At 47.9% G+C, this 71848-nt stretch overlaps 3 protein-coding genes and 1 long non-coding RNA gene across 8 annotated transcripts; 3 read left to right on the top strand and 1 right to left on the bottom strand.

Annotated features, from left to right (window-relative positions):
* Nucleotides 1-11660: 11660 nt before the first annotated feature.
* CTH (cystathionine gamma-lyase) lies at nt 11661-31407 on the bottom strand. The gene is made up of 12 exons (XM_032953132.2): nt 31163-31407; nt 18775-18856; nt 18277-18372; nt 16712-16821; nt 16171-16302; nt 15260-15317; nt 15001-15078; nt 14403-14555; nt 13732-13853; nt 13260-13312; nt 12309-12447; nt 11661-11860 (listed from the first exon to the last, which is right to left on the bottom strand). Exons 1-12 carry the CDS (start codon nt 31316-31318, stop codon nt 11807-11809), a joined length of 1233 nt encoding a protein of 410 aa, XP_032809023.2. The 5' UTR covers nt 31319-31407; the 3' UTR covers nt 11661-11806.
* LOC142924241 (uncharacterized) lies at nt 27504-35510 on the top strand. Its single transcript, XR_012941437.1, has 2 exons — nt 27504-29800; nt 30427-35510. It is a non-coding gene; the product is annotated as an uncharacterized LOC142924241 (long non-coding RNA).
* Nucleotides 35511-36160: 650 nt separating this feature from the next.
* WDR83 (WD repeat domain 83) lies at nt 36161-44962 on the top strand. The gene is made up of 9 exons (XM_032956971.2): nt 36161-36404; nt 37699-37819; nt 38022-38127; nt 38417-38465; nt 38901-39027; nt 39372-39439; nt 40374-40482; nt 41337-41451; nt 42143-44962. Exons 1-9 carry the CDS (start codon nt 36302-36304, stop codon nt 42302-42304), a joined length of 960 nt encoding a protein of 319 aa, XP_032812862.1. The 5' UTR covers nt 36161-36301; the 3' UTR covers nt 42305-44962.
* A 2577-nt stretch (nt 44963-47539) lies between these two features.
* On the top strand, nt 47540-65017 carry KEAP1 (kelch like ECH associated protein 1). 5 transcript variants are annotated; one of them, XM_032956731.2, is made up of 11 exons: nt 47540-47669; nt 51594-52406; nt 54864-54965; nt 55701-55946; nt 56532-56738; nt 57362-57508; nt 59427-59761; nt 60983-61066; nt 61955-62076; nt 62526-62702; nt 63766-65017. In XM_032956731.2, exons 2-11 carry the CDS (start codon nt 52140-52142, stop codon nt 63915-63917), a joined length of 1839 nt encoding a protein of 612 aa, XP_032812622.1. In that variant the 5' UTR covers nt 47540-47669; nt 51594-52139; the 3' UTR covers nt 63918-65017. The 5 variants fall into 5 exon arrangements, with proteins under 5 accessions (XP_032812622.1, XP_032812640.1, XP_032812630.1 ...); XM_032956749.2 differs by having other exon boundaries at nt 47554-47738; XM_032956739.2 differs by lacking the exon at nt 47540-47669 and adding an exon at nt 47818-47937.
* The last annotated feature ends 6831 nt before the right edge of the window (nt 65018-71848 follow it).

The raw sequence follows: 71848 nt of genomic DNA, 5'->3' as shown, positions 1-71848 counted from the left end.
TTGAAAAGTTTAACCGAATTTTGTTCATACAAGGAAAGAGGGCAGCCCTCATCTTCACTGGCTTTCCTGAACCAGTAGTGGAAATGACACATTCCTATGGCGGGAAACGACCACTACTTGTTTACCTCCCACAGAGTGGTGACACATTTTAGCGACCTCAAAGAATGATGGTGATGAAGATTATAATAGGGCTGAGTTCCACCCAACCGGGAATCGAACTCATGGGTTTTCCACTGAGTTTCAAGTTTCATTTTCAAGTTTCATTTATTAGGTATAGCCCTGTGAGCCATGCGGCTCTTAAGTCGGGTGCAACCGCAACAAGCAAAATTTGAACACAGAACATGTTAAAGCAACAGAAACATCCTGGAATAAACCAGCAAATATTCCACACACAAAAAAACGTATTAAAACGCTGTGTGCAAAAATCAATGTGGTGCAAGCCAACAACAACAACCACAAGCCAATTTAGATTAACCATATGTGGAGGACTTACCATGCCAACACCCGATTAAAGCGCTTTAAGTAACCCGTCTGGATGTTATCTCCTCGCTTTTAATAGTGCTGGGTAGGTCTGGGCATTTCAGTTTCCTCAAACATGAAGCAAACACATTTTATCGCTTAAAATAATTGGCCAAACGTATGAATGTGGAGAGGGGCTATGACCAAATCATGCACAATGTGTCCAATCTGGTCAGATCTCCAAAGCCAAGCAGGGACGAACCTGCATAGTGCTTGGATGAGCGACCACCATACTTTAAACCGGTGTTGTAGTTTTTTCAGAGCTAAACTAAACAAAAAAACTATGTTTTAGTTTACCAGGTAAGGCCACTGAGCTATTTAGCTATTTTTCTAGAAGCGACCTAAGCCACAAATGATAGCTCAACGAAGTGGCCCATAATGTAGACATTTATAGCAGCCAAATGCTCTAAACGCATCTTCATTAATGTGGAGGTGAAAACCGGAGCACCCGGATAAAAATGCACACGATCACGGGGTGAGAGACACCGCAGACTCCAAATGTACAAGCGTTAGAGTCGGGATCGAACACACGACCTCCTGTATACCAGGCAACGGAGTTAACATCTCGCTACCAGGGCTACGTTGTGGGAAGCAGAGGGCGGTGAAGCAAAATACACCATCGTACTGTACTTATGTGCTGTAAAAAAGGGCCATTGGCCCACACGTCGCCCATTAAATTTGGTGTTTTGGACTGCACAGCACTATTTATGCTCGATGCACTGACCAGCGTGGTAAATTGCAGGATGGTCAAATCACTCTCATGGCCCCATGGTGTGGGGAGGGCCTCGTATAGCAGTGGAGCTGTGGATTGAGAAAATTACTCGAAGATGTTTTTGGCATTATTATTTGATGCCAACAGTCTGAGGGCATGCAGGCCAAGTTTTAAGCATCACTGGAATGAAATCGGAGTGAGACTGACAGAGAGGATGGCATTAACGATTGACGCCCACCTCCCCGCTCCCTGTGAGCGGGCGGGGCGCGACGTCCACCCCCTCCACTCCCCCTCCTCACTGCTGGAGTGGGGGGGGGGGCACGTGCCCCCCTAATGATCCGATCCAAATTCCGAATTTCGATCGGATCATTGGGGTTTATTCGTAATACATCGTCATTTTGCGAACCCCACTGCCACCTTGTAGCATATTATTAAGTGCCAGGGACTCAATAAGATGATAGGACAATAGTCTGAGTCCATTATTGTCAATAAGTAACGGCAAAAGCAGTTATAAGTGACTCAGAATTGTGCGCAGTTGCGTATACAGTACACGACTTCCCTGAAGGGATTCACCTTCAGCGAGCGCGATGCCAATCACACCACGCGGTTCGAATTCGACCCTCGATCGATGGCTGCTCCACCGCCGCACACGCGTGGAATAAAAAGCAAGGGACAAATCCTTACTTGCTAACAACTCATTACTTACTAACAACTCCTTACTAAAAACTCCTTACTTACTAACAACTCCTCTATCATTTTTCATTGCTGGAGGGGTTGCCGCCCCTACCTGAAAATCCTGGCTCCACCATTGCCCCTCCTCCTCGTTGGCCGCCTCTCGCTGGGCCCTCGCCGATCAGGTAATCGGCCCCCCTGCGCCAGCGCCCTCTCTGAGGGACATGGCTAAGTGGCTGGCTCACCACCGGTGATCTCGTACACGCCCACATACACCACCACTAATACGAAGGCGGCTGCGTGCACGCACGCGCCCCTGCAGGCGCTCGTTTTACACAAAGGCTAGCGCTAAAGAAAACGGCTGTGTGAATATGCGCACGCACCTCTGGGTGTTTAAGCCCTAATCCGCTTGCACACAAGGCTAGCGCTAAAGGGCTGCGCGAATTTGCACGCGCGCCTCGCCGTCAATATGTTTTAATACACGCGCGCCTCACACACACCCCCTGCGCTCGCTCTCACGCACACCGTCTCCCCGCGCAGTCGCACCACACACAAATCACAGACACCACGCCGATGTTCTACCCACACACACAGAAATCACACTGTATCGATACACTGTACTAAAGTTTATTAACGGCGCAAATACACACTACCGGGGGGGGGGGATATTTTGCGAGAAGAGCTTAGCCTAACTCTGCCTACGAACTCAGTCACTCAAACGTCCTACCACGTACCTCGTAGCTCTACTCACGGCGTCGCACGGACGCTGTGAGAGTCAGAGGGAGAAGGACGAGAGAAAATTTCACCTATCACTAGCACTCACTGGCATCACACGGATGCTGCGAGCAGCTCGAGGAGGCAGGAGGTTGAAGACAACTGACCGAAATTGTCCCGGGCTGCGCTTCTTATTCTCTTAACTTCATAGGTGCCATTGTACCGCGCGGCCAATCGTGCGCTTACCTGCAGTTACCGCTCCCCCCCCCCTGTTACCGGTGGGCGGCGGCGGCCACCCATTGCCCCTTTGTATGGAAGGGCGCTTGCGCCCTTCTTGCTCAATGTTCAGCCCTCCGTTCTCCCCTCCGAGTTGTACCTCAATTCGGTTGGCCCAGGGAACATTTTGCTTCTGCGCCCATACAATTATAAACCAATTTTAGGGGCATCGCAATGTAACCTCTCCTGCGAGGGTCGGCCAATCTCCTGGCACCGGGAAACCTTGGGACTTTCCCTCTAGGGGCCCTTCGGATTAAAACCCGATGTGCCAGGGAACCCCCCGCCAGGGCACTACGTGGGTGCGCTGTGTGCGGGTGGCGTGTTTAGTGCGGGGGCCAGGAGGGAATCGCGGCGCTTGCAGAGTTGCTCTATGGTCGTGGCACCACAAAAGCAAGCAGATGAGACGGAAGATGCAAACTCCAAATATACTGGTGTCAGAGTCGGGTTCGAACCCACGACCTCCTCCATTCCAAGCGAGATAGTTAACATCTGACCACCATGGCATCCCAAACCTACTGATACACCTATTTAGCTTTACCTTTTTGCTGCTGCCTTATAACTAAAGTGGGCCAACGTTTTGGACAGCTGCCCTCTTTCAGAGCAGAGCATTTTCACCGTCTTTTAAGCCAGGGATGGGGAACCTAAGACACAGGGTCTGGTAAACAGTCTTAGACATATTCTTGGTTCTTTCGGTAAAGTCACGTAAAAAGGAAACAATAAAATAACAAAAATATAAAACAAAATTATCACGACGTTTTGACTGCAACACAAGCAATCATCATCAGGTGTGAAAACCACAGCAAGAAAATTTGAAAAAAGTGGTGGGTTTTTTTTAGACATCATTTCATATGGCCTGTGGCTACATAAGGGCTACCTCCCAGGAAATGGTATACAGTACAGCACTGTATATCCGTCACTGCCATGAGCACGGCCAGTCGTCGCTCCTGTATCTGTGATGTTCCGCGTTGACGCTAAGGCGTGTGTTTTGTATGACCGCGTGGCCTGCCGAATGCATTTGTATTTGAAAATACTATTCAGCCCGCAAATAAGGGGACGCCTGTAGTTTGTATAAGATCGGCATTGATTTCTCTCTCCCAAGTATATTTAAATTGTGCTTGCAAATTGGCATCATGAGACATATTTTGCTGGCAGAATTATCAGAGCGAGCAGTTGCATCACACCTCGTGTTGGGGAATGGCCCCAGGAGATGTTTGAGAGAAGCCACCTCAATAAGCCTGTAAGCTACATTTCGTGATGCACCTCTTGATATGCCCTGTGAAGAGTGTGCATTTATATGTGCATCAAACTAATGTATTCCGTCCTCGGAGCTAGAATTATTCTTAAGTGACAGCAACATTAATTTCATTATTGTTTATGTTCAACAAATATTAATAACTAGCCATTTGCCCATCCAAGGACGGATGTATTGCAGTAAATCTGAAACTTGTAAGCGAAAATCAGACCGCGACGTGATAATCATTGCATTAATGCGTGTGCAACGTGTAAGGCCGCGGTAACACAGACCTGTTTCATTTTAAGGTTTTAATCCCTTGTTCATTATGACGTCCTTTTTACTTCTATGTCTCAAGAGCGTTACGGAAACGGCGTGACATGAGGGTTCTGCCTTTGTAGTGAGGGTTGTAAGTTGACGCCAAGGGGGGGGAGGAGGCGCCTCGGCCCCCCATGTGGGGTGACGTCACCCGCTAATTATTATGAATGACCATGATTATTAATGAGGGGAGAGGGTGCTTCATGTGCAGTGACGTCACCTGCTCATGATTATTAATGAGGGGGGGGGTCCATGTGGAGGACGTAAGCTGTTAATGATAATTAATGAGGGGGGCTGTTCGATGTGGAGTGACGTCACGAGCGTTAAGGACAGACATTCCTGGGTTATTATAGTTGGTATTATTTATCCAGGAAAGCCACACTGAGCGGAAGTACATTTTTTTAGGAGGGTCCTGCATTGGGTTTTTAGTTTAAGATGTTTTCAGCTAATTAATGATGAGTGTTTGTTTAACATCTGGGATTAAACCGGAGCACCTGGAGAAAAGCCGCGTGTGCGAGGGGGCAACGCTCTATCTCCATACAGATAATACCAGATTGAGATTCGCCCATTTGCTGTACTGCCTTCTGACAAGCCAGGGTATGGCACCTCCTCGACGCCCACGGGAAGGGAGTTTAACAACATTTGTTCGATCCACCAATCTAGTCACCAGTGATCAGGCCGAGACCATTAACTCGCTACACTTGAAATAACTCTTTTAATCACGGGTGGTTGATCAAAATCGTCTGGCGATGGCCACCTGGGCAGTCCGGCCCGCACCACCGATTAGCACGGTTGCCTTACGTACGGTGGGAAATAAGTTCAACATGCATAACCTCATCATCGCGGACTTGCAGTTAGGAGGTGGTTCAAATGCGTTTTTTTTCCCATGCAAACGTCGGGTAAATTTTTCAAGAGGTCGACAGATTAGCATATTGTTTTTGCTAACCAATGTTGTGAGGTCACACTAACCTTTACACGCCAATGTAACGCATATATACTGTATAAATAAAAACAAAGTTAAGAAAGTAAACCATATAAAAGCCTTTTCTAGATTTGAAGCTTATAAAAGCCACAACATTGAACGATGAGTCATCCATTAGTTCTTTACTGTTGGCGCAGTGTTTTCCAATACACTTCAATGTGTGCCAGCAACATTCTAATACTTTACTTTTAATGTACATGATTTTGTGTAGTAATACATTATGATTGTTGAAGGGTTTGTTAATCAATAGCCACTGTTCGGTAACGATTCGTATGGCAATAAAAAAAAAACTGGGAATCTGTTTTTGTTTTACATTTAACTCGCAAACCGCACCTGAATTCTCAGAGGCCCCATGGAGTAAAGTTCGGTCTCCAACTGTAATTATTCACACTCTCTCTCTCTGACATGCCGATGTATGTGCTATATGAAGAAGGGCTATTTCTTAAAAGTCACCTATATTATGTTTTCCTTTACAGGTCGGTGTAGTTGACGAATGTGTTGATCTGCTGTGTAATTAAGTGATGGTGTCCAATAGGGTTGTTATAAGTGGGGTTTATTTGCATTATTGGCAACTCCATGGACAAAAAAACGGTTACCGGTTTTCCGCATAACATCGAAACGTCTGGACCAATAAACAAAAACGTTTACATATTTCCCCGAGTGTCTCCGTGTGCTGCTCGATGATGCTGTTTCTACATGAGCCCTTCGGGTGAGGTTCCACATCTTCAGAGATATGATGCTTGTGCAGTTCACCAGCAAATGTTAATGCCTTGTCCTAAGGTGTGTTGAAGTTTGTCGATGTCACGCATCTTTCAGTTAAAAGATTAGCAACGCGATATCAATATTTTTAAGTTATTTGTACTACTTACGTTTACAATTGTTTAGTGCGATACGGCACTCTGGGATAAAGTTATGCGTTGTTGGCAAACCGGTGGTTTTGTGCATTTCACGCGAAGTGAATTGTGCGCTCTGTTTAATCGGCAAGCTGAACAACCCGCAGAGTAATCTTTCTGCACAGCTTCAATTTCCGTCTGGCATGTGCCAGTCCTGGGACACGTCATCGTTCGTCCGTCCTCACTCGTGCCATCTCCACTCGTGCCCTCTCCAAACGCCGATCTGCGCACCTTGGTTGCATTCTGCGACCATAGCGACCTCTACCGATGCAACACAACTCAACAACGCATTCGTCAATAACGCCGCCTTAATTATGGTCAAATGCGTACCTCGGGCGACGTTTCGGTTAATTTGCCCTTCTGCATAGCACACCAAATACCGTGTCTACCGACAGAGAATGGTAATCTGTGCACAGGGAGAGCGGGCGGCGGTGGTGATGAAGAGTGCTGCCGCTGTTGACGATAATGGTTCTATTTCGATTTAAAGCTTTCGTGACTGCAAGGATTCATCTTCTTTGGTTCTTTCGGTAAAGTCACGTAGAATGAGAATAAAATAATAAATTGATAAAATAAAATAACACAATATTCTCACGACGTTTCGGCCACAACACAAGCGGCCTTCATCAGGTGAAGGTCAGACAGTCTCGTCCCCTTCACCTGATGAAGGCCGCTTGTGTTCTGGCCGAAACGTCGTGAGAATATTATTATTTTATTTGATCAATTTATTATTTTATTCTCATTCTACGTGACTTTACCGAAAGAACCAAAGAAGATAATGGTTCTGTTGTTGCTGCTGCTGCTGATGACGACGATACCGATGATTCCACTGTTGCCTATGGTGCCGATGTCACTGCTGATGACGTGCCGTTGCTGCCACTGACGTTGATCCTCCTGATGGCAATGCTGTTGCTACTCATGATGGCCATAAATCAATATACGTTGATATTACTTCACACGCTCTGTGCCTCCCCAACCCTCCACATGCGTTATCTTCAAGTACGAATACAATGTTTTCCAACCTTATTCAACTGGAGTTCATTCAGCACAAGCCTGCCACAAGCCTTCCTATCGTTATAACTCTGGGATACCCTCCAATGCCACACCCGACATATCCGACAAATGGACTCCATCATATTCATCAAATCCGAACTAAAGGCTTTTTTATTCGTCCCTGGCAGTGGTGCCAAATGAGTAATTGGCAGCAGTAGGCAAGCACGAGAAAACATCTAAAAAATGTACACAGGCGTGTTACCACGACACCACACTGCCGTCCAACGTACTTAAATCCTTCTCGAACACACGGGGTCATGAAAACTCTGAAAATATTCCAGAAGGCTTCACGGTCTAGCTGTTGGGGAACGTTGCGGCGAGCACGGCACACTTCCTATTTTAACACTGCAAAGTTGAGAGACGAAGCCCCCAACAACGGTATCAGCAACATCGATCGTGTGGGGGAATGAAAGCTGGGAAAAAAGAACTGCCATACTGATCTGTCAAAATTTGGTGGATTAACAGATGTCGAGTTTGATATTTGTGCGTTTCCCGCAGCTCTGATTTCCACGGTTGGCTACGAAAGAAGTTCAACATACATAGGTTGCATCATTAGCAGAGTTCATAATGCTCCAGGTTGGCTGACATTTATTTTAAGTGCTGGCCTCAACCTTACCAAGCGGAGATGGGACCGTGAATCATGACACAGGTGGTATTTGATGCCGTCTCGAGCCTCAACTTGGCTTCATTCTCCAATAGATCTTATCCCAACGGAATATAAGGCTAAATGAGGACTATTTGTGCATGTCAGCGTTAATCCATATATAGTGTATAAACAGAAGTGTGTGTGTGTATTTGTACAAGCATGTGAGTACACGTTCTCACCTGCTTAATGGAATAAATTTGACACGTGTACACAAGTCCACGTGTGAACCTGTACATTGTAACCGCATGTCTGTGTGCATGTGCGTTACGTATTATATCCATACGTGTGAGAAGCGGTAACATAGTGGTTATTGCTCAGCGCAATGAACCCAGCGATCAGAGTTCGATTCCTGCACACGGCCAAGATCAGTGATGAATATCTGAAATGGTCCTGGGGCTCCCCTAGGTTGACTCCGCCATAAAGGAGTACCTGGCGCAGTGTATATGCATGAGCACTGGGGAGACAAAGACGGCCGAGAGTAGTGTAAGCCATACCAGCCTCATGTGCACCGTGTTGGCCTCGATAGGCATTTGCTGACAGCACTTGCTCCAACAGTCTGTTAAGGATCTTTGCGTGTTTATGTATGTGTAACGCCATGAACACACGGTGTACAGTGAGGGAAAAAAAGTATTTTATCCCCTGCTGAGTTTGTACGTTTGCCCACTGACAGTCTATAATTTTAATGGTAGGTTTATTTGAACAGTGAGAGACAGAAAAACAACAAAAAATCCGGAAAAACGCATGTCAAAAATGTTATAAATTGATTTGCATTTTAATGAGGGAAATAAGTATTTGACCCCCTCTCAATCAGAAAGATTTCTGGCTCCCACGTGTCTTTTATACAGGTAACGAGCTGAGATTAGGAGCACACTCTTAAAGGGAGTGCTCCTAATCTCAGCTTGTTACCTGTATAAAAGACACCTGTCCACAGAAGCAATCAATCAGATTCCAAACTCTCCATCATGGCCAAGACCAAAAAGCTCTCCAAGGATGTCAGGGACAAGATTGTAGACCTACACAAGGCTGGAATGGGCTAGAAGACCATTGCCAAGCAGCTTGGTGAGAAGGTGACAACAGTTGGTGCGATTATTCGCAAATGGAAGAAACACAAAAGAACTGTCAATCTCCCTCGGCCTCGTGGAGTTGCAATGATCATGAGAACGGTGAGGAATCAGCCCAGAACTACACGGGAGGATCTTGTCAATGATCTCAAGGCAGCTGGGACCATAGTCACCAAGAAAACAATTGGTAACACACTACGCCGTGAAGGACTGAAATCCTGCAGCGCCCGCAAGGTCCCCCTGCTCAAGAAAGCACATATAAAATGCCCGTCTGAAGTTTGCCAATGAACATCTGAGGACAACTGGGTGAAAGTGCTGTGGGGTCAGATGAGACCAAAATGGAGCTCTTTGGCATCAACTCAACTCGCCATGTTTGGAGGAGGAGGAATGCTGCCTATGACCCCAAGAACACCATCCCCACCGTCAAACATGGAGGTGGAAACATTTTGCTTTGGGGGTGTTTTTCTGCTAAGGGGACAGGACAACTTCACCGCATCAAAGGGACGATGGACGGGGCCATGTACTGTCAAATCTTGGGTGAGAACCTCCTTCACTCAGCCAGGGCATTGAAAATGGGTCGTGGATGGGTATTCCAGCATGACAATGACCCAAAACACACGGCCAAGGCAATAAAGGAGTGGCTCAAGAAGAAGCACATTAAGGTCCTGGAGTGGCCTAGCCAGTCTCCAGACCTTAATCCCATAGAAAATCTGTGGAGGGAGCTGAAGGTTCAAGTTGCCAAACGTCAGCCTCGAAACCTGAATGACTGGGAGAAGATCTGCAAAGAGGAATTTGGACAAAATCCCTCCTGAGATGTGTACAAACCTGGTGGCTAACTACAAGAAACGTCTGACCTCTGTGATTGCGAACAAGGGTTTTGCCACCAAGTACAAAGTCATGTTTTGCAGAGGGGTAAAATACTTATTTCCCTCATTAAAATACAAATCAATTTATAACATTTTTCTTCTTTGGTTCTTTCGGTAAAGTCACGTAGAATGAGAATAAAATAATAGATTGATAAAATAAAATAACACAATAAATATTCTCACGACGTTTCGGCCACAACACAAGCGGCCTTCATCAGGTGAAGGGGGCGAGACTGTCTGGTAGGACAGCGCTGGAGTGAGAGAGCCACGTTCAGATCACGGCTTTTAAGCTGTGTGAGAGGAACAAAGAGCCTTGACGAAGGAATTAGCATAAAATTTAGCATTGAAATGGCTGAATGAAGATGAATCATTGAAATGGCTGAATGAAGATGAATCATTGCAGTCACGAAAGCTTTAAATCGAAATTTATAACATTTTTGACATGCGTTTTTCTGGATTTTGTTGTTGTTATTCTGTCTCTCACTGTTCAAATAAACCTACCATTAAAATTATAGACTGATCATTTCTTTGTCAGTGGGCAAACGTACAAAATCAGCAGGGGATCAAATACTTTCTCCCCTTACTGTACTTACCTGCACTAGCGGACATACGTCAGTAGGGGGTGCTAGTGGGCTACCGAGGTTCCCCAGACCCCAAGAGGGGGGCTGGGGGAATATTCCAGGATCCCCTGGAACACTCTGGAAGGGAGGCGTGGCCAGGGGCGGAGAGACCCTAGGAGGGGTATAAAAGCCGGACACCTGAACGGGTTCGGCAGTCGTCCTCAAGCCGAAGACAGAAGACTGGGCTTAGAATAGGACCCTGGGTACCCCCAGACCCGACGTCCTTGTAAGGGCCGGGACTGAATGGGCCAGTGGCCGGGACCCAAGGACCTTGGCTGGGTCGGGTCAGGATAGCCTCCCCTAGGGCACCTAGCCGGAGGGCTGAGTGTAGATTGGGCCCCAGTGTTAGGAGGCATGATAGCCCAGAGGCCATACCTCCCCAGGTAGCAGGTGTAAGGGGCCGTTGCCCTTCATAGTAGGGAGCTTGCGTTGACATTATGAGACCTCCTTTGCCAGTAGCAAGATATAATAAAAGCTTTAAATCTAACATATAATAGGTTTTTACCCTTTTATCTGGTAACAAAACTGATACCTTTTCGCAAGGGATCATGCTTGCATTAACCACACCACTTGCGGTCAAAATGCAAACAAAAAGACAACACTGATAATGTATGCACTGTTCTTGAAATTGATTGGTCCACACCCGAGACAGCTTTTCTCAGAGCCCAGTCTCACATGGTGTTGGACCAGATGACGCCAAAAGGCGCACAACTCAAAGACAACGCACCATCAGCGTATTGAGAGCTCGGGGTAAGCTTTGAGTTGTGCGCCTTTTGGCGTCATCTGGTCCAACACCATGTGAGACAGGGCTCTAAGAAAAGCTGTCTTGGGTGTGGACCAATCAATTTCAAGGACAGTGCATACATTATCAGTGTTGTCTTTTTGTTTACATTTTGACCGCAAGTGTTGTGGTTAATGCAAGCATGATCCCTTGTAAAAAGGTATCAGTTTTGTTGCCAGATAAAAGGGTAAAAACCTATTATTATAGCGTGTGTTGAGTTATTTGTTAAATAATCTGTTGCCTCAAGTACCGGCTCTCCCTCGTCTTTGGGCTCATTACATATGCACGTGTGTGTTCACACATGCACAAGTGCTCGGTCTTTGCTTTAGAAGCCATTGTCATGTTTATTTGTATGTTACATTCACAGCCTCGAGTCAAACTCACAACAGTTTAGTGGACGCGTTCCTAACAGGTCAAGTTAATGAGGTCATTGTAACGAAGTATTGAGACTCTAACGAGGCGACGTTAATGAGATGATGTCTTCTTGGTGCTGTACGGTGGCACGGGGATGTCCGGACACTGCAACCACAACAACAGCCCCATCAACAACAGCCACTCCTACCAGTGCTACGAATCAACCACATCAACAACCGCAAAGCACGGCAACCACAACAGCATTCACGTCGACAACCACAGGCACAGCAACAAACGTCATCAACTAGAAAAAGCAACCAAAATAATAACATAAAATTACACTTGATCAACAACCACAACAACATAATTACCACAGTGCCAACAATCAATATCCTAGCAATCTCATCAACCACCGCCGCCGTTTAAATCAACAACCACACTGATGGCGGTGACAGAGGTGACGATGGTGGTGGTGATTGTATTTGGTTGTAATATTTGTATTTCATGGTTGTAGTATTTAGATGTTGTGTTTATAGCATAGTGGTCGTTGCATTGTGTGTATCTTGTAATAGTAGTAGTTGTCTGTGTAGTGGCGGTTGTACTTATGTCTCACCGCGAGTCTCAGTCCCATGTCAATGTCCGCAATGATGTCTTCCGTCTCTTCGAGCCCCACGGATAGACGGATCAGCGTGTCCGAGATTCCCAGAGTTGCACGCACATCATCGGGGACAGACGCGTGCGTCATGAGGGCCCTGCACAACAATGACAACCACTAAGCAACAACCACATCCATGACTTATAAATAACTAAACAACAACTGCAGCATGAAGTAAAAAACAACAACTCAAAGGGCACGAATTACAACGATACAATCACTAAATAACTAAACAACAACAACCAAAGAAAAATACACAATCACTACCATAAAAACAGCACAACAATCGGACACAACTGAACAACCACAAAAACAACCACAGACAATTAAATAATAACTGCAACTAATCGACAACAACCATGACCAAAGACAATTAAACAACAAAACACGCAACAAAAGCAACTTAACAAAAAAATACTCATAATCATAACTTAACAGCAATCACAGCCCCAAACCAGCAACAACCACACAACAGCGACCACGCAACCACTAAACAAGAACCACCACAACTACTAAACACACAGATAGAGGCACAGCAGGAGATTCCTAAGTCAATCTGTGCGGAGCTTCGAGTGTTACCTGCTCGCACATACGCTTGGCCGACACGAGCCAAACTCTCGTGAACAGAATTGACTAAAACATCCCAGTTTAGGACCCTCATGCATAGAGATTCTTGAGACTCAGTGCCGAGATTTTCCTGGGTAAATAAAGGGCGTTGTTATTGTAATGGTTGTCAACTTGAGTGGCGTTGTGGCTGCTGTGCTGGTTGTTGCAGTTTTGGTGTTTGTGTTGTGGTTGTGATTGATAACGATTGTAGTACTTGGTTGCGTGGTGGTTATGGTAAATGTGGGAGTTGTTGTTATTGGTGTGGTTGTTACATGTGATTGTTGTTGTGGTTGTTGTACTCACGGGTGTTCTGCCAGGCTCTCGTATCCACCCAGACTCTCAGCCAGAGTGAATACCTGGGATACACGGGAACACACGGGTTTGCACATGGCTACATCACACTGCAACCAAAGACTCATCATGTGTCCTGTCCTAAAGTCTCCCCATGCCTCCCTGTGTCGCCCCATATCTCCATTCACCTCTCCGTGCCTCCCCATGTCTTCGTGTCCCATCGTTTCCACAGTTCACCACATGTCTCCATGTCATCGTATACACCTTCACCTTCCTATGCCTCCCCATATCCGCCTCCCCTTGTGATATCTTCCCATCCCTTCCCATGTCACCAGTTATGCATCTGTCACATTTCACCTCTCCTGTGTCTCTCTTCACCTCCCCCAGAATCCACCTGTGTCTTATTTGAACTCTTTGAACTTCTTCACCTCTCCCCACATCTCTGCGTGTTTCCCAGTGTCTTCCACCAATTCCTGTTTCTTACCTTGAGGCTACTCAGGAATGTCCTCGACTCCTTCAGGCCCCCTTGGATATAGAACGTCACCATCCCCGAGGCACCGCTCGTCTGTTTCAGTGACACTTCGTACTGCGGGTGAGACGGGAGGCCTGGAGACACAAGGACAAACGGACACGGGGACGGCAGCCATTAATTAAGGGCGTATCGGCGCATCTCCTTCAAATCTCCTCGTGTCTCCTTCTCCCCATGGGTATCCGTGTCACCAATGTGCTCGCCTGTGTGTGCATATTCTTGCATGCGCATTTCCCTGCGTCTCTGTGTCCCTGCACTTTTGTGTACCCGGGTAAATAACTCCCGTCTCCCCGTGTGTGTCCCCGTGTGGGGAGCGGTAGTGTAACGGTGAGCGCGCTGCGCTACGAACCTGGTGACTCGGGTTCGATTCCCGCTCACTGTCAACACCAGTGACGAATATCTGAACCGGTCATGGGCCTCCCCTAGTTCGACGCAGCCTCAAATGAGTATAACTGGTGCGGTGTGTAAACATCGTCATGAGAAAGACAAAGGCGGTCGGGCGTAGTGCTGGCCACCCACCCTCTTGTGTACCGTTCCGGACTTCATAGGTGCTCGCTAACACCACTTTCCCCTGTTAAAAACTAAACGGGGGATCTTTGTCTTTGTCCTAGTGATTGTGCGCGTACCCGGGTATAGGACCCTGGTGACGCGGGGATCCTGCTCCAGGAAGGTGGCGACCGCCTTTGCCGAGTGGAAATGCTGCTTCATGCGCACGGGCAGCGTCTTGAGCCCCCGAGACACGAGGAAGCAGTCAAACGGGGATGGCACGGCACCCACAGCTAGATGTGCACGGGGGACAAGCAGACACACAGAGAGACACAGGAGATACTTGGTGAGACAACGGGGATACACATGAAGACGTGGAGACACTCTTAGGGACGCGGATATAAATAGTGAGACGCACAGGGAACGCACACACAAGGACACATGGTGAGGTTGGAGACGCATCTTAGGATATGAACAGGGAAACTCGGAGACATGGGGATGTGGAGACGTAAGGAAATGAAGGGAGGAGCAAACAAAAATATATGGGGATACATGGAAACACGCTGTGAAGACACACAGAATGCATAACGACATAGGGACATGGGAACACACAGACAAGGGGGAAGGACACTACTTCTACGGGTGGAGACATGGGGAGAGAAAGACAGAGAGACGTGGACAGAGCCACAAGGAGACAGAAAGACATGGAGGCAGGGACACGAGGTGCTGCTCACGTACCATTCTGCAGAAACTTGAGTTTCTCAAACACATCGTCTCTATTGAGAGAGACGAGGCCCATCACCACATCACTGTGACCTGAACCACATCAACACCGGCGACATCAAAGTCAGACGCCATCAACATCACCGCATGACCGTCACATCAACAACTTCGCCACGTCAGTGTGACGTCACCATGACCACCATCACCGTGCGCCAATGCAAGAGAGTGCAAGTGGCATGGCTTTGTGGGATGTGCTGCTGCATGCATTTCTCACCGTTCATGTACTTGGTGGCGGAGTACATACAGAGGTCAGCACCCAGGGACAGGGGGCGCTGCAGACACACAGAGACACGGGGACACGTCGCTGGGACACAGGAAGACACATGTGGACAAAGGGACAGTGGCAAGTAGACGCAGGAATACGTCACACATCAACACAAACACGCACAGAAAAGACAATGTACAGGCACCGGTATGCGAATAATTTAGGTGACGGTGACAAAAGGTCACATGAATAGAGATGCAATTCACTTTGGCCACACAGACATGGAGACAATGAGTGCTACAATGAGCCAAGGAGACATGGAGAGAAGAGATACAGAGACATGGGGACACAGACACATACACAAAGTCCCAGGCAAAGACAAATATATAATCATAAATAAGCGTGGACACACGAAGGCACGGGACATACGGGCCACTTGCGGCAAAGACAAAGACTTGAGGACAGACAGACATAGAGGCACGGAGCCCAGAGCGCCAATCCGAGACACAGGGACATGGAGGCACAATGATACGGACCAAGAAGGAGACACACAGACTTGAGGACACAGAGAGAAATATAAAAACACGTAGATGTAGGAACTCTGTGATGAGACGTAAGCACACACCACCCTGACGTGTGGGGAGAGAGCCACAGGGAGATGGGAACACAAAAGAGACAAGGAGACAAAACACTGGGGAGACACAGACAGTCAGAGACACAGACACAACATGGGGGCACACCAGAACAAGCCAGAGGGGACTTAAGGACGCAGACGCTGGGCAGACACAGAGAGACAGACACGGGGACAGAGGGGAAATGTAAGAACATGGACACTGGGGACACTGGGGGATACTGGGGGACATGGGAACAAAGGGACACAGACACTGGGGAGACATAGCGACATGGGGACACACACTCACCTGGAAGTAGGCCGACATGAAGGTGTTGTCAACGACGAGGAGGATGTCACCCTTGGCATGGACGACATCAGCGCAGGCACGGATGTCGAGCACCTTGAGCAAGGGGTTGGTGGGGCTCTCCACCCATACCATCTACACACAAAGACAAAGATCGTCCCATTAGTCTTAACAGACTCGAGGTGGGCAGCTGCTGTTAGCGAGCACCTATGAAAGCCGGCAAGGCATACGAGGGGCTAAAATGGTCAGCACCACGCCCGAATGCCTTTGTCGCCCCAATGCTGATTTCTACACATCGCACCAGGTACTCATTTAGCCCAGGACTGGTTCAACGATTCATGACCAATGTTAGCTGCCAGCGGGAATCGAACTAGGGTCGTCAGGTTCGTAGAGCAGTGCGCTAACCAATACGCTACTGCTCCCTACCAATACACACACAGCACATTGAGTAAGGGGTTAATGGGGTTACACATACACCTGCTCACTCGCACACCTGATCACACACACTGGCTCTTACACCTCTACACTGCGTGCGCTCACATACCCGTGTATTGGGTTTGATAGCCGCCTCCAAAGCCGCGAGGTCAGAGCAGTCGACAAAAGACACTTGGATGCCCAGGTTAGCGGCAACTTGCCTGTAATACCTGTTCGTACCTGTACCGCACAATACACACAGATACATAGACACAACAACACACAAAAGACAAAACACAGACGCACACACATACACACTTGCATACGCAAACACAAAGATACAGACACATACATAGACACACAAGTATACACTTGCACACACAGACACATACAGTATAAAACAAAGACAAAACAAAGATAAAGATCCACATAAATATCCTTGAGCAGATTACTTGGGCAAGTTCTCTTCGCGATCACCTATGAAGGTCCGCACAGCACACGAGGGAGGGTATCGTCGGCACAACACCCAGCCGGCTTTGTCTCCCCAGTGCTGATGTTTACACAAGGCACCAAGTACAGTACTAATTTTAAGGTTGAGTTAACCTACCTGAGGCCCAGGACTGGTTCAGATATTTGCCACTATAGTTGACCGTGGTGGGGTTTGTAGCATAATTTTTTATTTTATTTTTTGTTATTTTATTATTTCCCTTCTACGTGACTTTACCGAAAGAACCAAGAAGAGAAAAATACCCCATATAGCCTGAACAGACTGTTGGGGAAAGTGCTGTTAGCGATCACCTATGAAGGCCATCACAGCACATTAGGCGGTGACCAACACTATGCTCAGCCACCTTTGTTTCCCTAGTGGCTATGTTTACATACCGCACCAGGTACTCATTTGAGGCCGAGTCGACCTAGGGAAGGCCAAGGATCGGTTCAGATAGTCGTTAATGGTGTTGGCCGTGAGCGGAAATCGAACATGGGTCGCTAGGTTCATAGTGAGGCGCGCTAACCGCTACACTAGATACAAACCTGCACACACCCATACAGATACATTACACACATAATGATATGCAAAATACAGACCCATACAAAGACAAATATCCTCTTATAGCCTAAGCATACTGTTGGGGCAAGTGCTGTTAGCAAGCACCTATGAAGGCCGGCACAGCATACGAGGGGCCAAGAACAATACAGACAACATTGTAAACACACACACGTGCATAGATATATACTCACTCACACACTCACACAACACAGGTGAGACCACAGCCCCGTGTGTACAGGTGAGTGAAGAAATCGGTCCAGCTGCAATGAGAACCCTGTGCTTACGTGGAGCCATTTTAAATACGAGGCGCTGATGAGGAGGAAGTGGAGAGGTGGTGATTATGATGGATAAGGAGATGATGGGTAAGGAGATGATGGGTAAGGAGATGATGGGTAAGGAGATGATGGGTAAGGAGATGATGGGGAGGGGTGAGGTGATGGAAATGGGGAAGTGGTAGTGAGGAGGATAAGATATGAAAAATATGAGATTACGGTTATGGTCAGGTGGAGATGATGGGTTATCAAGGTGGTGGATGATGAGATGGTAATGATGATGAGGAAGTGATGGTTATGAGGAGGAGGTGATGATCGTGACGAGTCGGTGTTAGCGATCAAGAGGCTTTGGCGAGGTGTGGCGAGGGTCCTAACCTCCGTAAACGTCGTCCATGCAGATGACGCCATCGCCGGCCTTGAGGAGGTGAGTGATCGTCACGGTGGCGGCGAGGCCCGATGAGAACGCCATAGCTGAGACGCACACAAGGAGACACAGAGACACGCAAGCATGTACACACAGGGACACTCACAGGCACATACAAAGGCAACGATCCCCCTTATAGCCTTAACAGACATTTGTAGAAAGTGCTGTTAGCGAGCAACTATGAAGGCCAATACGGTACACGAGGGGGTGGGTGACCAGCACAACACCCGACTGCCTTTGGCGATGTTTACACACCGTTTACACACCGTAACCAGGTACTCATTTGAGACTGAGTCGACCTAGGGCAGGCCCAGGGCCAATTCAGATAATTGTCACTGGTGTTGGCCGTGAACACCAATCGAATCTGGGACACTGGACATATTAATCATGCATCGAATTTACATGAGCTAATCATATTAATGACTATGAATATTTATTGAGGTTCTTGCCATATTTGGCGCCATCCAGGGTAGCCACGGCCTTCTCCAGGCAGTTCCTGGTGGGATTCCCACTCCTGCTGTACTCAAACCCCTGAAAACACACACGTACACACACATAGACAATGTTTATATACATATGTAAGGATGTCCCGTGCAGCCTAACAGATTGTTGGGGCAAGTTCCGTTAGTGAGTACCTCATAAGGCTTAAGTGATGCACGAGGGGGTGGTGATGCCAGGACGACACACTCGCCACTCAATTAACCCCGAGTCGATCTAGCGCAGTGTATGAACCATTGCGCCACGAATCCACCCAAAAAGACAAAGATCCCCTTATAGCCTGAATTGACTTTTTGGCAAGTGCTGTTTTGAGCACCTATGAAGGCCGGTATGGTACACGATGGGGTGTGTGGCCAGTACCATGCCCGACGGCCTTTGTCTGCCCAATGGCAATGTTTCCACACCACTGAAGGTACTCATGTGAGGCTGAGTCGACCTAGGGGAGGCTCAGGACCGGTTCAGATAATCGTCACTGGTGTTGTCTGTAAGCAATCGAAATTGGGTCGCCAGTGCAGCGTGCTAACCACTACACTACTGCTCCCCACACACACATATACACACCATTATTATTACAAAGGCGGGCCGTCAGAGCCAACAAGGCATTCTCTGCTGGCCTAGAGATTGTCAGAATCAGAAAATTATATTTTTATAATTTAATATATATTTTCATGAATGCTATATGTATTTTACAAAGTTCGTTCCCATCAGTCTATTAACGTAATTGCATTGCTACTCTCTTCCTCAGTTGTGCTGCTTCCAGTGCAGCTCATAAATTAGAGATTTTATCCAATCTACCCTGAGGCCTTCAGAATTTCGAGTGAATCCCCTCTGCTGTTGAAGCAAATGGGGACGATGTTGTTGATTGTCATTCTTTAACCAATCAGATTTCGAGTTTGCAATGTTGGGTGTATTCTTTGACACGCCGGAGCCTTCTAGCTGGCCTAGCCACCTACGGTAGCATTTTTAGTATGGCATGATCAGAGGGCCAGTTAACTAACCGAAGTAAAACTAGCTAGCACCTAATGTAGTATCATCTAAGATTTATTTAAACTTTCTTTCCTGGCGTTTAGATTTTAAGATGTAGTGCTTTAGATAATTTTGTTAACAATTTTACTTAGCCCTGTTGTTTTTTTAACGCACAATGGCCGAAGGAGGAGAAGAAATAGATTTGGTGGCGGATTCACTGGCAAAGTCTTTTTCGAGAAGGACCTTTCAAGAAAAGCTGGAAATTGTGAGGAAGGGTCGACCAACCCCGCAGCTAGCAGCCCTGCCCCAGCCAGGGAACGGATTTGTGTGGCACTTTCAATCGAGCAACTACGAAAGCTACACCTGGCTTACAGCGTCTAAGGAATATTGCAAATTGTATTGCTGGGAATGCCTGTTATTTGCAACCGATTGATATGGTGTTTGGAGCCACGCTGGGTTTGCAAACTGAATTGCCTAACCAAGGCAGCAACGAGACACCAAAGCACGGCAGGACACTTGCAAGCAACGGTGCTATTGAAAACGTTCGGAGACACCCAAGTGGATCTACAACTCAACGAACAAAATGCGAAGGGATCCGGAGCTCCACAACGAAAAAGTCAAGAAAAATATGGAAATACTGAAAAGACTGATCGATTTTGTCATCTTTCTGGGTAAACAAGAGCTCTCATTTAGGGGACACGATGAAAGCAAGGAGTCCACAAATAGGGGTAACTATGTCAAGCTTATTTCCTTTCTGGCCGAGCACGACAAAGACTTACATTACCACCTTTCCACTAACAAAGTGTTTACTGGGACTTCAGGCAAAATACAAAACGACCTGATTAGTGCTACTGTTGAAGTGATGGGAGAAGAGATAAAAGGAAGATCAATAACGCACCTTTTGTCGCAGTTATTGTGGACGAAACTACAGACGTCAGTACCGTAGCCCAGCTGGCACTGGTGCTCCGTTATGTAACAGACACTGGTGTCGAGGAGCGCTTCGTCAGATGTGACGATGTTACGAGTGGCAAGCGGGCTGATGACATTGCTGCTCTCATTATCCGATTCCTGGAGGAACACGAATGCCTGGATAAAGTTGTGGCACAGTGCTTTGATGGCGCTGCCGTCGTGGCATCTGGACTAAATGGGGTGCAAGCTAAAGTTAAAGTGAGGGCTCCTATGGCTTTATTTATATATTGCTAAACACATCGACTTAATTCAGTACTGACTCAAGGGGCATCGAAGCTTAGAGAATGTAGGATCTTTTTGCGCAACTCAATGACCTAGCTGCGTTTTTTCCAGATCCCCTAAGCCAGGGTTGGGGAATCTTTTTTCTGCCAAGGGCCATTTGGATATTTATAACATCATTCACGGGCCATTAATTAATTCACCCCTAATGTGATGGCTGGAATAGACCAAATGATTTTGCGGGCCTCATACGGCCCGCGCGGGCCAGACGTTTCCCACCCCTGCCTTAAGCGCACGCAGCTGCTGGACAATATCTGCCAGCGGCGTCTTCCTCGTGTGGCACCAACAAGGTGGCAATATACTTCTAGATTGATCAGCACAGTCTTTGAGAAGAGAGGTGCCCTAAAGGAGCTATTTGAGCACATTAGAACACCATGATGAGTACGACGAGGATTCCGTGCGCTGTGCTGACGGATACAATGCACATCTGGATGAATTTGAGCTTTGTTTTTTGCTTTCCACTTTTCATGTGATTTTTGAGTATTCGGATGTGCTTTATGGAATACTGCAGAAAGCACTCGATGTACAATTCTGTCTGGCAAGAATGGACGAGTTTTGTGACACCATTGAGAGGGAGAGAGGGCAATTTGGTGAGATTTATTAATCTACTGTGCGTGAAACAGGTGCGCCAAGCACATGGAGAGGTCAAGCGCAGGGGGACATTCGCGCTGCGCTGTCCATAGTACTGAAACGGAGCGGAGGAGATCGATAGACAGACTTCATCCTGGCGCCGGGCCTGTTACTAGCTATTTATTATTGCCAGGGGCGGAGCCAGGATTTCAGGCCGGGGTGACATTCAACAAATTTTAATTTCAAGAATGATTAGAGTCAGGCTGTTGAACTAGACGCCATCGGTTGGCGACACTCTGACAATGCAGTTGCACGGAGTCCATCAGACCGAGTATCGTACACTTATACGCAGAATTTCACCCCTGTCACCCCCCCTGGCTCCGCCCCTGATTATTGCTTGCTTTAGATCGTTGCTGCTGGTGTGAATGATTTCAGATTCAGTGGCCTGGCTGTGCCTTTCAGTGTGCGTGGTGGCATGTGCGTTTAGGCCGAGCAGCTTGGCTGGAATCTGTGGGGAACCCTGATTGTGTTATTTGTGTTCACGGCATTTTTGATAGCTTGGTGGTCGTATGAGTAAATGTGACTGGTTGTTGTGAGTTTGTTCTTGTTTCTTTGGTAATGACATTGATTTGGGCTATGCGATGTCTATTTGTGATGCAGAATACTGCATAATAATGGTACATCCTTGATGGTTTCAGTCACCATGTATTCATGTCTCTGCAATTAGTGTATTTTAACTCTCATAGGTGTTGAGCCTCGTGTTAAATCACTTTATTCCACTCGATAAAGGTTACTGTCACTGTGAATATGGGGTGGTTATGTCGAATAACAACAGCCTATAGCCCTAATGTCATGGTGAGGTTATTCGAAGGCAGTTTAATTGCGGGAGGATAGCACTGAAGACCTAGGTGTAAAATACACGGCCCGCCACTGCACGCCAACACTGCTGCTGTATGGGCGGTAACGTGGCCTAGTGATAGCGTGTTCACTGCTTGTTGCAGAGGTTATCAGTGGACGTCATTCGCAAGAGTAGGTAATTGTCTGCTAGCGTCAGGGTCCAAATTCGAAAATTACTCACAAATTACTAAATTGAGATTATACATAGCAATCATATCATCTCCTACTGGCAAACTAAATACCCAAGTCACTCTTGCAAATGAAACCATCGTGGCCTCTTTAATTCTCACCTGGTTAATCAAAATAACGTGAAACGTGTACTCGCACATATACAAATGATGCAAACACTACTGACCATTGGGAAAAGTTAAGTGAGCTTGGCCAGGATACCTGACTTGGAAGAAATTATGGCCGTTGGTTGAGACTAATGATGGCTTTGCCACTCAAAGGTTGAAACACACCCGGAGGTAGAATCATGAAATTCGCTTGTGTGCATGAGCATTGCAAGACTGTGAGATGACAATGATGACATGTCATCATTCTCATTGTCAATGACAATGATGACGTCTCGGACTGTGTTCGTGAACATAAGGCAGATCTGAAACACGGTAGGACCAATACCTCGGCCGTGGCTGCTTATTGTTTTAATGCGGTGGGCTCACACAAAATTTATTTCTCAAAGACGATGATACTTTGCAAACCCACTGGCTATCAACAAAGATTCGTTCATGAAGCCATCCATATATATAGACACAGACACAATTTCAACCGAGGTGGGTATAAACTGAGCAATCATTGGAAGGACGGTATTACCCAGTTTAAGTCATAACTGGCTGTGATGTTCCCATCCTACCACCTTCTGATGTTAGTTGTTATTTTCGGCTCTGATTTTTTACATTAACAGATAAAATTTCTCACTAACACAGCTATCCTCGAAGCTGCTGCTTCACGATCTTCCATTAACATGCTAATCTCTCACAATAACATAGCCACCTTGGCACGCTCGCCGTGGAGGATGCTCGGCAATCTTGCATTGACATGCTAATTTTTATATTCTTTGGGTCTTTCGGTAAAGCTACGTGCATAGAAAAAATAAAAAATATCACGACGTTTGGATCGCAACACAAGCAATCGTCATCAGGTGAAAAAATATTTTTTACCTGGCAGCCCTTTGATTGGTGGAAAGCCCACCACCGCCGCGGTCGCTGCCCATCACTTTCATTGGCATTGGCTGCTGACATTTGGGCTACGTCCATTTCAATCCTTTATAAGCAGTTGTCTTTATAAGCTAACCCCCCTTTTCCTGATGACGATCGCTTGCGTTGCGATTGAAACGTCGTCGTTTTTTTGTTATTTTCTTTGAACCTATCTACGTGACTTTACCGAAAGACCCAAAGACTATGAATTCCTGCAGTCACGAAAGCTTTAAGTCAATATTTAATGATGATGACTTTGGGAGGTCTTCAGCCACCAGTGGACATATTATGATTGGTGATAAAATGCACACACACTGGGGGGGTGGGGGGGAAACCATCTGTACACAATGTGGGATGGTATGCCTGGTCATCGGGGCTTTGGACTATAGTGTGCAGCAGGAGGGAAGGCAACTCTCTCTAGCAAGGGGATCAGGGAGCTTAACGTTCATTATGAGCAAACAATGGACTGAACAATGGCATCTTTGTTTGGGCACTCAACTGGTGCCAACAAAATAAACCCATTGCCACGCCATTGGATGTTGAGCCATTAGTTGAGTGAGCACACTTGGATGATTGGAGACCTATCCTGATTGGGCGACTTCCTGGTTGGACGAGTCACCGATATAAAGGCAGAGCCAGGCCAGAGTGAGACGGCTGCGGGTTCAGCACCATGGACAGAGGTGATAGTGTCATGACAGAGAGAAGCATTTTCCTGCTGCTACTCTTGAGCAGGCTTTGACATCCTTTGTCGTTGTTTAGCACCATTAAGACGAACAGAGACAGATGCAGCATTTTGAGTTTGTGGTGTCATATGCTGGATCTATACAAGCCGATGCCCTCCCTATCACTGACTGGGCTTGCGTTGTGCATTCGTGTGTATATGTACAGTACATCTCTATTTTGAATGTACTGCTGGATGAGGGCCTCTCCATTCCACGTGGGTCGTGGGGATTATTTGGCCATACCTTATGCTGGTCAGTGTGGGTTGGTGAAGATGGACATCATAGAAATAGGAGCATACAAGTATAGCGCAACAATGGACGTTTCTGCATTTCCCTGTGCTGTTCTTATATGCGGTATCATATAACATGTTGCTTTGGGTGATTTAGTCATAGGCAGTGGGACACGTAGGGTATATATTGGTATATGTTGAGTGGAGGGGTAGTGCAGTGGTTAGCGCACTGCAGCTTGAACTTGGCGGCCTGAGTTGCAATGGCTAAGATGAGTGGCGAGCAATTTCTGAACTGCCCTGGCCCCCCACCCCTTCGCTGATCAGCGTGGTGAAGTATGGTCAACCAACCCCCACGATGACACGGTATGGGGAGGACTTCAACCAGCAGAAGACTGTAGCCTGTAACTTTGATTATAGCCTGTAAACAATTTTAAATGGGCATACATAATTAATTGCCAAAATAAACTGGCAAAGGACAGGGCATTACAGGGACCTTGTGGTCCTTAGTCCACAGTGGAAGCATTCAGTGCTGAGCACCTCTGAAAGGCGAGGGGCTAAACGGTTGCCTGTAGTTCAGAACTGTGTGTATACGAGTTGTGACAGCTGTATGCATTGGCTCAGCTCTGTGAGTGGCTGTGGGGTGCCAAATTTCACTGCCAAGCTTGAGACATAGATGGCATTGTGACGCACACACACGTACGTATCATGTACGTACATAATACATCCACGGATTGTAAACACAACCCACTCCTGCTGTACTCGCAGCCCTGCTTTCGTATATATATACACACATATGCAAACACTACTCAATTATGCATGGCATAATTGTGCATGGCACCTTTCTTGCCAGTATCAAAGTATAAGAATAAGTTTTACCTATTCATTGCCAGAAAGGGTAAAACCTATTTTTATACTACTCACTTAACTACGAGAGCTGGCCAGGATACTGCTAAAAGGATGATGGCCGGTGGTAGAGGCTAATTATGGAATGGCAGGCAACGATGGAACTTGCCGGATAACACGTTCAACGTGTAGATGGAGCGATTAAATTAGCTTGTGTGCAGGAGCTAGACGCCAGTCATACTGCCAGGCTAAGGACATGGATGGCACTGTGGCACGCATATTACTCATACATACATACATATGCAGTACATATACACACTACTGCTGTAATCACTGCCTTGCATTCGCATGTATACATTTTCACAGCCCTTTATCAATCCCCTGCTGGGTGAAAGTCTCCCCCACACCATGTTCGTCACAGTGGTTGTTTAACCATACTTCACAATGCTGGTCAGTGTGGATTTGTGAAGAAGGCACCCAGGACAATTGCTGATGCCACTCCACTGATGTTCGCCCTGGCTAGAAATAAAGCTCGAGTAAGCAGGTTCGTAACACAGTGCTCAAACCACTTCTTCAGCATTCCCCATACACATGAGCACTCATGAAATACGATAATACACTATAATTGTACACATAATAAAGTAAAAACATATAAAAGACGCCGCATATGCGGCACGTATGCACAAGAACACATTCATAACTTAATTACACAAACTCAAAATAGAATAATAATGCAAACACCCAATTTCACAAGATGTACTTGTCCACCTTGCATAATTGCAGGAAATAATTACCTATTCATAACCACACAAAACACACCAATTATAGTGGAAACACCCACATATAATTTTATAAAGAAAAACTCGCTCCGTACGCCTGTCCGCTTAGCACTGGCATAACTTAGAAAAGGCCAAAACCCAGAGAAAGAGCAGTTCCATGAATTTGGACACAAATTTGGAACACTTTGAAAGAGATGTGAGTAATCATCGGTATAATCACGAAGTGGCGTAGCGTGTTGACAAATTAGGACTGTGATTCAGAGAGAAATGAGAGAAATAATTTGTCTTCCTTTTTTGACGAAGGGAGAAATACTCATCTAATGGCGCAGTGTCAGAATTACCCAAACTGACCGTTTCATGATCCACACTGGAATGGTGATGGTGCATTCAAATTCGCGTACGTTTTTAAAACTATTAATATATCCAATATGTATCAACGATATTTCCTAAAACTATAGGTAATTACCTTCAGAATTGCTTTCAATATGTATAATGAGGGTGATTCTGAAGCTGCGAGATTGTCTAATTCGTGGAACTGCCCATGAAATAAATAATAGGCTAGAAAACACTGCATTTCAATGGTTAGAGTCCAAGTATCTGAAACTATAAAGATATAACAATATTTTGCATATGATTCAAGATTCCCAAGAACATTGTTACTCGGAAACCCGGCTGTACAAATAGATGTTCACGCAGAAAAACACGCACACAGATGAACGAATGCACACAAACACACACGTGTACTAAAAAACCCAAAAGGATCAATAGTCCCAAGTTGATGCACACTTTACTGCAACTGTTATGATTATTTATATGGATAGTGTCATGCATAAAGGGTGGCCCGACCTCTCCGAGTTCTGCTAATGAAGCAGAACCAGTAAAATTATTCTTCCTTCTTTCGTATGGCTGATGTTGATGCAGAGAAAAAAACTACAATTTCACATGCAGGCGGTCAAGTCAGACAACCCGTCAGGAGCAGCTGAGTGTATCCACTGTGTTCTTTTAATAGTTAATGTCCATGAATAAAACACAGAAAAAAAGCACAGTCACTGTGAGCATTTTATTAACATGGTCAGATTAAGCATTTGGGAACTACCAACCCCCTCGACAGCAAACGTTATCTATTGCTGATGGAGCAAAATGACCGAGATTGGCTGCGAAACCAGGAGTACAACTCGGGGACCCACGTGACAGGGGCTGGACCATTTTCCTGAGGCCACAGTTACACAGTGACAAAGTCCTGTGTGTGGGGGAGGCATCCAGTCACAAGATCTGCGTGTGTGGGGAGAGATTGGATCAGTGGCGCATTGGTTATCGCACTGCACTACGAACCCCAGCGGGCAGAGTTGAGATTCCCTGCCACAGATAACATCAATGGTAAGTGGAATGAGAACATTCTTTGGCCTCTCCTAGGTCGACTCAGCCTTAAATGAGTACCTGGTGGTGTGTAAATATCACCATTGGGAGAACAAAGACGGCTGGGCGTTGTGCTTACCACGCTATTCTCTCATTATTTGTGCCAGTTGTTAACCAATGCTTGGTAACCAACTTTACCCCAACAGACTCATTATTGAACAGTTTGCCCGTTACTCATCATTAACCAATAGGTAACTATTCATACATCAATTTAAAACTTTTAATCAAGATTTAAAAATAGATATTTAAAAAAATTAGGCCGCATGATGTATGGTTTATTTCCTGTTCAAATATCTCTCTGGCCTATTCATTTACAATGAAAAGGGGATATTCAACAAAACGTCGCCGATTATATATAGTTTTACTTTTGAGGCAGTGTTATTGTCGACCGTGTTGAATTTGTTTTGTTATTTATCTAATATGTATGTTGGGATTTTTGTTGTTGAGCGTAGGTGACGAGGTAAGTGTGTTTATGAGACTAAACAGCTGTGTGGTTGGAGGGCTGTGTGGGTGTGTGTTTGTGTGTGCACTTTGAATGGCCGATTTTGTGGGAGGATGTGTGCATAAGTGTATGGGTGGGTTTAGGTCAGGGGTCAGCAAACCAAAATAACAAGAAGAGACCTTTTTTTCTTCCAAATTCGGTAAAAAAATAAAAAACCCTCAATATTTGAAGAGCCGCAATGAAAGTGCTAAATACGAGACGGTGGTCGTTAATAATAATAATAAAACACGTCACGAAGCAACCCTTAAAGAGACGCATGGGGCTCTGGAGACGCAGGTTGTCGATCCCTGGTGAAGGTGAACGAGTGAGTGAATGGGTGACTTGCGTGCGAGTACTGCGAATTGAGGATTGTGTGGCTATGTACGGTACATGAGTGCGTGGGTGTCCGCGTGAGTGTGTGGTTTCGTGTGCGTGTCTATGGGTGAATAAGTGAGGGTGTGTGGACGACCGCATGTGGATGTGTGTAGCTAAATGGGTGTTTGTGTAAATGTGTACATGGGTGCGTGGATGATTGAGTCGACGGGAAGGTTGAATAGGTGAGCTTGTGTTGTAAATGGCTGATTATGTGGTTGATTATTTGAATGGGTGGCTGTGTCGGTGGGAGAGTGTATACATGGCAGATGTGTGTGTAGATGTGTGTATATCTTTCGTTTGGAGAGAAGTAGTGCAGACAAACTTGAGATGCAGTTAAAATGAAACCCTTTACAAATCCATTCGGTGTGAGTCGACTCCCACATCAATTCGAGGCAATGTCATGATTAGGAGTCATTCATTAAAGCAGCTGTCTTTTTCGTATTGTTTCTTGTGTTTTTCTACTTTTTACAGGTTTCTTCAGGCTTCTTAAGCTAAACAAACCTTTAGAATATCATTTGCACAAATAGTAAATAATCAAGTCTCACAAACATACTATTCGTGTAAGATTCGATGTTGACTAATGAACTGGTGGATCGTTATATCACGTACTGTATACATACGTGTGTTGCATCATCACAGCTCTCTCTTCCCCAACAGAGGGACATGAATTCAAACACGTGGCATTATCCCCACTAAGGTCTGAGCCAATAATAAACATGTTACACGATAGGGATCAAAATGTCCCCCCCCTCCCCAATATATTGCTATAAAATAGATTTCTGTTTATATGATTGTGGTTATGGTTGTACTTTATTAATCCCTAATCTCTGCTATTACATACAATGAAACAAGATTTTTTTTAAAAAACAGAGCAATGTAATACAATACACTATTAGACATTGTAAAAAATAACTAAAAAGTCCATCCTATGTGTTAGTGAATTTTTTCATATTTTAGGCAGGAAATTCGTTTTCAAATTTCGTTTTTTTTCTTCTGGGGGGGGGCCCTGGAAGATTTGGTCCCCCCCCCCAATGTTGACTCCATGGCTACGGCCTTGATAGGGATGACAATTTGATTAAAAATTTCGGATCATTTTTTCTTTCAGATTTGTTTCTTTGTACTTAGAAAGATGATGTCACATGAGTCATCGGCTTTCGGTGGGGAGAGCACCGGAGGTTATTTCACGAAATGATCTCACGTCGCATGATATCGCATTTTAGAATCAATGAAAAAAAACAATTACCATTTTTCCAGGTGAGTTCCAAAATCGTAAACGCATCCAGACACTATTCCCAATTGCTCCGGGAAATATACAGTATTCACACTTACTGGCAGTTTAATACTAAACCAATAATTCATTATCCACGCTTACTGGGGGGCATATCACGTCGAGGCCTGCTGATGAGACTTCAAGGAGAAGTCAAAACCACTCCATAGTTTGCTGCTGAAACGAATGCTACCGGGATTTTTTTGGTGATGAGACAGTCGCTCGTGTAATATATATCACATCCAACACACAGTAAGCATACACACCTGGCACAAGCTCCCACAAATTATGGTTACGTAACGATGCATGGCATTTGTAAAGCAACTGACCGAGGAACTGTGTACTATATTGAATTGGGAAATCCATTTGGTGGCATCTGGGCTCACCAGATGGATGACATTTGTACCTCCTGCGAAGTGTTGTGTTGGGTAATGATTGGCAATACGAGTGCTGTTTTTTTACACTTCACCAGTCACAATCACATTCCCTAATTCACCCCCCACCCCCGTTTTGGAGGTAAGCCGCTTTTGGCCTAACACAGATGAATACTCAAGTACCCAGATGCTTAAATGTACCGCACATATATACAGAGGAGCTCTTTTTGCCATTGCAGTGCTCGGTGAGGACCTCTCCACGCCACGTGGGACACGAGGGTTATTTGGTGACACTAATGTCTGCCCCTACTGGACATCTGCGAAAAAGAGCTTTATAAATCATCGGATTCCTCCAGTATAAATAAATATTCTGAGTTTGTTGTCCTTCCCCCGCACCTCCGATTAGTAAGGTTGGCAATGCACGGTGCAAAATAATTTCAACATATATACAAAAGTGGGAGCATATAAAGCACTGTACTGTATTACAGATTTTGCTGCACTTCCCTCTATCCACCAACATAGCTTAAATATCAGATGTTTATAAAAGTGCTTGGATGGGGTTTTTTTTCTCATCACATGGATTCATAGGAAAGTAACTACGTGTTTAAAAGTTCCTAACATGGGTACCCCTGGTGTCCATTTAATGATTTAAGTAACAGATGCCAGAGTACCCGCTGATCACCCAGATGTACAAGTGCCCAATGATCACCCAGATGTATAAGTGCGCAATGATCACTAAGATGTACAAGTGCCCAATGATCACTAAGGTGTACAAGTGCCCAATGATCACTAAGGTGTACAAGTGCCCAATGATCAGACAGATGAACAAGTGTCCAATGATCACACAGATGTACAAGTGCCTGATGATGAGACAGATGCACAAGTGCCCGGATGTGGGCGTCCCCCGGAGGCACGCCCCTCCCCCCCCAGCGATTGCCGCTCCGCCCCTTCACCCCTGCGCGCCCCGCCCCTCACCGCGTGCTCCCCGGGCCCCCGTTGCTTGAACGTAGTTGCCATGGAGATGGGCGGAACCACGGCCATGGAGTTCCATTGCTCGGGCTCTTGCCCCGCGTGCACCGCATCCGTGGCGAAGTGTGGGAAGGGCGACAGGAAGAGATGCTCTCCCGCCATCGTCGCGTGCCTGCAGAGAGAGAGAGAGAGCTGCGCCGAGGAACTAAGCTAGAGGGCGACAAGAGGAAGGGGTGGATGAGACAGAGGACCGCGGTTATAAACACCAAGACGCGCGCCCATTGGCTGACACACCCCCTTAGGGGCGGGACTTGGTGGGTGACGCCGCTGGAAAGGGCGGGGGGGGGCGTGAGGGATAGGGTCACAGTGAGGCAGGGTCAAGAGTTGGTGATGAGTTGGCAGATTTGAGCACAAACACAACCCCGAAGTCCAACCCAGATGCTGGCCGTGACCCCCAGCCTTGATAATCTACACCATAAATCACTACTCCAGCGAATAATGATGATCCTATGTTCACTCTAACCCATAACGTTAACGCAAACCCGAATAAATATAAATCTCGCCCCAACTCTCACCAATAATATGAACACGAAGCTTTTTTTAACCAATCATGTTTACGCTAACCATAAATAACCAATAATGTTGGCACTAACCCGAACACTGCCATATTAACTCTAAGTTGAACTCCAAAGAATGTTAACTCTTAACCCATAAACTAACCCCTAACACACAACTCTATCCTTCTGACTTTGGATCAACTTTGAGCCAACATTATGTCTTGTGACTCAGTCCAAGAGTACTAAACCCATTCTCTCCCTTGGAAAGAAATTTGACATTTTTGCAATACATATACATTTCTCTATTCACACAAGTCAACTTAAAACCCAAATGAAAGAATGTTAGCCGATGGGATTAAAATACCAGAGGGTGGTCCAGATGTCGTGACCTCCAATTCATTGTCCCCTAACATGCTTTTCCTTTGCACATTCATTTCTGTTTTAAATAAACCTTACTTTAAAAATATTTAACTTTTAGAGAATTAAATGGGGGTCACAAGACATTTAGACCACCCTGGATAATGTGCATCTATACTGCAGACAGCCGAACATATGTTGTTGTCTAAAAAGTGGATGTCATTGAAAACAGTTCTAGTGGCTGATATGGGACTAACCTAAAGTTTCACATTTTGTATTTTGTCTCGAATAGGAAGTACATTTTGGTAATCATTTAACCCGGTCTTTTAACGCGACTCTCAAATTTGACATTGGTTCACGGTTGTCCGAATTGTTTTCTGCTCGAGAGAACAGTAGGTCAAATTCCAATAATTTAGGCACTGCTTTCAATACGAAGGACCGTTTAAAAAAAGAAGCATTACCGGAATAGTAATGAGAACCGTTGCTAATTTACACACGCGGTCGGACTTTCAACCTGGCACCCGCCCAGCCACCAAACTCTGCTGACGCAATATTTTGTAAACCTTCCGTCACTAGGGGCGCTAGCCAGGGAGTACCCACACATGGACTAAACCCAAAGTGTTATATAAGGCATGTAACGATGTGGATGGATGGAGGCATCGGTTCACGATTTCAAATGTGCTCATGCGTGAATTCATGCGTTTGGAGAATATATTATATTTTTTAATTCCAAAAATGCCAAGAATCGCATTGGGCGTACGAGTGTGTATTTTGGTCAAACATGATACCGCCATTGCGTCATTTGGTGACTGAAAACTTGAACTGTTACACGGATTATTATTCCGTTTAGCCAGTTTCCCGGCTATTCCACAAGGTGAGATCAGTGGTGCGTGAGAACAGCGACAACAAAACAATGACACAAAAATCAATATTGCAGAGAACGAACGAGTACAGGTCTCTGAAGGAATATTGTACAAGGACCAAATGAACTATTTAACACTTGAGTGCGATCAGCACAATACTCGGTCAGGTGGTTTCAGCGGTAGTGAGCGCGGCTCGCAATTCTGGAGGCTCCGAGTTCAAATCCTGGTTGGGGGTTGACTCAAGTTTCATTTATTAGGTATAGCCCTGTGAGCCATGCGGCTCTTGAGACGGGTGCAACCGCAACAAACAAAATATGAACAGAGAAACATCTTAAAGCGACGACGCGCAACAGAAACATCCTGGGATAAAAACCAGCAAATCTTCCAGAAAAAAACCCCACCGTAACACAACGCTGTGTGCAAAAATCCCAGTGTGATGCAAGTCAAACAATAACAACCATTATTTACATTGAGACCTCTTTTGCCAGAAACAAGATATAGGAATAGGTTTTACCCTTTTAACTGGCACAAAAACTGACACCTTCATTCAAGGCATCATGTTTGCAATAACCACAACACAAGCAGTCAAAATGCAAAAAAAAGAGTTGTCTTTTTTGTTTGTCTCATAATGTAAATGCTCACCCCGAGCCCTCAATACTCTGATAGTGCGCTGTTTTTGAGTTGGACGCCTTTTGGCATCTTCTGGTCCAACACCAATGGAGACTAGGCTCTAAGAAAAGCTGTCTCGGGTGTGGACCAATCAAATTCAAGGACAGTGCATATTATCAGGGTTGTCTTTTTTGTTTGCATTTTGACTGCTTGTGTTGTGGTTATTGCAAACATGATGCCTTGAATAAAGGTGTCAGTTTTGTGCCAGTTAAAAGGGTAAAACCTATTCCTAATAACAACCATTCAAACAATAACGACTCAGCCGCTATACGTACCTCTTGGCTGAATACAATGGGTAACCACTTTGTGGGGAAATCAACAGCGATTACCATATTTTATATCTACGTGACTTTACAGATAAAACCAAGAATGTATATAGTGATTACCATAATTCATAAACTTGTCCCACGACATAGGAATGAAGATGTTCATCCACCGGTTGAGTTCCGATTCACAGCCGTAAGTAAAACGACTTTGTTTCATCAAACCTATGTATTTGTTCACATTATATATTTGTTCACATTATTCATGTTTTAACGATGGAGAACCAAAGGGATACAAGGCTGTAGTAAAGGGTTAAGAACCACTGCTCGAGAGTAGTCGTAAACAAGGACAGCCTCGAGCGATTGAAAATCCTTGGCGCAACACCTGATACAATCCAGCGACACCTCGACGTCAGCATTTGCTCCAAAGAGGTAATCGGAAAACCTGATTTTCACGTTGAGCCATCAGACGGCCACCACATCGCTTCTCTTCATCGGGTGGGACGTGGATTCTTTATAGTTTTCGTGTAGTCAGGGGTTACGGATTGGGTGGTAAAGAGTTCGGAGTTAGGGATGATGGTTTAAGGACAGTCGTGCCTGCGACTGCTTTTCCTACGCTGAATTTTTCCGGGCCAAAGTAATTGCAAAACTCCCTCCCCCCATGGCAGATGTGGTTTCACTTTACAGAATGTATGGGTTGACACGTACGGAAATATGTCAACCCATACATCATTAGACCTTTGCCAGTACCAAAATGTAATAATAGGGGTTTTCCCATTTTTTATGGCAACAAAACTGAAACCTTTTTACAATGATTCATGTCTGCATTAACCACAATACCTGCAGTCAAAATGCAAACCAAAAACATACTATGATAATATATGCATTGTTCTTGAAGCTGATTGGTCCACACCAAGGGACGGCTTTCTTTTGAGCCTCGACCCAATTGGTGCTCGACCAGATGACGCCTTATATTATCACAGTATATTTTTTGTTTGCATTTTGACTGCAGGTATTGTGGTTAATGCAGACATGAATCCTTGTAAAAAGGTTTCAGTTTTGTTGCCAGAAAAAAGGGGAAAACCCCTATTATTCAACCCATACAGTTTACCCGTATTCTTGTACAGGGGAAATTGAGTTTTCAGGTCCATACGGCGTCCAGCCGTTTCGATACGTGTAAACATTTTTTCGTCTATTTGTGTTTCTCCCTTGTGATGAGACTTTGTAGGATGAACATTGAGATTAATAAGGGCACAGGGTGACCAATAAGGGGCCGTCCATAAATGACGTCACGCGATTTTCGACGATTTTTTTACCCCCCCCCCCCCACCTTCGTCACACGGCGTCACAAAAAGTCAGACCCCCCCCTCAAATATGACGTCACAAAGCTCTGCCCCCCTTCCCAAAATAAAACATGCTTGAAATCGCTTTAAACTATTGTCATTGTAGTGCGTTTTTAATGTGCCGCTGCACTCTGATGTTGTAGGAGAAAACATTTATTAAAAAGTCTATTTAATTAAGTAGAACGTGTTGTCTATTTGATGTGACGTCACATTTCTCACCCCCCCCCCCTCGTCACACATCGTCACAAATGTCTGACCCCCCCCCCTAGGTGCGTGACGTCATTTATGGACGGCCCCTAAGGTTTGAATTGGCCTTTAATAAGATAAGCACTGATAAGGGGTTGACAGGTATGGATGCTCCGTTGGCAGTGATGAACACGCACAACTAACGAGACGCTCAACACATCTGTCAATAAACTGCCTTAAAAGGAACATATAATGGGCAACGTTTCGGGCAATGACCCTTCTTGATAGCAGATAATTTATGTACCACACAACAATTTATTTTCTACGGGGGGGAAAGGTCCTTGCCCGAAACGTCGCCTATGACACGCGACGAACGCGTTGAGCTTCCAGTTGTCTCGCAGATGAGAAGCAAACGTCTCTTGGGCAACATGTCCACCCCGAGCCACGGCGAGCCCTCTCCATCGCTAAATAATCGGGCGGCATTACCCCCCCTGACATAAACGTGCCCCCCACCACCACCCCATAACCACCCACATCCACCCCCCACCATTACCCCCCACAATCCCCCACCATCACCCTTCCCCTCACCACAATCCCCCCCCACCCCAACAACACCCCCCCACACACCACCACCCCCACCCCCACAATTACCCTCCCCCCACACACCCCCACCCCCACCACACCCTCCCCTCCACCACCACAATCCCCCCACCCCCGCACCGTCACCAACCCTCCCCCCCCAGCCCACCAACACCCCCCACCCCACCAACCCCCCCCCCCTTGCGTGCCGCGAGATTACCGCCACCCCTCTCCATGATCCTCCAGCCACCCCGAACCACCACCTCGGACCCCCCGTAACGTCCCCCCCACCACCACCTCCACCACCTCCTGCTGCTCTCTCCACCCCATGGCGTTCCCTCTGCCCCGTCCGCGGCCCCCCGAGCTGCCGTCGCACCGCATGCGGAGGCTGGCGTGCGGGCAAGGCGCCGTGCGAGCCGTGCGCTTCAACGGTAACCGCAGCGGGAGTGGAGTGCGGCGGCCGTGGAGGGGCTCTCGGCAAGCCCACGGGCCGCTAGGATAGGCGCGAGGCTTCGGCCTGGAATCCAGGGGGTCGGCGAAACTTTCGCGACCACCGTCTCGTGTTCGCATCCGATCGTTACACTTTATTTTATTTACGCGATCTAACACCTCCCCCCTCCCCCCCGCAAAACAAAAACAAACTTATATTATGGATGATATTGGTCGCGAAAGCCTACGTGTTAAACATACTTTATTTTATTTATTTACACTCGGCACAATCATCACCATCATCAGTATCAGTCCTCTGATGTGAACAGAATAGGCGGCGTGACTGCGGGACGTACTAAACGTTTGTTTATCGAGGTTATGTGTCCCCGGCTATATGACTGTGCAAATTCCTTTTGCTCAGACAAGGCAAAGACACAGGTCCCGCGTGTAGACTGTAGGGGCAAGTGCTGTTAGCGAGCAGCACCTGTGAAGGCCGGCACGGCACACGAGGTGGTGGGGTGGCCAGCACCACGCCCGACCGCCTTTGTCTCCCCAGTGGCGATGTTTACACATACCCCACCAGGTACTCACTTGAGGCCGAGTGGACCTAGGGGAGGCCTAGGACCGGTTCAGATAATCGCTATCGCTGGTGTGGGCCGTGGGCGGGAACCGCTACACTACCGCTCCCCACACTCGGACAAGTTTAACACACGCATTGCACATGTGTGTGTGTTTAACACACGCATTGCACATGTGTGTGTGTTTAACACACGCATTGCACGTGTGTGTGTGTTTAACACACGCATTGAACGTGTGTGTGTGTTTAACACACGCATTGCACATGTGTGTGTTTAACTTTCTAGAGACTATTGAGGCAAGTGCTGTTAGCGAGCACTTATGAGTGGCCGGTAAGGGACACGTCAGAGCTGGATGGCGTTGACCAACACCACGTCCGGTCACCTTTGTCTTCCCCCAGAGCTGGTGTACAGTATTCGTTTAAGGCTGACAAGACCTAGGGGAGGTCAGCGCCGTTTCAGGTGGCACTCGCCGCCGATGTTTGCCGTGTTCAGGAATCGAACTAGGGACGCCGGGTCAGTAGCGCAGTGCTTCTACCGAGGTACACCCACCCAGCCAGCTCGAGTGGCGTTCACAGCTGGGTATATCTTTGTGCCCCCGTGTACTACAGCAGTCTTTACGTCCCTGTCTGCCGTAATGTCAGCGTGCTCGTGTCTCAGATTGTATAATAACCGACGGTCGACGCTATGCCTCCGTGTCCTCCGTGTCTGTGCGATGCAGTGGATGGGAACTACTGCCTGACGTGTGGCAGTGATAAATCCCTGAAGCTGTGGAACCCGGAGACCGGGAGGCTCCTTCACACGTACAGTGGACACGGATACGAGGTGCTGGACGCGGCTGGGTGAGACGACCTCTTTCTGCGTGTGCTCCCATTTCAATGTGTCCCCATGTCTACGTGTGTTCCCATGTCTACGTGTCTCAGCTTGTGCGATACTCTCATCTGCCTCTCCAAGTCCCCATGTGTCTCAGTTCACGTGATAAATGTCAGCTGACCTCATCTCCTTGTTTCTGTCTCCCTGTATCTTGTTTCCCCTGTGTCTCAGCTCGTGTGATAACTCGCAGCTGACCTCGTGTTCGTCGGACAAGACGGTCGCCTTGTGGGATGTGGCCAGCGGACACATGCTGAGGAAATTACGAGGACATGCGGGGGTACGGGAGACACAGGGACATGGTCACACACGGGGTACGTGGAGACACTAACACCCAGGGTTACAAAGGGGAGCTATCTGGACACATGGGGATATGGGGCCATGGGGGTAAGAGGAGAGACATGGGGACACATGGAGATAAGGGGTTACACAGGGATATGGAAGGGGCATGAGTACACACAGGAGGACGGGTTTTTGGAGACATGGCGATGTGTATAAACGTAAAAATGGTAATTTGAACACACGGGGACTCTTGTCTCTTCTGTCTCTCTGTGATTGTGTCCCCACAGAAGGTGAACTGTGTCCGCTTTAATGAGGAGTCAACAGTCATTTTGTCAGGTACGGCATAGTCTCATGTCCAATGTCATCACGTGTGTCTCCAAACAACGTACGTCCCCGTGCCCATACGTTCACATGTCCCTGTGTTCCAGGCTCAGAAGCAATGTCGGCACTCTGTTTGCTGAGGTGGGCCCTGTACCACCATTTGTGCCTTTGGCCCACCCAAGTTTACGTTCCTTAGTGGTGTATCACTGTTATGGTGGCCTACTCAACGACTCTACTGCTCCCCCTCCTCCCATTCAATAGGAGCTGGAGCTCGGCACTGCATGGAAGACACGTTTGGGATGTGAGTCATTGTGTGCCCGTGTTTATACCTATGTTCCCATGTCCACGTGTCCCTGTGTTCCAGACTCTGAAGACATCCATGAGATAATGGAATGTGACTGCTCGTGCTTTGCGTCCCTGTAACCCCTGTTCCCGTGTACCCTGTCACAGGCTCGGAGGACACGTCTGTGCGGTGCTGGGATGTGAGGACACGCGGACAACGTCCCATACAGACGCTGAGTGAAGCCACAGATGGAGTCACGGGGCTGGATGTCACCCAGGGGGACATCATCACGGGGTGGACAACACACGCACGGGGAACACCACGGGACATGCGGGACACATGCTTCACGACTGCCAACCAAACTCAATCACTCAAACACATTCCACTCCCAACCACTTTAAACCATAACTCCACAACCGCACACTCAACTATGCTTATCGACTCTCAACCATGCTAAACCCACTCAATCACAACCACACTCAGTCAACCATACACAGCCACACACCTGATCACTTAAGCACATTGAACCACTCAACTGTACTGCGGTCAACCACACTATGATGTTGTTCATGGTAATGATAATGACGATAACGGATGTTAATAATGATGCTGATGGTGTTGTTGGTGATGGTGTGTAGGTCGGTGGATGGCCGGGTGAGGAGGTACGACCTCCGCATGGGTCAACTTCACACAGACTTTGTGGGCAGTGAGTGACCCGACCCCAGACCTAACCCTGTCTTTGTAGAGCTTATTCGTTGGGTCTTTTGGTAAAGTAACGTAGATAGGTTCAAATTAAGCTTGTTGTGAGTGCATCTGTATGTATGTATGTGTGGGGAGCATTGACATAATAATTCCTGCTCTGTGTCACTAACAGGATGACCTGGCTTCAATTTCCTTCCACGGGTAATGTCAGTGGTGAGCAATATAAATAAATAGTCCTGCGCACCCCCCAGGTCAAATCCGCATAAAATAAGGACCAAGTGCAGTGTGTAAACAAAGACCTCCTTTGTGGACTGCTGGTCTTCAAAGGTACTCGCTAACAGCACTTGCTCCAACAGTCTGTTAAAGGCTATGCAGGGGATCTTTTTTGTTTGTTTGTAAATGAGTACATGAGTGTATGAGTGAATGTGTCATTGTGTTAGTGAGAAAGCATGCGAGTAACTTCATGTATGAGTTTTTGTATGTGCAAGTGGATATGTTAATGTATGCATATGACTATGCATGCTGTGTCGGCCCCGTGATGTTTGTGCCCATTATGAGAGACTGTGTCGTTGACGTGAGACTCTCGTGTGTGTGTGTGTTTATGTCTTTGTATATGTCTGTGAGGAGCGGTTAGTGCACTGCTATGAATGCGGAAAACCGAGTTCGATTCCCGGTTACGGCTAGCACCAGTGACGATTATCTAAACCAGTCCTGGGCCTCCTCTAGGTCGACTCGGCCTCAAATGTGTACCTGGTGCGATGTGTAAACATCGCCTCGAGGGAGACGAAGGCGGCCGGGCATGGTGCTGGCCGTCCATCCCCTTGTGTGCCGTGCCGACCTTCATAGATGCTCACTAAAAGTACTTGCCCCAATAGTCTGTTTAGACGATGTGGGGAATCTTTATCTGTTTTGTATTTGTGTGTCTCTATGTTGCCTAGGCCCTGTGGTGTGTGTGGCGATGACGCGAGACTCTCAGTGTTGCCTGAGCTCAGCCTTGGACTCGACATTGAGGCTCATGGACAATGACACGGGGGAGCTCCTCTCAGAGTACAGACATCAAACACCATCAACCCCATCAACATCGTCGTCACCATCATCCACATTACCACCATAAAAAAATCGATATCACCATCAACACCATCGTCAAAATAATCACCATCAAAATCGCCTCCATCAACATGAACACTAGTAACATAACCATCAACATCAATATCAACCGCATCACCAACATCACTTTCATCAACAATAAAACCACTTTATCAACATAACCATCATCAATATCACCACCGTCAACATAATCATCAACATCATTGGAATGACATGCGGTGCTCCTAAGGGTGGAGACATCATCACCAACTTTATCATGAACATCATTAAGACCAACCTCTATCATCTGTATCTGAGTTTCAATCTCCGTCTCAGTATCTGTGTCTTGGTATCTGTTTCTTGTTGAGTAGATATTTCTACGTGTGCTTGTCTCGCTGCTGCCGTGTCTCTGTTCCAGTGCCTCAGCATCTCAGTGTCCGTCTCTTCGCTTGTGTTTTACCCAGGAAAACCTCACTTAGTCTCAAGACACTTTTTTAGGAGGGTCCTGCCAAGTTATTACATTAGGGGGGGATGTTGCTGTGTGTAATATTAAATGAGTAATTTGTGGGTAATTTTTAAGCATTGGGATGTTTAGCCAATACTACCTACATCGTTTTTCTTTGCTATGGGAGGAAACAGGAGAACCCGGAGGAAAACTATGCAGAACGGGGGGAGAACATAAAAACGCCTCACAGTAAGGCACCAGAGTCAGGAATCGAACCCAGGACCTTCTTGCTGTGAGGCACGAGTGTTACTGCGGTTCCACCCTGCTGCCGCCCTTCTCAGTGACTCAGTGTCTGTGTCTCTGTCTCTAGGTACACAGGACACGTGAGTGGACGCTATAACCTCGACTGCGCGCTCTCAGAGCGAGACACCCATGTGGTGAGCGGCTCCGAGGATGGGAAGGTCTATTTCTGGGACCTCGTGCAGGTGACACCTCCTCATCACCACCTCCTCATCACTGCAACTATCTCATTTACATTCTCACCACAACCCTACATCTCCTCATCACCTTAGCACCTCTTCACCAACTCAACTCATGACACCACATACCCCCTTATTACATGAACCACATTTGCATCCCCTCACGAGATCTCCTCACAATCTCAACACCTCCTCACATGTCACCACCCCCCTACCACCTCCTCAATACACCTCACCTCCCCCTCTCACTACCTACCTGCCACCTCCTCACGACCACAATAACTGTGGTAAGTCAACAATGGGCATCCTATGTTGAGACTGGCCCATGCCGTAGGCATGTGGAATTTCCACTGCCAGATCAGGTTCATGGGCGGAGATGAGCACTGCCCTGTGCCCACTTCAGAATCAGAATTGTTATGTACACTGGAGGAATACGATGAGCTATAAAGCTCATTTTCACAGATGTCCAGTAGGAGTGGGTCAGAAAGTTACAACAAACAATACAAAAATACGATAAGTATAGGAAAGGTAAGCATCAATACCTCATTCCACCATTACCACCATGTTTTCTTATGTCTCCATGTCACCGTATCTCTCTGTCCACGTCTCTCTTGTGTCTGCTTCTCCGTGTATCTTTCATCCCTGTATCTCTGTGATGCCCTTGTGTCTCCACGTCTCTTTGACTACTTGTTTGCAGGCCTCACTCGCTCTCACTCTCGTCGTGGGCAGTGCAGTCGTCCACTCACTCTCGTTCCACCCAAGCAGCCCCATCCTCCTCACGGCATCTGAGGGGACGGTGGATGTGTGGATGACGAAGAGCGACGAGGAGAAAGCCGAGGAGAAAGAGGGGGCAACATAGGGGCCACAGATCACAACTTCGACCACACACTACACTTTATACCACACCATATTACACCACAGAAACGACATTAGCTTATACTACACAACGCAGCACACTAAACTCACAACACACACTTTACTACACAAAACACTAAACTAAACCTGACCACAAATGGTAGCTCAACGTGGTGGCTTATCATGTGGAAATTTATTGCAGCTAAATACTCGAAATGCATGTTTCTATATGTGGAGGGAAAAACCGGAGGACCCTAAGAAAAATCCACGGGGAGAACATGCAAACTCCAAATTTCCGGGCTTCAGGGTCAGGATTAAACCCATGACCTGTATACCAGGCAAGGGAGATAACATCTCGCACACACGACACCACACAGCCTATACACTATACTACATAACAGACATGATAACCTACACTATATACAGTGAGGGAAAAAAGTATTTGATCCCCTGCTGATTTTGTACGTTTGCCCACTGACAAAGAAATGATCAGTCTATAATTTTAATGGTAGGTTTATTTGAACAGTGAGAGACAGAATACCAACAAAAAAATCCAGAAAAACGCATGTCAAAAATGTTATAATTTGATTTGCATTTTAATGAGGGAAATAAGTATTTGACCCCTCTGCAAAACATGACTTAGTACTTGGTGGCAAAACCCTTGTTGGCAATCACAGAGGTCAGACGTTTCTTGTAGTTGGCCACCAGGTGTGCACACATCTCAGGAGGGATTTTGTCCCACTCCTCTTTGCAGATCTTCTCCAAGTCATTAAGGTTTCGAGGCTGACGTTTGGCAACTCGAACCTTCAGCTTCCTCCACAGATTTTCTATGGGATTAAGGTTTGGAGACTGGCTAGGCTACTCCAGGACCTTAATGTGCTTCTTCTTGAGCCACTCCTTTGTTGCCTTGGCCGTGTGTTTTGGGTCATTGTCATGCTGGAATACCCATCCATGACCCATTTTCAATGCCCTGGTTGAGGGAAGGAGGTTCTCACCCAAGATTTGACGGTACATGGCGGTGAAGTTGTCCTGTCCCCTTAGCAGAAAAACACCCCCAAAGCATAATGTTTCCACCTCCATGTTTGACGGTGGGGATGGTGTTCTTGGGGTCATAGGCAGCATTCCTCCTACTCCAAACACGGCGAGTTGAGTTGATGCCAAAGAGCTCCATTTTGGTTTCGTCTGACCACAACACTTTCACCCAGTTGTCCTCTGAATCATTCAGATGTTCATTGGCAAACTTCAGACGGGCATGTATATGTGCTTTCTTGAGCAGGGGGACCTTGCTGGCGCTGCAGGATTTCAGTCCTTCATGGCGAAGTGTGTTACCAATTGTTTTCTTGGTGACTATGGTCCCAGCTGCCTTGAGATCATTGAAAAGATCCTCCCGTGTAGTTCTGGGCTGATTCCTCACCGTTCTCATGATCATTGCAACTCCACGAGGTGAGATCTTGCATGGAGCCCCAGGCCGAGGGAGATTGACAGTTCTTTTGTGTTTCTTCCATTTGTGAATAATCGCACCAACTGTTGTCACCTCCAAGCTGCTTGGCAATGGTCTTGTAGCCCATTCCAGCCTTGTGTAGGTCTACAATCTTGTCCCTGACATCCTTGGAGAGCTCTTTGGTCTTGGCCATGGTGGAGAGTTTGGAATCTGATTGCGTCTGTGGACAGGTGTCTTTTATACAGGTAATAAGCTGAGATTAGGAGCACTCCCTTTCAGTGTGCTCCTAATCTCAGCTCGTTACCTGTATAAAAGACACCTGGGAGCCAGAAATCTTTCTGATTGATAGGGGGCAAATACTTATTTCCCTCATTAAAATGCAAATCAATTTATAACATTTTTGACATGCGTTTTTCTGGATTTTGTTGTTATTCTGTCTCACTGTTCAAATAAACCTACCATTAAAATTATAGACTGATCATTTCTTTGTCAGTGGGCAAACGTACAAAATCAGCAGGGGATCAAATATTTTTTTCCCTCACTATTATACTACACAAAATTGGTCAACGGATGGAGCATTTGTACAGTGGTTTGCGAGCCATATTCTGGGCCTGGTAACCTAAGTTAGATTTCTGGCTTTGGCTAACATCAGTGGCCAGTGACATCTGCACTGAACGAGGGCCTGCACCACGACACATTACACCATACAACGCACAACCTACACGACACATTATACTTCACTGTAAAACATTCAAAACACACTTGAACAGCAACAGCCCCCATTTACCATGAAGCGCTTATGCCAGGCTAGGTGCACGTTAAGGTTATGGGAAGTATCGAAGACTTGCTGGCAGAAGCACCACCTGTTCTCCACTGGCACACACTCTCACGCACTACACTACACTATTTACATGTACATTCGTCGTTGTCAGTCCATTGCTGGATGAGGGCCTCATGCCTTACATGTCATGGAGCAGAGGGGGGGGAGTTAATTGTACCTCAAGCGCTGTTGGCTACGTAGGGTGCGAAAGAAGTTCAACATACCAGTGTGATATATATCACACTGGTAAAGGGAGCATATTAATCCAATGGATTTTTCTGCAGTCATCTGCCCACAATACCCCCGCATGATGCCGTTGAGAAATGTACGATATACTTTGTTTATACTGTATTACACCAAACAGCACGCGTTTTGAAATAAAAGTTTTTAAATAAAAGTCATTGGGGTCAGGCGGTTGTGTGGGAGGGTTATGACAATGGGGACTTTTACTCCAATTTCTTACCAGCTGTCCTCTGGGCGTTGTCAGGAGAACAAAGAATCAGCTATGAATGTTCGTATTACAGAAGCGTTCGTGGAAGTATATATTACAGAACTACCTCTTGAGATCCCTCAACTCACCAATGTGTAACGCTAGGCGGCAGCGCTTTTCCCTCTGCCCCACTATCGAGTCATGTTAATCGCATGATAATAAAATATATCTAATTCTCAGCTAAAATGTAGCCTAATTTATAGTAAAATGAAATGTAACGTTTGTGTTTGCGCCTGGAGTCATTTCTGACCGACTGGAGACCATCTCGCTACACTTGAGAACTCGGTTTAAGCACCGGTAGTTGCCTCAATTCGAACCCAGCATCTCCGCGGTGTCTCGACTTGGCACTCGTGTCTCTTGAGCCATTTGGCCAGTGGGGACATGTCTTATGTCGCTTCTGAATTTAGTCCAAAGGAGATGCGGGGTCCTCATGACGAATGATTCACCTGTGTACGAGACACTGGGAACTCCTTTGATGAAAGCGGAAGACTCCGACCCTGTCTGGTCTGTATGAGATACATGAAAGACTTCGCCTAAAGATTCCGTTCGTGACCGATTGGAGATACGGGGGTGGGTGGTGATGGCTTATGATGAAAGCTCTGACCTTGCCTGCATGGGTTATAGCAGGCACGGGGTCGCTCACCGACCGTGTCTGTTCTGTAGGGAGGAGCTACAGGGCAAACTTATTAAGATTCTATCCGTGTCCGGTCGATCGGATAAACGTTGGGGTGGGGGGGCTTATTATGAAAGCGCCGACCTTGTCTGTATGGCCTATAGGAGGCACGGGGTCGCTCACCGACTGTCTATAGTCTGTAGGAGCTACAGGGAATACTTATTAATATTCCGTCCGTGTCCGGTCGATCGAATAAACGGGGAGCCCTTATTATGAAAATGCCGACCTTGTCTGCGTGGTCTAAAGGAGGCACAGGGACGCTCATTGTGAAGGCTCTCGCATTATCTTGGACAAATGACTCACAGGGGAACTCTTATTATGAAGGTTTTGCTCGTATCCAAGATATAGGAAAACCCTGGGGAACACTTATTGTGAAGGCGCTTATGAGCTCTTATTATACAGTCTATACCCGCATCTAATTTGTACGATCCATTTGGGGTTCTTATTGTGAAGTCTCTGCCCGTATCTGAGCACGAGGAGGCACAGGCAGACTCTTACTGTGAAGGTTCTGCCCGTGTCTGGTCTATGGGCAACACAGAGAGGACTCTTACTGTGAAGGTTCTGCCCGTGTCTGGTCTATGGGCGACACAGATAACTCTTACTGTGAAGGTTCCGCCCGTGCCTTGGTCTATGGGCGACACAGAGGACTCTTACTGTGAAGGTTCTACCCGTGTCTGGTCTATGGGCGACACAGAGGACTCTTACTGTGAAGGTTCTGCCCGTGTCTGGTCTTTGGGCGACACAGAAGACTCTTACTGTGAAGGTTCTGCCCGTGTCTGGTCTATGGGCGACACAGAATACTCTTACTGTGAAGGTTCTGCCCGTGTCTGGTCTATGGGCGACACAGAATACTCTTACTGTGAAGGTTCTGCCCGTGTCTGGTCTATGGGCGACACAGAGAGGACTCTTACTATGAAGGTTCTGCCAGTGTCTGGTCTATGGGCGACACAGAGAGGACTCTTACTATGAAGGTTCTGCCCGTGTCTGGTCTATGGGCGACACAGAGGACTCTTACTGTGAAGGTTCTGCCCGTGCCTTGGTCTATGGGCGACACAGAGGACTCTTACTGTGAAGGTTCTGCCCGTGTCTGGTCTATGGGCGACACAGAGGACTCTTACTGTGAAGGTTCTGCCCGTGTCTGGTCTATGGGCGACACAGAATACTCTTACTGTGAAGGTTCTGCCCGTGTCTGGTCTATGGGCGACACAGAGAGGACTCTTACTATGAAGGTTCTGCCAGTGTCTGGTCTATAGGAGACACAGAGGACTCTTACTGTGAAGGTTCTGCCCGTGTCTGGTCTATGGGCGACACAGAGACTCTTACTGTGAAGGTTCTGCCCGTGTCTGGTCTATGGGCGACACAGAGGACTCTTACTGTGAAGGTTCTGCCCGTGTCTGGTCTATGGGCGACACAGAGGACTCTTACTGTGAAGGTTCTGCCAGTGTCTGGTCTATGGGCGACACAGAGGACTCTTACTATGAAGGTTCTGCCCGTGTCTAGTCTATGGGCGACACAGGACTCTTACTGTGAAGGTTCTGCCCGTGTCTGGTCTATGGGCGACACAGAGGACTCTTACTGTGAAGGTTCTGCCCGTGTCTGGTCTATGGGCGACACAGAGGACTCTTACTGTGAAGGTTCTGCCCGTGTCTGGTCTATGGGCGACACAGAGGACTCTTACTGTGAAGGTTCTGCCCGTGTCTGGTCTATGGGAGACACAGAGGACTCTTACTGTGAAGGTTCTGCCCGTGCCTGGTCTATGGGCGACACAGAGGACTCTTACTGTGAAGGTTCTGCCCGTGTCTGGTCTATGGGCGACAGGGGGGGGGGGGACTCTTACTGTGAAGTCGCTGCCCGAGGCCGCGACTGCTGACTCACGGTGACTGTGCCGCTCTCCTCGGCCCAGAACCGGGGCCGAGAGGACGAGGAGAGGACGAAGTGAGACGAGGTGAGGGGGTAACGACGCGCGGGGGTGGGAAGAGAAAGAGGTGAAGAGGGAGAGACGAGGAGTGATGAGGTGAGGTGGAGATCGAGACGCGAGGTGGGGAATCGGAGCAGGAAGACGGGGTGGGTGGGGGGCGGGGAGCAGCAAGAGAGCGGGAAACGATGTGAGGGTGATGAGGGGAGCGAGGGAAGGCGAGGAGAGGTGAGGGGAGGTGGGGAGGATAGATGACAAGAGGTGAGGGAGACGAGGTGAGGAGAGATTGAGAGACGAGGTGAGGCCGTGGCGGCGCCTATGGTGGTTTGTGATTGTTGATGTCGAGGCTGTGGTTGACAATGTGATTGTTGACTGTCGCTGTTGTAGACTGTGGTTGTAGACTGTGGTTGTAGAGGCCTTGTTGATATTGTGGTTGCTGTTGTAGACTGTGGTTGTAGAGGCCTTGTTGACATTGTGGTTGCTGTTGTAGACTGTGGTTGTAGACTGTGGTTGTAGACTGTGGTTGTAGAGGCCTTGTTGACATTGTGGTTGCTGTTGTAGACTGGTTGTTGACTGTGGTTGTAGACTGTGGTTGTTGACTGTGGTTGTAGACTGTGGTTGTAGAGGCCTTGTTGACATTGTGGTTGCTGTTGTAGACTGTGGTTGTAGACTATGGTTGTAGAGAGGCCTTGTTGACATTGTGGTTGCTGTTGTAGACTGTGGTTGTAGACTATGGTTGTAGACTGTGGTTGTAGACTGTGGTTGTAGAGGCCTTGTTGACATTGTGGTTGCTGTTGTAGACTGTGGTTGTAGACTATGGTTGTAGAGAGGCCTTGTTGACATTGTGGTTGCTGTTGTAGACTGTGGTTGTTGACTGGTTGTTGACTGTGGTTGTAGAAGCCTTGTTGACATTGTGGTTGCTGTTGTAGACTGTGGTTGTAGACTGTGGTTGTTGACTGTGGTTGTAGAGGCCTTGTTGACATTGTGGTTGCTGTTGTAGACTGGTTGTTGACTATGGTTGAGATCGTGGTTGTAGAGGCCTTGACATTGTGGTTGCTGTTGTAGACTGTGGTTGTTGACTATGGTTGTTGACTGTGGTTGTAGAGGCCTTGTTGACATTGTGGTTGCTGTTGTAGACTGTGGTTGTAGACTGTGGTTGTTGACTGTGGTTGTAGAGGCCTTGTTGACATTGTGGTTGCTGTTGTAGACTATGGTTGTTAACTGTGGTTGTAGAGAGGCCTTGGGGACATTGTGTTTGCTGTTGTAGACTGTGGTTGTAGACTGTGGTTGTTGACTGTGGTTGTAGAGGCCTTGTTGACATTGTGGTTGCTGTTGTAGACTGTGGTTGTAGACTGTGGTTGTTGACTGTGGTTGTAGAGGCCTTGTTGACATTGTGGTTGCTGTTGTAGACTATGGTTGTTAACTGTGGTTGTAGAGAGGCCTTGGGGACATTGTGGTTGCTGTTGTAGACTGTGGTTGTTGACTATGGTTGTAGACTATGGTTGTAGAGGCCTTGTTGACATTGTGTTTGCTGTTGTAGACTGTGGTTGTAGACTGTGGTTGTTGACTGTGGTTGTAGAGGCCTTGTTGACATTGTGGTTGCAGTTGTAGACTGTGGTTGTTGACTATGGTTGTAGACTGTGGTTGTGGAGAGGCCTTGGGGACATTGTGGTTGCTGTTGTAGACTGTGGTTGTAGACTATGGTTGTAGACTATGGTTGTAGAGGCCTTGTTGACATTGTGGTTGCTGTTGTAGACTGTGGTTGTTGACTATGGTTGTAGACTATGGTTGTAGAGAGGCCTTGTTGACATTGTGGTTGCTGTTGTAGACTGTGGTTGTTGACTGGTTGTTGACTGTGGTTGTAGAAGCCTTGTTGACATTGTGGTTGCTGTTGTAGACTGTGGTTGTAGACTGTGGTTGTTGACTGTGGTTGTAGAGGCCTTGTTGACATTGTGGTTGCTGTTGTAGACTGGTTGTTGACTATGGTTGAGATCGTGGTTGTAGAGGCCTTGACATTGTGGTTGCTGTTGTAGACTGTGGTTGTAGACTGTGGTTGTAGACTATGGTTGTTGACTGTGGTTGTAGAGGCCTTGTTGACATTGTGGTTGCTGTTGTAGACTGTGGTTGTAGACTGTGGTTGTTGACTGTGGTTGTAGAGGCCTTGTTGACATTGTGGTTGCTGTTGTAGACTATGGTTGTTAACTGTGGTTGTAGAGAGGCCTTGGGGACATTGTGGTTGCTGTTGTAGACTGTGGTTGTTGACTATGGTTGTAGACTATGGTTGTAGAGGCCTTGTTGACATTGTGTTTGCTGTTGTAGACTGTGGTTGTAGACTGTGGTTGTTGACTGTGGTTGTAGAGGCCTTGTTGACATTGTGGTTGCTGTTGTAGACTATGGTTGTTAACTGTGGTTGTAGAAAGGCCTTGGGGACATTGTGTTTGCTGTTGTAGACTGTGGTTGTAGACTGTGGTTGTTGACTGTGGTTGTAGAGGCCTTGTTGACATTGTGGTTGCTGTTGTAGACTATGGTTGTTAACTGTGGTTGTAGAGAGGCCTTGGGGACATTGTGGTTGCTGTTGTAGACTGTGGTTGTTGACTATAGTTGTAGACTATGGTTGTAGAGGCCTTGTTGACATTGTGGTTGCAGTTGTAGACTGTGGTTGTTGACTATGGTTGTAGACTGTGGTTGTGGAGAGGCCTTGGGGACATTGTGGTTGCTGTTGTAGACTGTGGTTGTAGACTATGGTTGTAGACTATGGTTGTAGAGGCCTTGTTGACATTGTGGTTGCTGTTGTAGACTGTGGTTGTAGACTGTGGTTGTAGAGGCCTTGTTGACATTGTGGTTGCTGTTGTAGACTGTGGTTGTTGACTATGGTTGAGATCGTGGTTGTAGAGGCCTTGACATTGTGGTTGCTGTTGTAGACTGTGGTTGTAGACTGTGGTTGTAGAGGCCTTGTTGACATTGTGGTTGCTGTTGTAGACTGTGGTTGTAGAAGCCTTGGGGACATTGTGGTGCTATGGCTGTTGAGATTGTGGTTGTTGACTGGTTGTAGAGACCGTGTTGACATTATGGTTGCTCTAGCTGTTGTAGACTGTGGCTGTTGTAGGCTGTGGTTGTAGAGGCCCTTTTTAACGTTGTAGTTGTAACTGTTGTAGACTGTGGCTGTTGTAGACTGTGGTTGTTGGCTGTGGTTGACGTCTTGGTTGTTGGGGGGCCTTGGTGACAATGTGGTTGTTGATGTAGTGTGGCTGTCGACAATTGAAGGTGTTAGGTTTGATATTGTCGTTGGTTGTGTGATTATTGAGACTGGTTGAGGTTTTGGTCGAGGACTGTGATTGTGTTTTGTTGAGGTTGTTAATCGTAGTTGCTGCAATTGTGGTGGTTGTTGCTGATTGTTGTGGTTGTTGGTCGGCTCCGTATCATAGTGCTGGTGGTAGTTTTAGTCGTTGTAGTTATAAGTACAGTACGGTAGTGGCATTTGGTGGTAGTGGTTGTATTACAGAGGAAGGTGTTGTATATTTGGTGGTGGTGGTTGTAGTCATGGTGTAGTTTTTGCAGGATAGTACAGTAGCGGTTTTTGCTCGTGGGAGTTGTGGTGGTGGTTGTTGTATGGGTTGGTCTCATAGTTGTGGTTAGTGTAGTTTGTGGTTGTTGGGGGAGTTTTGATAATTATCGTGTTGTAATAATTACCCCCCCCCCACTAATAATGCTAATTTACATAATACTACTTATGATGGTAATGGTTGTGGTGATGGTGTGGTGGTGATAATAGTGTGGCTTGTGTAACTCATAACTGGGAGTGACACAAAGGTGGCTTGGAATTCGTTTGTCGTGTCCCCACCACTACCACCACCCCTCACACTAACACACATGTCCTTATGAGCCTTGATAGTTGCTTACAAACCGTGAATGTCTCACGCAGTTCATTTTGTCTTTTTCTACCATCCCTGACAGGTTGCGATCTCGAGACAGCCTTTGCGGGCTGGAGATGATGCCCTGGGAGTTGTCTCACTAGACAGCAGCAATTGCCGAGTGATGGGTGCACGTGGTGGATCCGAAAACGCCACCTCCAACGGCACTGCACAACTGCGGCCGACAACCATAATCATAGTCACAACTATAGCCACAACCTCAAACGCACCCTTAGCTGAGCAACCTGAACCGTGATCAACGATAGTGACCACACCTGTTTTGGTGTCTCCGATTCACAACGACACAACAAAATCAATCACACTGGTACATATATTCTCCAACAGCCCGCCAAAACCACAATCGACCTCATCTGCCCCTGTGTCTCCACGTATTTCACCGTATCTCCCGCTGCCACCTTTCTCCTCCTGTGACTTCCATATCCCCCTATCTTTTTCCGCCGTCCTGTGTCTTGTGCCTCCCTTCTTCTTCCTGTGCTTTCCTTCTTCCTGTATCTCCTCGTTCCTCTCTTAATCCGTGTGCCCCACCAGTATTCCAACCGTGCCGCCCCCGGCCCGTATCTCCCTGGCCATGTCTGAGGACCGTGACTGCGACTCCCCGTGCCCCCCATATCTCCCCACGCCGTCCCCGGGGAATCAGTGTGGCTCAGAACCATGGGGCTGCGGGGCGGTGGTGCTGCCCTCCATGCGGGGCGCCGGCGTTCTTGACTACTCGCTTGAAGGCCACGCCGTCTCCGCTTTCACCGTGCTCAACGATCTACGGCTGCGCAGGCAGCTGTGTGACGTGACGCTGCGCGTGCGGGCCGGTGGGGACGAAAAGGACGTGGAGGCGCACAAGGTAAAGACACGGAGGGATGACACGGGGACATGCGGGAGGGAAGACAGTATTAGGGGGGGCACATAGGGAAGATAAAGGAAACAAGGGGTAGACACGAGATGATGGGGGATAACACGGGGACTCAAGAAAGCAGGTAAATATGTAAATATAGTGTCACAGGGAGACAGGGACAAGAGAAGGGAGACAGAAGAACAAGGAAAAATGCAGGGAGGCATGAGGAGGCGTTGGAAGACATGAGGACAAGAGGAACGTTGAAATGCATGATGTTGAGACACAGTGACACACAGGAGGGTGGACAGAAGATGGAGGGGTGGATAAGAGACACTGAAAGGCATGAATTTACAGGAACACAGGGAGATACTAATACCGGGAGAGGAAAGACACAAGTAACGCGTTATGTGCAGGGAGACACTGGGTGGTTCGGGGAATACGGGAAAACAGGAAGAGAAGGGAGACATGAAGCACAAATTTAGATGCCTTGAGACATGGGGAGAGACACAAGACATTGTGAAGAGAGAGACATTGAGGTACACATGATGAAGACAAATAATATGTAGATATGGGAATTTAAGAGAGACAGATAATTGATGGGAGGCATGGAGAGGTGAAAGGAAATATGGGAGAAGCAGGGTAAGGGGAGGTGCTGGCAGTTACAGGGGGAACATGGGGAGACACGGGCAGAGGGGAAGGTGAAGATCGGCACAGGAAGACACGGGGAGGATTTTAGGACCAGACGAGATACCGGATGGAGGCAGTGAGAGACAGAAGGAGATTGGGGCAACACAGGGAAACTCTGGGAGGCACGGGGTTACATTGGGAGGAGAAAGGTGGTATGGGGCGGTATGGAGGTGGGCAGGCCTCAGTAAAGTTATGTGGCCAGGAGTTCGCTATTCACCTTGGTGTGTCCACTCATGTCATCACTATTTAACAGTCGGCCACACCAAAACAAAGCACCTGCCTCAGTACTTTGTTTCATCAATCACTCCAGCCCCTCAACTCTCCATAAGCGATGTGGTATTCATAGAGAAGGTGGAGGAGTTCCTGTACCTGGGCAGTGTACTTATAGCCAGTTCTGGTTTAGCAGCAGAGGGCCTACTCTGAATCAGTTCAGCGGAATTATCTTTTCATTGGCTGCTTAACGTTGGCCTGTCGCTCCACATGAAACTCTGGGTCTTCTCGGCCACAGTCATGCCCTCAATTCTCTATACTTACAAAATGTGGACCCCTATAGAGGAATACCTGAGCCAGTTTGAAACATCTCTGACAGAACCATGAGAGATCTGGAAATAGTCCCATCAATGAGCTCCCAGCAGGCATAGTTGTGTTGGCTGGGTCGTGTAGCCTGCTTGTCCAGCCACTGTCTCTGTGGAGGCGGTTCGTGAAGGTCGCTACTGGGCAGTTGGAGAAAATTGCATCCAGCAATGAAGGAGGGTGGAGGAGCGATGCTCACAACAACGAGCAGAGCGTAACGCAGTTAAAGTATGTAAAGTTGGAACAGTGGGGAGAACAAGTGGAGCATCTGCTAGTCATCTCAGTTAACCCATAATAAATGGGCCTGTCCCGTGGTCTCCTGGCAGCAAAACTTCGACACTTCGTATGCATTAGAGGTGCACCTAGCCAGACATAATCACCATCATGACGTCACAACTATTTACTGGCAAATGCTAATTCTGTAATGATTGAGTGTGTAAGGAGGTATGTAAATAGTGGGGAGCGGTGGTGTAGCGATTAGCGCGCTGCGCTACGAATTCAGCGACCAAGGTTTTGTTTCCTGCTCATAGTAAACACCAATGACGATTATCTAAACCGGTCCTGGGCCTTCCCTATGTCGACTCAGCCTCAAATGAATGCCTGGTGCAGTGTGCAAACATCGCCACTTGGGAGACAAAGGCGGCCGGGCGTGGTGCTGGCCACCCACTCCCTCGTGTGCCATGCAGGCCTTCATAGGTGCTCGCTAACAGCACTTGCCCCAACAGTCTGTTAAGGCTATACATGGGATCTTTTTTTGTTTGTAAATCAATACATTAGTGTATGACTGAATGTGTAAATGTGTTTGTGATAAAGTGTGTGAGTAACTTTATGAATGAGTGCATGAGTGATTGCATGAGTAAGTGAACATGTGTGTGAGGGAGAAAGTGAGTTTATAAGTAGAGAGTGGGAGCATCGTAGTTGGTGCACCGCATTACAAACCCGGCAACCTGAGTTTAATTCCCACTCGCGGCCAACTTAAGTTTCATATATCTGAACTGGTCCTGGACCTGCCATACGTTGCCTTAAATGAGTACTTTGTGTGGTGTCTAAGCATCTACATTTGGGTGGATGGGCATGTTGCTATCCACGGTATCCAATGTCGACCTTTATAGCTGCTTGCTAACAGCACTCGCCCTGAACAGTGTGTTGTATAAGTGAGTGTGTTGGTAAGCGAGTGTGTCGCTGTGTCCCTGTACCCCATGCCAGGTGGTGCTGGCCTCCTGTAGCCCCGTGTTCCGAGCCATGTTCACAGCTGGGCTGAAGGAGAGCGCCATGGAGGTTGTCACCATAGAGGGCGTCCACCCCAAGGTCACTCACTCAACAACTCGCCCACTTAGACATTCACTCAATCACTCATTACTACTCACCCACCCACACTCTGCCACTAAACCTCTTAAAAATTATCTCAATCGCTCATCTACTTACTCATACACTTGCTCCCTCACCCCCTTACCTATGCCCTCACAACCAACTGACTTAATCACCCACTCATCCTCTTACTCAATTACACACATACCCAACTCAGCAAACCACTCTCCCATTCACTGACGCATTCAATCATATTTACCCACTCACTTATCTACCCACTAAAGCATACACTATCTTACTGTCTGATCACTCACACACACTATGATGATTGTGTATGTTTGGTGTGTGTATGCAGTGCCTTTGTCAGTTCGTGTGCGTTAATGTGCGGGTAAAGTGATGGCGCAGTGCATAGCGCACTACGCTACAAACCCGGTAACCCAAGTAAAATTTCTTCACACAGCTCACATCAGTGGTGAATATTTGAACCAGTCCTGGCCCTCCCCCATGACAATTCAGCCTCAAATGAATACCTGGTGCAGTGTGTAATCATTAATACTTGAGAAACAAAGGCTGTCGGATGTGGTGTTGGTCACCCACCCCCTCCTATGTCGTTCTGGCCCTCATAGGTGTTTGCTAACAGCACTTGCCCCAACAGCCTGTAAAGGCTATACAGGGGATCTTTGTCTTCGGTATATGTGGGTGTGTATATGTATGTGTGTATACGTCTGTGTGTAGGTGATGGAGCGGCTGGTGGAGTTTGCGTACACGGCGCGCGTCTCCGTGGGCGAACGTTGTGTGCTGCACGTGATGAGCGGGGCCGCCATGTACCAAATGGACGCCGTCGTCACCGCCTGCTGTGACTTCCTGCTCAAGCAGCTGGACCCGAGCAATGCCATCGGCATCGCCAGCTTCGCCGAGCACATCGGCTGCACGGAGCTGCAGAGGGGCGCGCGCGACTACATCTACCGGCACTTTAGCGAGGTTTCAACTCGCACATGTACACTACACCGTGTACACTATCCTGTGTGCACTGTGCACAAGGAGAGTGTCCACGACAACTGTACACAATTTGCAGAGTTCCAGAGAGGCGCGTGCAACTGCGTCTAATGCCACTTCGATAAGATGTCTCACACAATATACTCCGACACAAACAGATTATACGTGACAGGATGCACACTGTACCATATACACTACGGCTGGTACACATTGGCATCACGATTTCACTCAAGAGGTTGTATTTTTGTGTCTTGTTTTTTTATCATCTCTCTCGTATGGTCTGTCTGCTTCAATTTGTTAGTAGGAGGACTTCTCTAACCAGTCTCTCACTGTGTCTCTGTTTTTCCCATCTCGGGTTTTCTAACAGGAGTTTTATAACATGTCTCCTATGTCTTTTTCTGTCTTGCCATGTCTTAAGTGTGCAAATGGGAGGAGTTGTGTAAAACCAACTCCCTATCTCCCACTGTCTCCCGCTTGTCTCTGTGTCACTATCTCCCTGCGTCCCTAGCGTTTCAGATGGAAGTCCTCCATAACTGGTCTTGCCATCTCCCTGTGTCCCTGCTGTCTCAGGTGTGCAAACAGGAGGAGTTCTATAACCTGTCCCACTGCCAGCTGCTGACTCTGATCAGCCGTGACGAGCTGAACGTGCGCTGCGAGTCGGAGGTCTACAACGCGTGCCTCGAGTGGGTTCGCTACGACTGCGCCAACCGTCGGCCCTACATACACGCCCTGATCAACGCCGTGCGCTGCCACTCTCTCACACCCAGCTTCCTGCAGGTGCTTGCGGGGCACACACGGACACGTGCAAGTACACACAGACATGTGCAGGTACATAAGGACGTATGTAAATGGACAGGTTTTGTCCAGGTACACAAAAACAAAGATCCCCCATGTAGCCCACGCAGAGCATTCGGGCAAGGGCTGTGAGGGAGCACCTATGAAGGTCGCCATGACACTTTGGGGGGGGTAATGTGGCCAGCACCACGCCCAGCTGCCTTTGTCTCCTCAATGCTGATGTTTACACAGCGCACAAGATTGTCATTTATGGCCGATTCAACCTAGAAGGAGGCCCATGACTGTTTTAGATATTTGTCATTTATGTTGACTGTGAGTGGAAATAGCACTTGGATATCTGGTTTTGTAGTGGAGTGTGCTAACCGCTACGCTGTCGCTCCCCAGCTATAAACGGACGCATGCACACACAAGTGCTGAATTGCGGCAGTGGTGGGTGGATGCCCACGATCCAGCGCTTTGGAGGCAAGAGTTAGCAGATCGTTCAGAGATTTATTGGAGCCGTGAGGTGGCTAGCAGAAGGCAGTACAGAAAGTGCGGACATTTGAGTGTTACGTTCCCTCACCTCCCCTTCACCTACCTGTGTGTACCGTGCCCCCGTGTCGCAGGCTCAGCTACAGAAGTGTGAGCTGCTGAGGTCAGACTCTGCTTGCAAGGACTACCTGGCACGCGTCTTCCACGAGCTCACGCTGCACCAGCCCAGTGCCTGCGCAGCCAAGGGCCGCACCCCTGCCGTGCCCCAGCTCGTATACACGGTGAGCACACTCCAAGAACACTAAACACGTACAAAGACCTCCGTATAGCCTTTAACAGACTGTTGGGGCGAGTGCTGGTCACGAACACCTATGAAAGGCCAGCACGGCAAACGAGGGGGTGCGTAGCCAGCACAATGCCCGACCGCTTTTGTCTTTCCAGTGGCGATGTTTACACATCTTACCAGCTACTAATTTTTGAGGCCGAGTCCACCTCGGGGAGGCCCAGGACTGGTTCAGATAATTGTCACTGGTGTTGGCCGTGAGCGGGATTCGATCTCGGGTCGTCGCGTTCATAGCGCAGCGCGCCAACCGTTGCACTGCCGCTCTCCCCTAAACACAGAAAGTATACAACAACAACAACAACAACCGCCATTCGCCACTAAGTAGCGGTGACGTCACCACGACGTTTGTGCCAGGACATGTGCACCTTGAGGCCACGTGGAGTGTCGAACGCCCGCTGGCAGGAGGTCACGGGGCAGACCCAGGTGCCACGGGTCGACTGACTGAGATGAGTGGCTGATGCACCACCTGTGCCCCCTACGGTGCCAACCTGCTGTGCTTTAGCCACCCGGCGCTCCGCTCGTTGTTGTGAGCGTCGCTCCTCTGCCCTCCGTTGTTGTTGGAGGGCGACTACCTCCAACTGCCGAGTAGCGTCCTTCACGAGCCTCCTCCACAGAGGCCGATCTTGACACTGCTGGTACCAGTCATCGGCAAGTCCACTCAGCTCCACGTTCTCCTGTACCACATCACTCCATCTCTTCTTTAGCCCGTGCCGCGCCCGTTTAGCCCCCTCGATCCGGCCGAACAAAAGCTGTTTCGGCATGCGGTGGCTGGGCATGCGGGCTACATGACCCAGCCATCGCAGCCTTGCCCGCCGGAGGAGCTCACTGATGGGACCTTGCCCAGATCTTTCAAGGATTTGTGAGCTCCTCACACAATCCAGTCTGGTTAAACCCAGGATGGATCGTAGGCAGGCCAGCCTAAATGTTTCTAACCGGCGAAGATGTTCGATTAGGGAGGTCCACGTTTCGCACGCGTAGAGAAGGGAGGGAATGACCGTGGCTGAGAAGACCTGAAGCTTAGTGCGGAGCGACAGACCAGGTATCTTCCACACAGCGTTACGCAACCGATGAAAAGATATTGCCGCTCGACTGATTCGGAGTGAGACCTCTGCTGTTAAACTGGAGCCGGTCATAAGCACACTTCCCAGCTATGCCCCATCACCGATTGGGAGTTGTGAGGGTGGAGTGTCCGATGGTACAAAATATTCAGGCAGGTGCTTAGTTTTGGTGGGGCTGATGGTAAGGCCCCATCTCTTAGTGGCACGCTCCAGTCTCAGCAGCAGCGTCTCCAACACACACGCACACATCATCTACACACTACACCACACACACTGCACCCCCGCAGTGCCCCATCTCTTATACACAGTGCACACACTCCACATACACTAAACACAGATTCACACATACTCATATACACCATCCATACCAGTGATGGACAACCTAGACGAGTCGGTGGGCCACATGAGTGGCCCTTCTTCACCGCAGTAGGCTGCTAGCTTGAAATCGTGCTTGTGCACTAATCATGACCACACATAGCCCTAAATACACTTAGACCAGGCCACCACAAGGGGCTCCATGAGCTGCATGTGTTGGGCAGGTTGCCCAACACTGATCTATACACGACACCACAGACACCACACTCGTCGTGCCCCAGCTTATATACATGGTAACTATGCACCACGTATACATGTACATGCACACTCCACCATGCTCCTTTCACTGCTCCTCCCAATGATGCCTTCCCTGCTTTTCCAGCTGCTCCCCCTCTTCCTTCTCCTGTTCCTCATCCTCACGTTTCTCCTCCTGCTCCTCCCCCCACCCACACCCCCTTCCTCCCCCTTGCCCCGTGGTCGCAGGTGGGCGGGTACCTACGCCAGTCCCTGCCGAGCGTGGAGGCGTGGTGCCCCGGCCGCACGTCGTGGCTGCGCCTGTCCGACCTGCCGGTGCCGCGCTCGGGGCTGGCGAGCTGCGTGGTGCACGGCCTGCTCTACGCCGCTGGCGGCCGCAACAACTCCCCCGACGGCAACACCGACTCGTCGGCGCTCGACTGCTTCAACCCCATGAGCAACCAGTGGACCCGCCGGCAGCCCATGAGCGTGGCGCGCAACCGTGTCGGCCTCGGCGTCATCGACGGGCTCATCTACGCCGTGGGGGGCTCTCACGGGTGCATGCACCACAGCAGCGTCGAGAGGTGGGAGACATGGGTTGGTGGGGGGGGACATGGGTTGGTGGGGGGGGACATGGGTTGGTGGGGGGGGGGGTGCTCAGGGGTGGGGGTTTGGCGAGATGCGGGAACAACACCGGAGCGTGTCTCAGCTGGAGGTGGAGAGAAATAGGGAGACATGGGGGGGGGATTAGAGGGGGAGACATTGGGAGACGCGGGGTCAGAGAGTGACTCAGCTGCAGGTGAAGAGAAATAGGGAGACATGAAGGATTCGAGAAAGAGACGTGGGAAGATACAGGGACAGGTGAGTTAAGAGTAGCGTGGACAGGTGAGATAAGGACACGGAAATATGGGTGAGACGTGGGAACACATGCGTTACCCGCACCACAGTAGTGTGGAGAGGTCGGGACGAAGGGCGGGAGGTGTAGCAGGGGATACAGGGGACAACGAGACAGGGGAGACATGGGTGTCTCCACCATGGCAATGTCGAGAGGTGGAGATGAGATTGACAGGGGGGATAGGGATAAACATATGGGACACAAATACAGGGGGACACAGCAGGATACAAGGACATACCCATCCATGCCATGGACACCTCACACAGGTGTCTGCACCACATTAGCATGGAGAGTGAGGACAAGTAGGGGAAACAACGGGTAACAGGTACATGGGTAGACAGGAAAAGACGTGTGTCTAAACTAAAGCACTGTGGAGAGATGAAGATGAAAGTGGAGATGGGTGATATGGGGGAAACACAGGTACATGGGTGTTTAAACCACATCCATGTCGAGCGTAGGCAGTGGAAACTGAAAGTGGAGGACACCAGGCCTGTGCATGATTTGTGTTTTTCTCTGTCCCCGTGTCCCCCACTGTCTCTTTTCCCCATGCTCTCCCATGTATCCTCGTATGCCTCTGTTTCCCTTGCTTGTCTCTTTGTGTGTTCCAGCGTCTCCCACTATTTATTTGTATGTCCCCGAGTGCCCTGTCTCTATGTTTTACTGTGTCTCTCTGTACTCCCATGTGTGTTTTTGTGTCCCATCTCCCTGTGTGTCCATGTCCCTTCGTGTCATTTTGGCCTGTCCACTCATGTGTCCTTGTATGTCCTTGTGTCTCATGTTACCCTGTGTTTTGAGTGTCCTGGTTCCTTCTGTTTCCCTGTATGTATCCTTGTGTCCCTGTGTCCCCGTGTATCCCTGTGTCTCCGTGTATCCCTGTGTCCCCGTGTATCCCTATGTCCCCGTGTCCCAGGTACGATCCTGAGAGAGATGAGTGGTCTCGGGTGGAGCCCATGTCCACAGCCCGTATCGGCGTCGGCGTGGCCGTTCTGAACAGGTGACGTGAAGACACGGGGACATGGGACACACTGAGAGGCAGAGAGACACAGGGACTCACAGACACGGAGACAGATCTACACGGGGGACATGCTGGAGGCAGGAGAGACACACAGACTCTGAGACACGAGGATACAAAGACACTGAGATAAAAGACATGGACACACTGGGCAGATAAGAGAAAGAGGGAGACGTGGGAGTACACTGGAAGGCCAAGCGACATGGCATTGGGGACTTGGGGATATGGAGACATGGGACAACAAGGAGAGCTTGCGTATTCTGGGTGATGTTGTTTAGGTTGCAAAATGTAGGTTGTTGTGGTTTATTGTGTTGTCTTGGTAGTGCGATAATTGTGTGGTTGTGTAGGTTGCTGTATGCTGTAAGAGGGTTTAAGTGCTGTTGTGGTGATGCAGTGATGGTCTTTTATGGCTGTTATACCATTGCTTTATAGGTTGCTGTGCGCATCAGGAGGATTCAAGTGCCGTGTCGTGATGATTGTTGTGTGGTTACTCGTATAGTGGTGGTTGCTGTGTGGTGGCTGTAGGTTGCTCTGTACTTTAGGAGGCTTTGATTGTTGTTTTATTGTGGTAATGTAATGATGGTGGTTGTGTGGTTGTTGTAGGATGCTGTAGGTGGCTTTGAATTATATTGTGGTAGTATAGCAATGGTTATTGTGGAGTGCTTGTGTAGTTGTATTGGTTGCTGTATGCTGTAGGAGGTTTATCAGTGTTGTATAGTGATGGATGTTGGGTGGTTGTTGTAGATTGCTCTACACTATAGGAGGAGTGATGATTGTCATGTGGTTGTTGTGGCAGTATAGTGATGGTTATCATGTGGTTGTCAGTTGCTCACAACTATAGGGGGAGTGATGGTTGTCGTGTGGTTGTAGGTTGCTGTACGCTGTAGGAGGGTTTGACGGGGTGCACCGACTCTCCTCGGTTGAGTGTTATCATCCTGAAAACGATGCGTGGCTTCCGGTCGCCTCCATGGGAACCGTGCGCAGTGGAGCAGGTACGCGTGCACACACACTCACATACACATGTAAGGTGCACATACCTATACAAAACAAAAAGATCTCCCGTACTCCCTTTAACAGACTGTTGGGGCAAATGCCGTTAGCGAGCACCTATGAAGGCCGAAACGGTACATGAGGGGGTGGGTGGGCAGCACCAGGTACTCATTTAAGGCTGAGTCGATTGAGGGGGGAGGCCTTGGACCGGTTCAGATATTTGTCACCAATTTTGGCCGTAGGTGTATATACTTACACTCAGTGGATTGACAAAAGAGCTGTGTACATCGATAAGTACCGCCCATTTAAAGGTCTTTCTACATGGACTGGCACATGTACGTACTATTGCGTTAATTGATCGTTTGTGGTTGTAATTCTTGTAGTTGTGCAGTGCGGTGGTGCTCGTGAAGTTTTGTTGTGGTTGTAATAGTTGCGTTGCTGTGGTTGTTAGGAGTGGTTGCACTGGACCGATACATCTATGCGCTGGGTGGCTATGACGGCGTGGAGCAGCTGGACAGCGTAGAGCGCTACGACCCGGAGACGGACATATGGACGCCCGTGTCTCACATGAGACATCGCAGATCCGCGCTGGGCGTCACTGTCCTTGGGGGGAAGATCTACGTGCTGGGTGAGACGCAGACACACGGCAACGCCGGGGGACACACACGGGGACATAAGGGGACACGTGGGGAGACTTGGGGATGCAGGGGGAGACATAGGGACATACGTGGAGATACGGCAACACAAGGGGAGGCACCGGGGCACTTGGGAACATGGGGGGGGGGGGAACACGAGGTCATGAGGAAAACGGGGGAAGGCACAGGGACATGCGGAGAAGCCCGGGGACACACGGTGAGAATTTGTGTGGGGTGAGACACGGGGACACAGGGACACACATGGACATGAGGTTATGCTTCGGGACAGAATCTGCATGCTGGGTGAGACACGGACATGGGAACATAGAATAATCTATATAGTGGGTGAGTCACGGACAAGGCTACATGGAAACACAGACAAGGGAGAACACGGGGACATGATCAGACCAGGGACTGGACAATGACAGGGACTTGCGGTCTTGGGCTCACAAAAATGTAATCGTCTCTTTGTGTCTACCATTGTCTTCACGTGTCTGCATGTGTCCCTGTGCTCCTTTATGTGCCAGTGTTCATACATCTCCTTGTGTCCCTATGTCCCCCTGTCTCCCCCGTGTATTCTTTTGTTCCCATATCCCCCCTATCTGTCCCCATGCCCCCCCAAATTTCTCCCTGGCCCCATCTTCTTCCTACACACGTACATATATCTGCCTCTGTCCCGCTATGTCTCTCCATGTCTCCTCACTTCCCTCTGTCTTCATTACTCCCTTTTTCTCTCTCTGTTCCCGTCGCTCCATATTTGCCCCGTCCCCATATCCTTGTTTCTCTCGATGTTTACCTGTATCCCCAATGTCTACTTGTGTGCTTCTGTTGCTCTGTGTCTCCCTACGTCTCGTTATTTCCCCACGTACCCCCACATGTACCTGTGTCTACCTCTCCATGTGTCTCTGTCTGCTGTGCCACTCCATGCTCTGCCTTCTGTCCCCTTCTCCCTCCCATATCTCCCCATGTATCTCCTATTCCCCTAACACCCCATGTTTCCTCTGTCCTCGTGTCCCCCCACCGCCCCCCACCTCCACGTCTTACCCGTGTCCCAAGGCGGCTATGACGGACAGGCGTTCCTTGCCAGTGTCGAGAGTTACGACGCCGAGTTGGACACCTGGACTGAGGAGACGCCCATGGCGTCTGGGCGCAGCGGCGCCGGTGTCTCCGTCACCATGGAGCCCTGTCTCGCCCGTCTCGAGTACTGAGATATAAAGACACAGGGACATGGACCCAGAGACAAGGAGACACAGAAACGACCGTGGCGTTTGAGCAGACCGGGGCCTGCTGTCTTTCCATTACCATGGAGCCCTGTTTTTGCTGTCTCGAGTACTGAGACTCGAGGACACTGGGACATGGAAGCACGAAGACACAGGAACACAATGACACAAGGACACAGGCACAACCACTTTGTTTAAGGAGACTGAGACTGGTGTCTCTTTTTCTATGGAGCCCTGTGTCTTCCGTCTTGAGTCCTGAGACACGGAGACATGAAGACACGGGGACATGGGACAACAGGGACACAAGTAAGCAGAGGCAAGGGGATATGGAGACATGGGGAAAGGGAGACATGAAGACGTGGATACACAGAGGCACAAAAACATGGAACACATGGGGATATGGAGACACATGCATATGAAAGATTTCAGATGTGGGTGTGAAAAAATGAAAACTATGATACAGAGAGACAAGGAAATATGGACACGGAGCCATGGAAACTTGGAGATATGAAAACGTGGAGATGCAGAGACAAGGAGATGGGGAAACAGAGATAATGAGGGAGTCTGATGAGTGTGGTTGGTCACAAACACTTGTGACCCATTCACCTTTAAACTGATGTAGATCCAGTGGGTGGTAACAAGCCCCCCACCCTTACACTTTCCTGGCTCAGTGACCGTTTAACCAATCATGACTTAGTGATCGGTCACAACCACAGAGCCATCACGCCACCGGGACTGATGATGAACCCAATGACTGATGATGACCCTGAACTGAATGTGACCCTTGGGAGATAGTGACCCAATAACCGGTCACGACCTCTGGACGCTGGCGTGGAATAATGGTTGCCATTTTGAATTTCCCTTCTGAGATGGAGTCACGACGATGATGTCGGTGATGATGTCACATCTGTTAATTGTAATGATAATGTTGATATTGTTGGTGATGATGGTCACATTTATAATTGTGATGTCGATGTTAATATGTTGATGATAGTTATGTTTGTGATGTTGATGATGTGTGAATGACGGTGATGATGTTCATGATGATGAAATAATTTGCTGCTTTAAATAAAGAAGTCGGACATGAATCTAATTGTGTGCCCATGGCTTGATCGCCCATTGACCTAATTTAATGTGACCCAGGATGATGGGTAGAATGCATCTGTGCTTGTATGGACATGTGGGTATGACTATGTCCTGTAATACCTGGGTCTATCCCGTGACATGCTACCAGCGAGCCATCAACAAATCACATGACCCCAAAGTGCCACAAGCGCTGTGGTGATGTGACCGAGCCTTAAGACTTGTGAGTTATAGTTGTATCTGTGTTATTGTATGTGTTAACTTCCTCTATGCACAGTATATGTAATTGGTACCTGATACTACCAATACCACTTGTATGTGGAGACGTGTGTGTATATACATGTGCAAATATGTGGCTATGCATGCATTATGTATGTATTATGGGAATCGGTGGTGGAGTGGTTAGCGTGCTGTGCTACAAACCGGGCGACCTGAGTTTGATTCCTGCTCATAGCCAACATCGATGACGAATACCTGAACTGGTCTTGGGCCTCCAATGTCCACTCGTCATTACAATCAGTAGCTGGTGCGGTGTGTAAGTATCAGCATTGTGGAGACAAAGACGGCTGGGTATGGTGCTGGTCACATCCCCCCCCCCCCTTGTGTGCCGTGTTGGCCTGAAGAGGTGGTCAATAACTGCACTTGCCCCAACAATCAGATGAGAATATAGGATGGATCATTGTCTACAATTTGAGGAGTGGTAGCGCAGTGATTAACTCACTGTGCTATGAACCAGCTGTTCTGTTCCTGCTCGCATGCCAATATCAGTTGCGAATCTTTTTAACCGCTCCTGGGTCTCCCCTTATTCTCAAAAAACGTTTCATATTACAATCTTCATTTCTATGCCTTCCTATCCAGTGTATCTCTTCGATTCTTCGCCAAATCCACATTTCAAAACTTTCCAATGTCCCAATACCCCCCTTTGCCAATGCTTACGAGGCATATGTTGTTACACTGCACACGTTTATGGTAGTTGTATATGTGTGCAATGCTTTGTGTGCATAAATGTGCATATAGTTCGTTGTAAATTAGCATTCAACTGTAACACATTTCAAAACGCTTGCTTTTCCATCCCTTCATACGAAAAAAGATTGTATGCATCAGCATCGTGGAGACAAAGGTGGTCGGACGTGGTGCACATGTGTGTATAATGGCTGTATATGTGTACGCATCATTGTGTATCCATATGCATCTATATTTACAGCAAATGTGTAGCAGAACAACCCCCAATCTCTATCAGGGTGCCAGATGATACAAACTCAAGTTGGGCACTGCCATCAGGATGACAGGCTGGCAGTAATCAGCTGTCTACCCTAGCATGCCCAACCTAGGCAGTAAGGTCACAAGGATATGCCAGAGGCCCAGAGAGGGCAGTTATTTGTAACGCCCTCTGGTCAAATGCCATTTGGCTCAACCAAGCGACGACTAGAACCCCTCCCAGTTGGAGCACCTCCAGAAATGGGCAATTGCTATGGCTGCCATGTGGAATGTCCGAACGCTCGCTGGGGAGGAAAGAATGCCATTCCTCCTCCTGTTGGGAGATGGACCAGTCCATCACCCGATGGACTGGTTGTAGATCCTTTTACCACGAGGGGTGGAGAGTCTTCTCCTCTGGGCAGGATAACAGACAACACGGAGTAGTTATTCTGGATAGATAAATGAATGAAAGAAACCCGGGAGTGTGGTGATGAGAGCTGAGAAGTTATGAGTTCAAGGCTGCTGTTGTTCATCTCATCAGAAGATGAATGGTGGTGGTTGTCTAATCCGCCACGAAAGATGTACATCCGTGCAGGGTTGCAGGTAACGTTCATGAGTCTGACACCACCTGTTATCTAAAATGTTTGCTAAGGTGGCTCCTCATGATAACCATCTTATTCGGTGACTTTATTGCCTGGGTGGGTCATGATAATATAAGCACGTGGATGTGAGTGATTGGAAGGCAAGGGGTCAGATTAGTTTCAACAAGAACGGTAGTTGGCTGATTTGTAACTGTGTGGTGTACTTTTCGATTTAAAGCTTTCGTGACTGCAAGGATTCATCTTCTTTGGTTCTTTCGGTAAAGTCACGTAGAATGGAATAAAATAATAAAATAAAACAATAAAACGTCGTGAGAATTTTATTGTTTTATTTTATTATTTTATTCTCATTCTACGTGACTTTACCGAAAGAACCAAAGAAGATGTGTGGTGTACCTTCCGGTGTAGACATTTGCCGAGATCAGCTGTGACCAATACATAGATCGCGATCCACGGATTGCAGAATATTTTTCTCAGAACAAACTAACCATAAGCATACCACAATTTTCGTTTCGGCTGATGGCAAATACTAATCCCCAACTAAGTTTTGATTTATTATAAACAATAATAACTTCTACCAAGAGATGGGGCTAGTACTTTACGTCTCTCCGGTACTATATTATTGGGTTAAATCCATCCGGGTGACTGTCGGTCATTGCCTTGTGGCCGTAGTTGAGATCAACCAATACCGCTCACAGTCCTTGGTGTATTGGGCTAAGGTGACCTCGAGCCTCATTCAAACCCGCAGTAGCCTGGTCTCTGCCGACTGTTCATCATCATCATCATCAGCACGACCCATGGGTAGATAGCCCCGTAGGTGTCCACTGCACATTTCGTCACATTTTTGTTTCCACTTTCCTCTGTCTTGTGCCAATCTGCTCAAGTAATGTGCAACACCTTTCTGACACCAAATTTCTCATGTCGCCGTCAAGCCATTTTCTATTAGATATACCTTTATTTCCGGTTCCTTCCATTCTTCCGAACAACACACTTTTTAATTTTCCTGTTGTCCATCCTAAAAATGTGTCCGTCGTATACGTGCACATTTACTACCTCCTTGTGATGGGAACACATTGAGGTATGCCGGTTGTTAATGGTTCTCGCAGAATTCAACAGCTTGGAGCTGTGGTTGGCATATTTCCTTCCCCCTCCCCCACTCCCTCCCGCTCAAGATATAACAGGAAAGTTGGTTACAAATTGGGCTATAGCTCACGCGTTTGCTATGACAGCACGGGTTACCCGGTCCATATCTCTACCGTCTCCCTCGGTAATGGATTAAGTCTTCCGGTATACTTAAAAGCTCGTTCTCACTGTCTGCTACATTGCGCTACTTGTCACCTTTTCTTGGAGGTTAGAGAGACGCTGCAAGGACGAGTGGCAGTCGGCGGGCCGCTCTGAATGACATGGGAACTGCCCCCAGTAGCTGGCGATCATCGAGCACCAATTTCATGCTGTCGAGCACGCCACTAGAAGCGCCAACACCCTATGACCATCCTGAAGGGCAAGGAATGGCGATCCGGTCTTTCCCCCACCAGATGAGGTCTGCAGAATTGTTGGGAATTGTTGTTACAGGTTTTGTAAGGGAAGGGGAAACCCCCGCATCTCAGACAACATCATGGGACACTGGGAGAGGACGACCGCGTGGAGATCGCAGAGGCTCTCAGGGTTGGAGGAAGTTAGCCAACTCCCTGCGTGTATGTAGGTTGAGCTTCTTTCGCACAGTACGTAGTCTAACGTGCTAATCGGACGTGCGTGGGTGTCTGATGTCCTTTCTGCCAAAGACCTGAAAAGGGCTTTACTTTTGATCTCAGACTGCTCTCAATACTTCACATTTCTTTCGGCTCAATGCCAGCTATTATGTTTGGTTCTTGCCAAAAAATTCGTGGCTCTGGACTCAACTCCTTAAAGCTTCCCGACTGCAGCCTCAGGCCCCATTGTCCGCCTCCTTGGCTCCCTTCTTGATCCTCGTGCTGAGCGTTTCCTCGGCCACATCCTCTCTCTCTCACCAACATCGCCTGTCTCCGTGCCTACGCTGACCCCCCCCCCACCACCACCACTGCTTGCGAGGCCCTGCGCCACGCGTTTGTTACGCTCCAGGCTGAATGTCCCCAATGCCACCTCACAATTCCTTCAGCAACGACAACGTCTAACGCCGCCAACCCGGGTCCCTTCCCGAATTTCCTGGCCTCAGTCCGCTGTCTTCCCACCCACGATCGCGTGGGCCGCAAAATCCGCGTCCTCGCGTTTACATCCATCCCCGGACTTGACCCTCCTCCCTACCTCTGCAAACTTTTCCATCTCGACCTCCCAGGCAGCTCGCTCCGCTCCATCAACTCTGAACTCCTCGTTCCCGAAATCCGCTGCTTCACTGCTGGTGGTCGCTCATTTAGCTTCGGTGTTCCCTCGCTCTGGAACTCCCTACCCCAGGCAACTCCGTCTGGTCCCCTCTCTCTCTGCTCTCTCCTAAAATCTTTCCACTTCAACCTCCTTGTGTTCGGATCTCCTTCGTTGCCTCTCTTCTCTCCTTCCCTTGCTCGGTACTTCTCACTCGCTCCAGTTGCCTCCGACGTGTTCTCTGCTCGTTACTTTATGGGCGCATTATAAATGTAAGTCTTTGCCGTTTGTTGTGTCTACCTCTGTGTATGTGTGCACAATGTGCATGTGCGTCAACGTGCCTATCTGTGTAAGTGCGCTGCGCTCCAAACCCGGCAAGCGGAATTATTCGACACCAGTGACGATTATTTGAATCGGTTCTGGAGGCCTCCCCTAGATCGACTCAGCCTCAAACGAGTACAAAGGCGGTCGGGCGTGGTTGCTGGCCAACCCACAACCGCGTGTGCCGTGCCGGCCTTCATTGGTGCGCGTTAACAGCACTTGCCCTAAAATTACGTGAAGGCTGCACGGGGTATCTTTGTCTCTGTGTGTACTGCGTAAGTCTGTTTATTTTGAATTATGCCAACAGACTCCGACCCCCCCCCCCCCACAAGTCGAAATCCAAATCCACACCCCCCCCCACTTCCCCTATCGCTGTGTGCCTCACGCTCGCAATTAGCGGCGCCAATTATCCAAGTCTGACGCAATTATCGGAGCGTGTGCCTGTGTACGTCGATGTAAATGTGCGTAGACCAATAACAGTGACGAATATATGAACCGCCACGTGGGCGTCCCCTCCCTCGGTCGACTCAACCTCAAATGAGCACCTGGTACGGTGGAGCAAAGATCGCCACTGGGAAGACAAAGGCGGCCGAGGCGTGGTGTTGGGCCACTCACACCCTCTCGTGCAACGTGCCGGCCTTCATAGGTGCTGCTCGCTTGCAGCACTTGTCACAACGGGCTGTTAAAGCTATACGGGGGATCTTTGTCTTTTGTGTGTGTTGTGTGTCATTGCACCTCTCAGCGTGTGTGATACTGCGTGTACATGTATACGTGTGGGGAGCGGTAGTGTAGCGGATAGCGCGCTGCGCTATGAACCTGATGACCGGAGTTCGATTCCCGCTCACGGTCTACACCTTAGGTCGACTCAGCCTCAAATGAGTAGCTGGTGCGGTGTGTAAACATCGCCACTGGGGAGACAAAGGCGGCCGGGCGTGGTGCTTGCCACCCACCCACTCGTGTGCCGTTGCCGGCCTTCATAGTTGATCACTAACAGCACTTGCCCAATACTGATTACTGCTAGCCGCTCTCCGGATGATGTGATTGCTAAGCTCCAAGGTGATTTCAACTAACTACAATATCAGCTAGTTGCTCTTAAACTAGTCCTGAATACCTCCAAACCAAGGTGCTATGCTTTTCACCACTAGGACTAAAGCTGGAAATAGAGCAAGTCAAGATTTATAAGTATCTTGGGGTCATCCTGGATTCAGAACTTAATTTTGAAGGTCACATTGATTATATTGGTAAAAAGACAAAAATAAAAATTGGTTTTCTGTATCGAAACAAACACTGCTTCCCCCCTATGTTCCGTTTGGAATTGATAAAAGCAACTACACTGCCGCTACTTGACTACTGTGACATCGTGTATAAATCAGCCCCAAGTACTGTACTGAAGAAGCTTGATTCCATCTATCACTCGGCCTTAAGATTTGCATTGAACTGCCCATATAGGACTCACCACTGTGATCTCTACATTGGGTCAAACTTAACATCTCTTAATGTTCGACGGCTGGTGCACCAGATCTTATTTATTCACAATGTACTTACAAAAAAAATCCGCAGACTACCTGCTGGATCTCCTCTCTGTTTCAAAGAACAAATTTGACCTAAGGTCTTCGCACATTTACCAGCTTCACATTCCCTATTGCCGTACAAAAACTGGAGGAAGGGCCTTTGCTTTTGATGCCCCCAGGGTCTGGAATGCTATTGCCAATAAACTGCAACTTGAATCACTACTTATGAGATCTTCACTCAAAACTGTTCTCGCGGAGTTGTACAAATAAAATAAAATGTTTCGCTCCGGATGACCGCTGCAAAGTATTATCTGTATTTTGATTTAGCGTGCTGATCTTAAAGGTGCATTGAAAAATGTGATACTCCGACCGATGCTCCTGTTGTTGTGGAGTAACTCATGCAGCCAGCTATGGCTCCAGGGTTGGTTGTTACATGTTGTTTATGTCGTTTATTGTGAAAATTCGGTCACAGTCCCTATGATCACTGTTACATTGCATTTATCGCTTTATTTTGGTGATTTCGAAAAGTTTTTTGGTTTGGCCATGTATGTTTGTTGTAGTACGGAGTTAGACTGATTGCCTTAATCTAAGTTTTCTTGTGGTTGTTGTTTGTTTGACTTGCATCCCACTGGGATTTTTGCACACAGCGTTGGTGTACGGTGCTTTTTCAGAAATATTTTGCTGTTTTTTCCTGAATTTTCTGTTTGCACAGTCACATAGTCACTTTAAGATCTTTTCTTGTTCATGTTTTTGTGTTTTGTTTGTTGCGGTTGCACCCGATTCAAGAGCCGAATGGCTCACAGGGCTATACCAAATAAATGAAACTGAAACTGAAAAAGTCTGTTAAGGCTATACGGGGGATCTTTGTTATATG

This window comes from Petromyzon marinus, chromosome 1, assembly GCF_048934315.1.
Source record: "Petromyzon marinus isolate PM22_M1 ecotype Great Lakes invasive population chromosome 1, UKy_Petmar_22M1.pri1.0, whole genome shotgun sequence".
Taxonomy (NCBI): Eukaryota; Metazoa; Chordata; class Hyperoartia; order Petromyzontiformes; family Petromyzontidae; genus Petromyzon; species Petromyzon marinus.
The sequence above is the reverse complement of the archived record's forward strand: the minus strand, read 5'-3'. Positions and strand labels throughout refer to the sequence as shown.

Bases quoted from the DNA above. Each gene is read 5' to 3' on its own strand.
- CTH (XM_032953132.2), bottom strand. From the start codon at position 31,318: ATGGCGGGAGAGCATCTCTTCCTGTCGCCCTTCCCACACTTCGCCACG. The intron at 18,857-31,162 runs GTGAGGGGCGGG...GTGTGTTTTCAG, and splicing joins GGGGGCCCGGGGAGCACGCG to GGGTTTGAGTACAGCAGGAG. The intron at 15,318-16,170 runs GTGAGTGTGTGT...GTGTGTCTGCAG, and splicing joins TCATGTCGGCCTACTTCCAG to CGCCCCCTGTCCCTGGGTGC.
- WDR83 (XM_032956971.2), top strand. From the start codon at position 36,302: ATGGCGTTCCCTCTGCCCCGTCCGCGGCCCCCCGAGCTGCCGTCGCAC. The intron at 39,028-39,371 runs GTGGACAACACA...GATGGTGTGTAG, and splicing joins CAGGGGGACATCATCACGGG to GTCGGTGGATGGCCGGGTGA. The intron at 41,452-42,142 runs GTGACACCTCCT...ACTTGTTTGCAG, and splicing joins ATTTCTGGGACCTCGTGCAG to GCCTCACTCGCTCTCACTCT.
- KEAP1 (XM_032956731.2), top strand. From the start codon at position 52,140: ATGTCTGAGGACCGTGACTGCGACTCCCCGTGCCCCCCATATCTCCCC. The intron at 57,509-59,426 runs GTGAGCACACTC...CCGTGGTCGCAG, and splicing joins TGCCCCAGCTCGTATACACG to GTGGGCGGGTACCTACGCCA. The intron at 62,077-62,525 runs GTACGCGTGCAC...TGTGGTTGTTAG, and splicing joins AACCGTGCGCAGTGGAGCAG to GAGTGGTTGCACTGGACCGA.